The sequence below is a fragment of the Stegostoma tigrinum genome, chromosome 6, assembly GCF_030684315.1.
Source record: "Stegostoma tigrinum isolate sSteTig4 chromosome 6, sSteTig4.hap1, whole genome shotgun sequence".
Taxonomy (NCBI): Eukaryota; Metazoa; Chordata; class Chondrichthyes; order Orectolobiformes; family Stegostomatidae; genus Stegostoma; species Stegostoma tigrinum.
In genome coordinates, this window is record NC_081359.1 from 11,970,977 (window position 1) to 12,043,065 (window position 72,089).

General features: G+C 43.0%; 1 protein-coding gene across 1 annotated transcript; it reads left to right on the forward strand.

Moving 5' to 3' along the window:
• The first annotated feature begins 896 nt into the window (after window positions 1-896).
• LOC125453355 (uncharacterized protein C3orf85-like) lies at window positions 897-36,763 on the forward strand. Its single transcript, XM_048532810.1, has 5 exons — window positions 897-991; window positions 1,269-1,318; window positions 20,056-20,192; window positions 33,467-33,558; window positions 36,431-36,763. The coding sequence occupies exons 2-5, from the start codon at window positions 1,270-1,272 to the stop codon at window positions 36,504-36,506; spliced, it is 354 nt and encodes a 117-aa protein (XP_048388767.1). The 5' UTR covers window positions 897-991; window position 1,269; the 3' UTR covers window positions 36,507-36,763.
• Window positions 36,764-72,089: the final 35,326 nt, after the last annotated feature.

Here is a 72,089-nt window from a genome sequence, read left to right on the forward strand (position 1 = left end):
ATGATGAAGTCAGATTCAGATGTCTGGTAAGCGTACACAAGTTGGACCAAAGGGCCTGTTTCAATGCTGTATGACTCTTTAACATTTAAAAGACTTTTGGACTGGTACATGGATAGGAAGGGTTTAAACAGATATGGACAAAATGGAGGTAAATGCAACTAGTTGAGTTGGAATATCTATTAGATAGGCAGTTGGACTAAAGAGTCAATTTCCATACTATATGACTATATGTCTCTATGACTCCTCTCAATCTTCTCTGAGGAAAGATGCCCTAACTTACCTAATCTTAGTAACCAAAGTTCCTTATCTCTAGAGTCATTCTATAAATTGTTTGTACATCATACTCTTTTTGATGAAGTCCAGGGAAGCGTGTGGTTTATTAACCATGCTCTTAACCTATCCTGACGCCTTTAATGATTTACCGACCTTAGCTTTTCATTTTATTTATCAATAACATTGGTTTCTGAATACAAAGCTGTACGCCAAGTTTGTAGATGATGACGTCAATGTTTATCCTATATGCATCACCTATAAACAAGCTATGAGATTACTAACTGGTTGCAAATCAAACTGCAGTGTTTCCCAGCAACAGTGACTGTTTCAAAAATATCTCCTAGTTAGGGTAAGGTGCTATCTAAATTCAATTTTTCTCTCTCTCAGTTTAAAGCGCTGAAGGCTCCTTTTAGAAATGTCTTTGGGTTGGAACAGATTGCCTGCTGTGTTTTAAAGCTGCATGGACTGTCAGGAGTGTGACAACCGAAAAGAGTTTCCACTCTACCGTGTGCCAGAGTAACCTGGGACTCCTGGGGAACCTTTGAGCCACAGTCAGGAAACAGGAGTAGTATCAATGAAGGTTTGTTATGAATGAGTGGAGACGTGGTCAGTGCCAAGTCAACGTACTTCCATTCAGAAAAATAATCTGGTGCCTCTGGGCTGCAAGTCACTTCAGTTCAGAAGAAACTTGAGTTCGAGCATTCTGGAAAAAAACAATGTAAGTGAGTCGCTCGCTGCCTCATTTATGTAGGACTAATACAGTAGCTAAAGGCTTGATTTTTATTTAAAATACCAAAAAAAACTGCAGATGCTGGAGATTTACAACAAAAAAAAATGGAAACGTTAACCCTGCTTTCTCCCTACAGATGCTGTCAGACCTACTGGGTTTCTCCAACAGTTTCTGCTTTTGTTTAATTATACCTGTTCGGTTCAGTGTTTGTTTTGCAGCGGGTAGGAAGCTCACCTGATGGAATGGGTTTTGTGTTTTCTTCCAGAATGTCGTTTGTGAGCTTCCAACTGAGTCTCGTCCCTCTGCTCATTTATGGTAAGGTGAAAGATTTTTGTTCCTCTCAGCCGTACTACTAGCCCCAGCAAACCACCGCCGTTAAATATGCCTAAACCACTCAGCATTTGAAGTGCTAACAACAGGAGGTTTATGAAAAGTATCGTCCAACTCCTCTAATCCATGACAATGAATTTCTAAAGAGTCTATTTGGCACATTTTAGCAACAACGCTTTATTTTTATATTAAATGCCGTGTAAAGGCCACATTCCATTCTGCAAAACTGAATATCCATCTTCTGAGGAAAGTCCATTCGACCCGAAACATAGACTCTGATTTCTCTCCACAGATGCTGCTAGACCTGCTGAGCTTTTCCAGCAACTTTTGTTTTTGTTTGAGAACATTCAACTCCCCGGCTTGTGATACAAACTCATGATGCATAATCCATAACATGATAAACCATAGAAATGTTCAGTGTCTAAAGCAGAATGCATGCGTCACTGCAATATATTGGATACTTAAAATAGAACATAGAACATAGAACATTACAGCACAGTACAGGCCCTTCGGCCCTCGATTTTGTGCCGCCTGTCATACCGATCTGAAGGCCATCTAACCTACACTATTCCACGTATGTCCATATGTTTGTCCAAGGATGACTTAAATGTACTTAAAGTTGGCGAATCTACTAGCGTTGCAGGCAAAGCGTTCCATTCCCTTACTACTCTCTGAGTAAAGAAACTACCTCTGACATCTGTCCGATATCTTTCACCCCTCAATTTCAAGCTATACCCCCTCATGCTCGCCATCACCACCCCAGGAAAAAGGCTCCCCCCATCCACCCCATCCAACCCTCCGACCATCCCATATGTTTCAATTAAGTCACCTCTCAACCCTCCCCTCTCCAACGAAAACAGCCTCAAGTCCCCCAGCGCCCCCCCCCGCAAGACCCTCCCTCCACACCAGGCAACATCCCAGCAAATCTCCTCTGCACACTTTCCAAAGCTTCCACATCCTTCTTATAATGCGGTGACCAGAACTGTACACAATACTCCAAGTGCGGCCGCACCAGAGTTTTGTACAGCTGCAGCATAACCTCTTGGTTCCGGAACTCGATCCCTCTATTAATAAAAGCTAAAACACTGTATGCCTTCTTAACAACCCTGTCAACCTGGGTGGCAACTTTCAAGGATCTGTGTACATGGACACCGAGACATCTCTGCTCATCTACACTGCTAAGAATCTTACCATTAGCCAAGTTCTTTGCCTTCCGGTTTCTCCTACCAAAGTGCATCACCTCACACTTGTCCGCATTAAACTCCATTTGCCACCTCTCAGCCCAGCTCTGCAGCTTATCTATGTCTCTCTGCAACCTACAGCATCCTTTGTCACTATCCACAACTCCACCAACCTTAGTGTCGTCTGCAAATTTACTAACCCATCCTTCTACGCCCTCATCCAGGTCATTTATAAAAATGACAAACAGCAGTGGACCCAACACTGACCCTTGCGATACACCACTAGCAACTGGTCTCCAGGATGAACATTTCCCATCAACTACCACCATCTGTCTTCTTTCAGCAAGCCAATTTCCGATCCAAACTGCTATATCTCCCATAATCCCATTCCTCCACATTTTGTACAATAGCCTACTGTTGGGAACCTTATCGAACGCCTTGCTGAAATCTTGTGAGATACTGAAGCAGTCCATGTTCAAATGCAACAAGATCTGGACAATATCCAGGTTTAGGCTGACAATTGGCAAGTGACATTCATGCCACACAAATGCCAGGCTGTGACCATCGCCAATAAGAGACAATCTAACCACTGCTCCTTGACATTCAATGGTGTTACCATCACTGAACCACCCACTATCAACATCCTGGGAGTTATCTTTGACAGAAACTCAACTGGACTCACCACATAAATGCAATGGCCACCAGAGCAGGCCAGAAGCCGGGAATACTGTGGCAAGTAACTCACCTCCTGACTCCTCAAAGCCTGCCCACCATCTACTAGGCACAAGTCAGGAGTGTGATGGAATGCTCCCCTCTGGCCTGCATGAGTGCAGCCCCAAAAACACTGAAGAAGCTTGACACGATCCAGGAGAAGCATCACACTTGACTGGCATTACATCCAAAGCATCCACTTCCTCTACCACTGACACTCCGTTTCAGCAGTGTGTACTATCTACAAGATGCACTGCAGAAATTAAGTTTGACTGTGTCCTATTGCTGAATGGTGAATAGATCTTATATCTCCAATCTGCCATGTTTCATTTGTGAAGAGCTTGAAAGTAAATGTTGACTAAATTTTGATCAGTTTAACATAGGATTAATTGGTTTGTCATCTGTATAATGAACTGGCAAATTAGGTGAATTTTGGAAATCCTCTCATCAAATAAATAGGTCTGTTTGATCCTTAGGAGCCTGGTTTGCCATTTAAACACTGGGCCTGACGATGGCCAGCTATCAAGACATAGGTTATAATACTCTGGCTTTGAATGGTCAAATGTCTTTCAAGCTTGTTGCTATGGACTCCAGCTTGATGCAGGGTAGCCATGACCTGTTTATGGTTGTGAAACCGACGCGTGTCTGCACCGGAACACTGAAATGAGGTAAAAGTATAAATGTTTAAGGCAACAACTATCTTCACTGCCACAGGCAATGGTTGGCTCTCTTTTCCCACTGGTCATCCTTCAACATGGTGCACAGTTCAATGATCACAAGTTTGACATTTACAAGCTGTGATGACACTGCTACTGTGACAAGATAGTGCCTTCTGCTGAGTACAAACCTTCAGTCATTCCCTGTTCCACATCCCCTACGTTTGATGTTGCAGATGAAGAGCACTGTGGTTCCTCATCAGTTTGTACGTGGAACGCATGTCCCTGTTTATGAGTACTGTGTTCAAAGTTGATGCTTCTCTTTTATCTCTCTGGCTGGCTTCAGTGCTACAAACATTTATTGGCCACAGACTATAAGCAAATATCTTCTCACACAACAACCTCAACTTAAGCCAGTGCCTATCTCTCAGAGTGCAACTGAATCCCAGTCTATGCCCCATGTGCCTACAAATAAACATTCAGGTTAATGGTTTGGACAAGGGGAATGTTGTCGTACTGTGTTAGTGTCCTTTCCTCTGAGCTAGGAGACCTAGTCTCAAGTCTTACTTGGTCCGGTAGTGTGCAATAAAATCTCTCCAAACAGATTGATTAGAAAATATATTAACACCCCTCAAACAAGACAAACTGTCAATTGTTACATTTAGTTAATCAATCTTTTATAAATAATAGCAATTGTTGATGCAGTAAACAAGTTTCAGTTGTTAATCAGAAGTTTGTGCCTGAGACCATAATTCTCATTTCTATTTCTGTTCAAACATTCAGTTTACATTTTAAAATTACTCAAACTACAGCATTCTAAAATTATTTGTATTGTTGCATCTTTTAAATTTACTCAAGTTACTATATTATCAAAGCCCCTGACAATAGTGCATCAACAAATGAATCAATAAAACAGTTGTTAGTAAATTATTCAACATTAGACTTCTGCAATATTTTAAGGAAACATCACTCTTATACTACACATCATTCACTTCACTCTAATACCTTGTCAAAGTGTACAATTGAATCAAAGCAACTGACCTTTCAAATTATTGACCGAGTATTTATGTACAGCTCTTCATTTTGCAAATGCACACAGTTAAGCTTTTTCTTGCAGTTTGTGAAAGTTGACAAACTTTAATTTATTCTTACACACACAATGCCAATTATTTCTTTTTAAAATTTAAACAGAGTTACACTGTCCCCTATAGTGCTCATATTGAGGAAGAGAAAAATTTCACGTTGATATAATTTGCTTTAATGAAAGCAACAAATTCTAAATTACCTGCTGTTTGTATAAGTGTTTTATTATACATCACAAGTAACGTACTATGATTATTAGTACAGTCAATATAATTCCTCATATACGTCATAAGCATAAAAAAACCCAGTTCTGATGAAGAGTCACTGGACTCAAAATGTTAACTCTGCTTTCTTTCCACATATGCTGCCAGACCTGCTGAGTTTCACCAGAAATTTCTATTTATGTTTCAAATCTCTAGTTCCTTGTTTTACATTAATAATAAACCATATTTTCCTCCAATGTCGACTCAGATTGTACACTACTCTCCTGCAATTTATGATTTTCTAACACTGGTTTGCCTGTTTATTATCTTGTAATATCATTACTATTTGGCTTTCTGGGTCTTAGAATCATAGAATCCCTACAGCGTTGAAACTGACCGTTTGGCCATTGAGCCCACAATGACCATCTGAACAGCTGCCCACCCAGACCCACCCCCCTCACCTCTGCCCCAACCCGTCATTCCCCTCGGCCATTGGACTGTGGGAGGAAACAGGACCACCCAGAGGAACCCCATGCAAACACAAGGAAAATGAGCTCCACACAGATTGTTGTCCGAGGAATCAATCTGAGGTCCCAGGTGCTGTGAGACAGCAATGCTAAGCACTGAGCCACTATGCCACCCTACTGTGCCAGGTCTTCTTAAGTTAAACTTAAGACCAAGCACTAATCGTGCTATCAGATGGCCAAAATCCCCCATGTGATTTCAGGCCTTCATGTTGCGTCATGATAGTGACAAGTACCTGAGTGATAAGGGTTCAATGGGCATTTCCCACTCATGTTATTCAGTAGGTTTCAAACAAAATGTTGGATCTTCAATTTGACTAAACTTCAGGCCATGGGGACCTTGGTGGAAATGGTTGTGCTGCACCATACAATAATTTGCTCAAGACAGATAACTACTGTCAGTGTGGCTGGATGGCAGTTTTGTAACTCAGTGGTATTACATCATTCGTCTACAGTGAATCCACAAGCAATGCTTCATGGGCTATTACAATTGTAACTGGAAATGCAGTAATATTTAATTTGAATTCAAAAATCCAAGTCACCTGTTTTCCATGTCATGTTTTGTTATAAATCATTGCTGTTATTGATGTGAACTATGCCTTATACTAAATCTCACTTGCTTTGTGCACATATGTCACAGCCACGTCTTGGGCCTGAAACCCTGGAAGTACTATCCTTGTACTGTAGCATGGTAATTCACATGGTAAATATGACAGGCCCTTCTCCATAAAACTACAGCATTGCCAACACTTGTCAAACTAAATTTCAGGTAATCATCATTACAGAATTCGGTATCTGATTGTTTACAAAGTCTATTGATCCCATCTGTACCTCATCAAAGAGAAAGCTTTTATACCTGGGATACATGATTGCCAGATAGCTCCCATGAAATAGGTAGCCAGACCTATACAATCAATATTGTCTGAACTATAATCCATCTGTTGGCAAAATGTAGTGAAAAAGCATCATACCCAAAATGTTATCTCTGTTCTCTTTCCACAGAGGCTGCCACACATGCTGAGTTTCTCCAGCATTCTGTGTTTTTATATGTGTAGTATTCACACTTCTATAGCTTGTGCATGATTCATGTGAAACTAATTGGTATATTTTAAATATTTCCATCACTGGAACTTAGATTATGTATGTATGCATATCATAACACCCAGCCACTCCATTATCATATTTTACAAACGCAATAATTAAACACATTTGGAATTCCGGCCAAGAAGGTTTCGAGAGGGAGAAACTAGATTTACAGTAGGATGCGCTCTATCAATTATTGAATTAGTGTTTGCCAGTTTAATTCAAATACATCATCCTTGTTTAGCATATTTTAAGACAGTTACTGGTCTCAAACCTGATGCTCAAATGATTGAGCCTTCATGAAAAAATACTTATGAACCCAATATTTGGATTTTCAAAAATTCCAAGTTGCAGTTTGATTAATCCAAGCATTGAATTCATATCCGCACCCTCATTTGGTCCCACAATTCTTGCCTTAACTCAATTTAAACAGATTTGAACTCTTGGGACAATGCATAGTCTGATCCTTACATTAGGCAAATAAAATTTCAAGCTGCTTTAAGCATCTTTTATTATTAGAATATTTTTAACCCACACATAATCACCTTTTATATTCATATTGATTCTGATGAATGGTTTTGAACTGAAAGTGTCTTGTAGCAAAGGAGCAAAGGTATTGTTAGAGCTTAAAATTTTTTAACATTCCCAACATTAGTTAGGCCACTTTTGGAACATTGTTTTAATTTTGGTCTCCCTGCTATAGGACAGATGGTATGAAACTTGAAAGGGTTCAGAAAAGATTTACAAGGATGTTGCCAGGGTTGGAGGGTTTGAGCTACAGGGTGAGGCTGAATAGACTGGGGCTATTTTCCCTGGAGCATCAAAGGCTGAAGGGCGATCTCACAGAGGTTTATTAAATCATGAGGCTCATGGATAGGTGCACAGTCAAGGTCTTTTCCCTAGGTTAGATTAGATTCCCTACAGTGTTGAAACAGACCCTTCGGCCCGACAAGCCCACACTGCCCCTTTCCATATCCCACCCAGACCATCCCCCTATAACCCACACACCCCTGAACACTATGAGCAATTTAGCATGGTGGATCCACCTGGCTTGCACATCTTTGGACTGTGGGAGGAAACTGGACCACCCGGAGGAAACCCACACAGACACAGGGAGAATGTGAAAACTCCACACAGACAGTTGCCTGAGGCTGGAATCAAACCTGGGTCCCTGGCGCTGTGAGGCTGCAGTGCTAACCACTGAGCCACCATGCCCCGTTAGGGGAGTCCAAAGCTAGAGGGCATAGGTTTAAGGTAAGAGGGAAAAATTTAATAGGGACTTAAGGGGCAAATGGAATTAACCCTCAGCATGGATTTAGTAAGGGGAGGCCGTGCCTAAAAAACCTGTTATAATTATTTGAAGAGGTAACAAGAAGGTTAGACCAGTGAAACCCAGTGGATGTTATCTATCTAGACTTCCCAAAGGCCTTTGATAAGGTGCCTCACGAGAAGCTGCTGAGCAAGGTGAGGGCCCATGGTTTTCAAGGTGAGCTACTGGCTTGGATTGAGGATTGGCTGTCTGACAGAAGGCAGAGAGTTAAAAGGCTCTTTTTTGGAGTGGCAACCGGTGACGAGTGGTGTCCCACAGGGTTCAGTGTTGGGGCTGCAGCTGTTCACTTTATATATTAATGATCTGGATGAAGCGACTGGGGACATTCTGGTGAAGTTTGCCGATGATATGAAGATAGGTGGACAGGCAGGTAGTACTGAAGAGGTGGGGAAGCTGCAGAAATATTTAGACAGTTTAGGACAGTGGTCCAGGAAAGAGCTGATGAAACTCAATGTGAGCAAATACGAGGTTTTGCACTTTGGAAAAAAAGGATTCTAAACAGTGAGAAAATTCGTAAAGCAGAAGTACAAAGGGATCTGGGAGTGTTGGTCCAGGATTCTCTACAGGTTAACTTGCAGGTAGAGTCCCTAATTAAGAAAGCGAATGTAATGTTGTCGTTTATCTCAAGAAGGTTGGAATATAAAAGCAACGATGTGCTTTTGAGGCTTTATAAAGCTCTAGTTAGGCCCCATTTAGAATACTGTGTCCAATTTTGGGCCCCACACCTCAGGAAGGACGCACTGGCACTGGACTGTGTCCAGCGCAGATTCATACGGATGATCCCTGGAATGGTAGGTAAAACATACGATGAACGGCTGAGGATCCTGGGATTGTACTCATTAGAGTTTAGAAGGTTGAGGGGAGATCTAGTAGAAACTTACACAATAATGTATGGTTTCGAAGGGGTGGACGGGGGGAAGTTGTTTCCGTTAGGTGGGGAGACTAGGACCCATGGGCACAGCCTTAGAATTAGGGGGGATAAATTTAAAACGGAAATGAGATGACATTTCTTCAGCCGGAGAGTGGTGGGCTTGTGGAATTCATTGCCACGGAGTGTAGTGGAGGCCGGGGCGTTAAATGCCTTCAAGGCAGAGATCGATAAATTCTTGATCTCACAAGGAATCAAGGGCTACGGGGAGAGTGCAGGGAAGTGGTGTTGAAATGCCCATCAACCATGATTAAATGGCGGAGTGTACTCAATGGGCCGAATGGCCTTACTTCCACTCCGATGTCGTATGGTCTCATGGTCTTAAATTTTTCACTGAGAGCATGGTGCATGTCTAGAATGAGCTGCCAGAGGAAGTGGGGGAGGCTGGTACAGTCATAACATTTAAAAGGCATCTGGATGGGTACATGAATAGGAAAGGTTTAAAAGGATATGTTCCAAATGGTCGAAAATGGGACTAGATTAATTTAGAATATCTGGTCGGTATGAAACAAAGGATCGGATTCATTGCTGTGCCTCTCTATGATTCTATGACCAGATTTGCATAGAGTTAATTAAGACATAAAAACATCCAAACATGCCTTCATGCCAATTTTGATTTATATTCATATAGCTAAGAGACCGTCTGAGCTAGCTGAGTTGTCATTATTCCTGATCATTTCTGGAATACAGAATTCCATGTATATTTGTACAGTGATCTAACTTTAAAGCAAACACTTAAAATAGTTGCTCCTTTTTGTTGCTACATCCACATCGCTAATTTGGTAAAATAAATGTTTCCTTCATAAGGGGCCAAAATTGGATGAAGTTCGATGCAAGCATGAACAATATTATTATTTAATGCATTTTTAACAGCTGCAAGCTCAGTAGCTCATACATCCCATTGAGAAACCAATCTTCTGTAAATTGTTTAGATGATGCTAATTGCCTACAGCCAAATCGTGCCGCTTTGGATATTGCATTTAAATTACTCTTATCTATTATGTGTATTGTTCATAATAAGTGCTAGATAGCATAAATATTTTTGGTCAATAATTAGAAGGATTTTTTTTTCTAGATTGAATTGCTATTCAAATTCTCATAAGAGGGAGGACTAACATTGCAATTAAAAATTAAAGTGTCCTCATTAATGCTTTCTCGTTCATCCAGCAAAGCCCTTCCAAAACAAATGGAGCTTCACATCTTTCAAATTGAAAAGCCAAATCCTTCATCAGGGAAGCACATAGAATGGTGACTGGACAGCATTGTTTTCTCTTAGTCAATTAGATCTTACCAATACATACTTAATTCTAGCTTTTAAAATCCTAGCCTTACTATTCATGCACCTGATGTGCAATTAATGGGTACTTTTGTCAGATGCTGACCCTGTTGCAAGCCCCAATAACAAGGTATTTCCATAACTAATGTAAATAAAGATGCTTTTTGCAATGTTTCCTAATGTCAGAGGGAATGTTAGTGCAGTACATCAGAAATTCATCTGCTGAATTGGTAGACGTGGCTCATTTTGGTCCAGGATTTTATTCGGCTCTAAACTCCATGTCAGCTTTGTAAATATGACAAGGGGTGGGGTGACCCTCAGGTTAAACCATCACCAGTCATCTCTCTCTTTCATGAGAGAACATTTCTATGGCCTGGTAAGATTATGGCAATTTTATGGCAGCTGTATCCTAAAGCATACTTTCACTTATCTGTAGGTGAGAAAGATTTCTGATGGTGAGAATTATGCTGCCAATCTCAGTGAACATTGGGTAAATCATTGACCATCTTGTACATTAATTACAGAATGAAACAGGTGCAAAAAGGCTTTGAGGATTAATGTCCACGTATCAAAATTTGAGATTGGTGGAATTGATTTCCAGCATTTTGTGAGAATGTTAACCTTGGGGTACATTCACTTCTAAGAGTTGCTAAATAGCAGAAATCATTCTTGATCAGCAGTAGGTGCCAGGATTCCAGAGGAGTTCAAAACTTACATGCTGTGTTTGAGGATTTGATGAGGAGACAGAGAAGACTACAGGTCAGGGGTGGGTCAATGCCTTGTCCTACTGGGAAAGCGGCTAGATTAGATAGATTCCACGTAAGAGACTCACGAGGAGTCAAGAGCAGCCAGGTTGCTCTTTGCTAGGAGGACTTGTGGTGAAGTTCAAAGAAACAATAAGCAGCTAGATATTGGAATCAGAGCTCAGAGGAAGTCCTGGGAAGTTTAGTAAGAGGGATAGTCACTGGCTGTGTGTTTGGGAAGCTGTGATGGACTCACAAGAAATTGGAAAGCAACAATATGTCAGAGCAGCTGTTCAACACAAATAGCATTTGCTTGATGTAACTGAGTGAGATTCAAGCTTACGTGTCTCAGATCCTGTACACGAGAGAGAGAGATAGAGACTGACTCTGTGTGTGTGTGTGTGTGTGTGTGTGTGTGTGTGTCTGTGTGTATGTACGTAAGACAGAGAAGGTGTATGAGAGAGAGAGACAGTGTGTGAGAGAGAGACAGAGACAGAGACAGAGACAGAGAATGTGAGTGTGTGTGTGTGTGTGAGGGAGAGAGAGAGACAGAGTGTGTGAGAGAGAGACAGAGACAGAGAATGTGAGTGTGTGTGTGTGTGTGTGTGTGTGTGTGTGTGTGAGGGAGAGAGAGAGAGAGAGATGGGGTGTGTGTGTTTGTGTGTGTGTGTGTGTGTGTGTGTGTGTACGTAAGAGAGAGAAAGTGTATAAGAGAGAGAGAGAGACAGAGTGTGTGAGAGAGAGACAGAGACAGAGAATGTGAGTGTGTGTGTGTGTGTGAGAGAGTGCATGTGTGTGAGAGAGAGTTTGTGTTGTGAGAGAGAGTGTGTGTGTGTGTGTCTGTGCCAGAGAGAGAGTGTGTGCGTGAGAGAGAGAGTGTATATTTGTTGTGAGAGAAACAGCGTGTTTGTTTGTGTGTGTGTGTGTGTGTGTGTGTGTGTGTGTGAGAGAGAGAGAGAGAGGGAGATAGAGAGTGAAAGAGAGGGTCTGTGTGAGTGTGTGAGTAGTGTGATTGTGAGACAGCGTATTTGTGTATATGTGGGTGTGTATGTGAGAGGGAGAGTATATAGTATGGTGAGGTCACCGGTAGTGCAACATGAACCCAAGATCATGGTTGAAGCCATCCTCATGGATATGGAACTTGGCTATCTGCCTCTGCTCAGCGATTTTGTGTTATTGTTTATCTCAAAGTCTGCCTTGGAGGACACTTTCCTGAAGATCAAAGGCTGAATGTCCTTGACCGCTGAAGAGTCCCCCTCACTGGGAGGGAACATCACTGCCTGGCGATTGTTGCATGGTGTCCATTCATCCGTGGTTGTAGCAGCTGCATAGTTTCAATAACATACCATGCCTCAGGGTATCCTTGCCGACGGTGTATGAGATAGACAACTTTGGCCGAGTCACACGAGTATCTGCTGGGACTACGGTGAGTAGTGTTCCCACGTGTGATGGTAGTGTCAATGTCGATGATCTGACATGTCTTGCAGAAGTTACCATGACAGCGTTGGGTGGCGTTGTGGTCGATGTTGTCCTGAAAGCTGGGTAGTTTGCTGCGAACAATGGTCTGTTTAAGGTTTGGCGGTTGTTTGAAGGCAAGAAGTGGAGGCGTGAGGAAGATCGTCGTGAGGTGCTCATTGTCATCGACAATGTGCTGAAGGCTGTGAAGAACAAGGGTTTTTTATAGCATTCTGGGAAATAATGGACGACAAATCATACCGTTTTGGTTGTGGTCCTCTTCCTGTCTTCTGAGGAAGTCAATATGGTTTGTTGCCGTGGCATGGTGGAACTGGCAATCGATGATGAGTTGAGCATCATATCCTGTTCCTATGAGGGCATCCTTCAACACCTTCAGATGTCCATCGCGTTTCCCCTCATCTGCGCAGATCCTATGTATGTGTAAGGGCTTGTCTGCAGGTGATGGCTGTTTTAATATGTTTATGGTGGAAGCTAGAGAAGTGCAGCATCGTGAGGTTATCCGTGGGCTTGCGGTAGAGTGAAGTACAAAGGTGCCCGTCCTTCACGAAGATGCGTGTGTCCAAGAATGAAATGGATTCTGAAGAGTAATCCATGGTAAGTGCGATGGTGGGATGAAATGTGTTGGTATTGTTATGTAGTCATTTCAGTGGTTCCTCGCCAGGGGTCCAAAGGAAGAAAATGTTGTCAATGTATCTGGTGTTTAGCACTGGCTGGAGGTACCGCACAGTAAAAACGTCTTGTTTGAACTTGTGCTTGAAAATATTGGCATTTTGGGGAGCAAATTTGGTCCTGATGGATGTTCCGTGTGTCTGAATGAAGAACCGGTTGTTAAAGGTCAAGCTGTTGTGGTCGGGGATGAAGTGGATGAGTTGTAGGATGGCGTGTGGAAATTGGCATTTGTTGGCATTGAGTACTGAGGCCGTTGCAGTGATGCTGTTGTCATGGGGAATGCTGGTGTAGACTGCCGAAACACCCATTGTGACAAGGAATGTTCCTGGCTCAGTGTTCAATGGGTCCTGAGTTTCTGTAGGAAGCCCATAGTGCCTGACAGAAGCTGGGGCCTTTTTGTACAATGGGTTTCAAGTTGCCCTTGACATAGCCAGAGAGGTTCTCACAGAGGATCCCATTGCCTGCTACAATGTGATGTCCAGGTGTGTTGGCTGACCCCAGATTCTAAACAAAGCCCCACGTCTAAAATGCATTGTCTGGCCTGAGATGTCACCTCTCGTATACATCTTTAATCATATCAGGGAAACGACTTGAAAGAAATTTTGGTATGTTCAGCAATCAAAAAAAGATGACTGTTCTGACATTGCCGAGGCTAATTAGCTGCCTGCTACTCAGATTTTATCCAAGTCTTGAGGGCAGCACTTCCTGTGCATCTGCTGTTCCTACTATCTCTGACTATATCTATGGTTTATCTCCCTTCCTGTAACTACCATCCATCACATCCCGAAAATGTAATTTTCATTTTATTAAAGTTGCCCTTAGTTTATTCTCATTGCACTGCCATCCATTTCAAAGTTGGTGAGGTGTTGACTGACTTTTTAAACTGGGGGAATGGCTAGGAAAGTGGGGAATGTGGTGGACAAAGAATACTGAGACACAGGCTACTAGACAAGGTGGGATTGAAGTTCACAAGGAAGAGGTATTAGAAATCCTTCAGAGGGTGAAGGTAGATAAGTCCCCTGTGCCAGATGGGATTTATCCTTGGATCCTCTGGGAAGCCAGGGAGGAGAATGCTGAGCCTTTGGCATTGATCTTTAACTCGTCATTGTCTACAGGAATAATGCCAGACGACTGGAGGATAGCAAATGTGGTTTCCCTGTTCAAGAAGGGGAGTAGAGACAACCCTGGTAATTATAGACCAGTGAGCCTTACCTCAGTTGTTGGTAAAGTGTTGGAAAAGGTTATAAGAGATAGGATTTATAATCATCTAGAAAAGAATAAATTGATTAGGGATAGTCAGCACGGTTTTGTGAAGGGAAGGCCGTGCCTCACAAACCTTATTGAGTTCTTTGAGAAGGTGACCAAACAGGTAGATGAGAGTAAACCGGTTGATGTGGTGTATATGGATTTCAGCAAGGCGTGCAATAAGGTTCCCCACAGTTGGCTATTGTACAAAATGTGGAGGAATGGAATTGTGGGAGATATAGCAGTTTGGATCGGAAATTGGCTTGCTGAAAGAAGACAGAGGGTGGTAGTTGATGGGAAATGTTCATCCTGGAGAGCATTTACTAGTGGTGTACCGCAAGGGTCGGTGTTGGTCCACTGCTGTTTGTCATTTTTATAAATGACCTGGATGAGGGCATAGAGGATGGGTTAGTAAATTTGCAGATGACACTAAGGTCGGTGGAGTTGTGGAAAGTGACGAAGGATGCTGTAGGTTGCAGAGAGACATAGATAAGCTGCAGAGCTGGGCTGAGAGGTGGCAAATGGAGTTTAATGCGGACAAGTGTGAGGTGATGCACTTTGGTAGGAGTAACCGGAAGGCAAAATACAGGGCTAATGGTAAGATTCTTGGTAATGTAGATGAGCAGAGAGATCTCGGTGTCCATATACACAGATCCTTGAAAGTTGCCAGCCAGGTTGACAGGTCTGTTAGAAGGCATACAGTGTTTTAGCTTTTATTACTAGAGGGATCGTGTTCCGGAACCAAGAGGTTATGCTGCAGCTGTACAAAACTCTGGTGCGGCCGCACTTGGAGTATTGCGTCCAGTTCTGGTCACTGCATTATAAGAAGGATGTGGAAGCTTTGGAAAGTGTGCAGAGGAGATTTACTAGGATGTTAGAACATAGAACATAGAACATAGAACAGTACAGCACAGAACAGGCCCTTCAGCCCACAATGTTGTGCCGACCATTGATCCTCATGTATGCACCCTCAAATTTCTGTGACCATATACATGTCCAGCAGTCTCTTAAATGACCCCAATGACCTTGCTTCCACAACTGCTGCTGGCAACGCATTCCATGCTCCCACAACTCTCTGCGTAAAGAACCTGCCTCTGACATCCCCTCTATACTTTCCTCCAAACAGCTTAAAACTATGACCCCTCGTGCTAGCCATTTCTGCCCTGGGAACTATGACCCCTCGTGCTAGCCATTTCTGCCCTGGGAACTATGACCCCTCGTGCTAGCCATTTCTGCCCTGGGAACTATGACCCCTCGTGCTAGCCATTTCTGCCCTGGGAACTATGACCCCTCGTGCTAGCCATTTCTGCCCTGGGAACTATGACCCCTCGTGCTAGCCATTTCTGCCCTGGGATGGAGGGACAGTCTTACGAGGAAAGGCTGGGGGACTTGAGGCTGTTTTCATTAGAGAGAAGACAGTTGAGAGGTGACTTATTTGAGACATATAAAGTAATCAGAGGGTTAGATAGGGTGGATATGGAGAGCCTTTGTCCTAGGATAGTGATGACGAGCACGAGGGGGTGTAGCTTTAAATTGAGGGATGAAAGATATAGGACAGATGTCAGAGGTAGTTTCTTTACTCAGAGTAGTAAGGGAATGGAACTCTTTGCCTGCAACAGTAGTAGATTTGCCAACTTTAGGTACATTTAAGTCGTCATTGGATAAGCATATGGACATACATTGAATAGTGTAGGTTAGATGGGCTTGAAATCGGTATGACAGGTCGGCACAACATCGAGGGCCGAAGGGCCTGTACTGTGCTGTAATGTTCTATGTTCTATGTTCTATTCATAGAGGATCCCAGTTTATCCTCTGGGGAGTTGGAATCCTGCCAAGGAAGATGGTGGAATTTGAATTCATTAAAAGAAAATCTGGGTTAAGAGCCTAATGATGACCCTGATGAGGACAGTCAGGAATAAAAAGGGTCTAGGCCCGAAATGTCAGCCTTCCTGCTCCTCTGATGCTGCTGGGCCTGCTGTGTTCATCCAGCTCTACACGTTGTTATCTCTGATACCCACATGCACTTTTTGGAAAGAACTTACCTGGTCTGGCCTACGTGTGACTCCAGATCTACAGCAATGTGATTGACTCTGAACTTCTCTCTAACTAGTTAGGGACGGACAATAAGTGTTGGCCTAGCAGCAACAACCACATCCTGAGAATGATTAAAAAATATATATTTTCTGCCTGAAGCTGGCAGGATTGATGTAGAGTCAGCAGGAGTGAAGTGAACAGAAGTTGACCCTGCTCTAAGGTAGTTGGTGGAAGGACTGTATGTGGAAGGGGCTGCTTGCAGAGATGATGCAAATCTAGGAGAGAAGACAACTAACCATAGCAAGACGTGCACAAATGTCGTTAAAGGGGCTTAAAGATAGCTCGATTTTCCGGGTGCTCAATGTTCAAAAAAATTAATTTGTTTTTTGAAGATGCTCTGTTTCCCACTAGACTTCTGAAGAGTGATTTGCTATTCTGGGAATGTCCCCCTGATTTCCAGTAGACATAGTGTGTTAGTTGTGTCAGCACGTCATAGCATTTACGTTTAACATAAGCACTCTTCTTCATTTGGAGTCTCGATTGCCTTGAATGTTGACAAAGGCTGAGCAAGAATAGAGAGATTTCATGCCACTAAGCTACCTTCCCCAATTTATTGCTACCATTCGCCATTTCCCACCTGATTAAGTGCAGCAACCAGTGATTAAAATCACAGTTGTTTGTGGGAAAAATGTTGCAGTCAGACTCAACAAATAACAATCAAAGAAATTGCTAGTCAATCTGCTGTTGGTAGCATTGGTCAAGAAACGAACATTGGCCAGGACCATTCCCTGTTAAAGTGGAGCAGTGGTGGGAGTGGAAGTTGACATTAATTTCAGGTAGTCCACTCAATGCCTACTCCCCCACCAGAAGAGGAAGGTTGAATGGGGAATGGGCAAACACTAACAGCACTGCACCCTATTGAGTAGTTCTACCAGCTTGCTTTTCTACCTGTGAATGCCCCATTAAATTCAGATACTGATGCTGGAAAAACGTACTTGCACATGATAGCTGTCATGTGATTGGAAACAGCATGTTATGCCACCAATTACTTATATGGTAATTACCTATTCCTGATTTTTAAAAATCCATCTGAAGATAGCAATTAAGCATGAATCTTACATGAAAGACTGTGCCTGAAATTACAGCAATCCCTGTGTACTAAACTGAAGTATCAGTTTAGATTGTATGTTTGAGTAATGGATTAGGACTGATACACTCAAACATCTAATGCGCAGAAAACTGCTTTCAATGAAAACAATTTGATGGGTGTCAGTGAAACTAGTTAGGGAAAGAGCATTGGTAGCACTAAATTCAGATACAATTGTCATCGAAAGATAGGCTGTAATCCTGTGTGGTATATGGGATAAGACAGTGTTTTCAAGAAACAAGGTGTTGTTCAAACATGTGGCATTGAAATTCTAAAATTTCTTTAGCTGATGTGCATCACAACTTACAGTGCTAACTTTGTAAATTTAAATGAGTAAGTGCATAAAAATTTATTTTTGTAGTTAGTTGTTTGCTTTTTCGCAGAAATGGAACACATTTTGAAAATACTGCTGCCTCTGTTGGAGGTTTGCTTTTATGTTTTATGCCTTATTTATTTAAGTTGTTTCAAATATTCTGGAACAGCAGTCAAGCAAAAGTAGAACCAAGACAGCATTCATAGAATGGGTAAAACTTCGGCATTCCCTCAAATTGGGCACTGCTTCAATTCCTGAGGGGAAATGTTTTAGCCAGTCCTCCTGTTCCTGAACCTTATCTAAGAGATTCGTATCACAAAATGTGAGTGTGGATATTGGCCGGGTACAGCTTTGGACTTAAGTGTCATCTTCCATCTCATAGTTTGCTGGTTGCCCCAATGAAACTGACATATGGAGGATGACAAGTTAAGCCAAATACAGAGGAGCAGCCACTGCCTGTAGAATTTTAATCTGACTGTATGTTCAGGAAAGGCAGTGAGACATAACCGGTATTTAAGCTTTGAGAGGATCCGTCACTTGGAGGATCTTCTGCACACTGAAGATGACACCTCCTGCCTTTCACAGAAAGCCCAGTTGAGTACACATGGATGTTTGAAAAGCAACATCCCAGAACAGCAAGGAGGAGATTACAAGATGTGGGGCTGGATGAACACAGCAGGCCAGGCAACTGATGTTTCCCTGATGGACCCTTCTTCAGAAAAAGAGGAGATTAGTTTGATTACCATTAATGCAATGGGTGCATGGACTAGAAGGTCAATCTTCTGAGTCCAACAGCAGAATTATATTCAAGGTTAATGTATTGTCGTGCACCCTAGTGATTCCAACCTGCATGTGAGACAGTCTAATGGGCTCCGGGATACTGTGTCAGTGCTAGCTGTGCTATAAGATATGTTTTTGGGGCAATACCTGTTTGTGGTGCAAGGACATAGAGATGGGTAGAAGCTTTTCTGCCTTTGGCATTATAGTGTGCAATTTGATATCTGGATATCATATTTTAGTTTGAATGCTCACTTTGAAAATTGTTCAGTGAATATAACTATATTAGTTGCAAATCTGCTGTATGCTTTGGCAGCAATGCAAACCAGAAAATGAAGACAGAGGCCAGCAGACACAAATTGCACCATTCCATCTTCTTTTGTTATCTTTCTTGTTCCTAAGGTTATTGAAATCTTGTTGCTATACTTTTTCTAGCATTGAGTATTCTGCTACCTTATTTAAGGGTTTTCTTCTCTTGGAAAGTCAAGATAGGACATAACAACAAGCTATTTGCCGATAGAAGACAGTGCAGTTGTAAGTTCTCATCCAATGCCTGTTTCCACGCAAGTTTGGAAATCCTAACTTTTCATATATTTTTGTCCCAAACTAATGCAATCATTCATCATGCATCTAACCTTTGCTGAGACTAGTTACTGCAGCGCAAAGTGAGAATGAATGTCTATATCAAATCATTCTCAAAGCATTTTAAGTCTTTCAGAGATATTGTTTTATTTATCATGGGATGTGGACATTGCCAACTAGACCAGTATTTATCAACCATTCCTAATTTCCTTGAGTCAACCACATTGTTGTAAGTTTGGATCACATGCTGGCCAGACCAGGCAAGGTTGACAGATTTCCTCCCTGAAGAACATTGATTACTCAGACGGGTTTTATAACAATCAGCAATAGTTGCCTTGTTGCTATTAAGATAGCTTAATTTTTAATTTTTATTGTACTTGCATTGCACAATCTGGCATGTTGGGATTCAAACCCATGTCCCCAGAATATTAGAGGTAATGGGAACTGCAGATGTTGGAGAATCCAAGATAACAAAGTGTGGAGCTGGATGAACACAGCAGGCCAAGCAGCATCTCAGGAGCACAAAAGCTGACGTTTCAGGCCTAGACCCTTCATCAGAGGTCTAGGCCCGAAACATCAGTTTCCCTGTTCCTAAGATGCTGCTTGGCCTGCTGTGTTCATCCAGCTCCACACTTTGTTATCTTGGATTCCCCAGAATATTAGCCTGGAGGTCTGGTTTGTTATTCCAGTGATGTTACCACTACACTACCACCTCTCCTTTTGTCGTACAGCTAACATTAGCATTATTGTCTGGTCGGCAGGGATTGCAGCTGCACCGTTTTTGGCTGATGAGGAAGCCCATCGCTTCATCCGAAACAAAAGGCAAACTGATACAATGCAAGGATACTGGGACCCAAATAATGCGAATAATGTGTGGGGAGTCACTCAGGCAGAACATGTAAGTCTCACATGTGATGAACTCTGATCTGGTTGAGTGAAGTAATTCACCCTCATGTTCTCCAGAAATCGGGATAATTTTTATATGATTGTAAGAAACAAATAACTTAGGTTATTGAAAGAATCAACCCCACAATGCACTGGGCTCTCCTTTATAGATTGAGGGAGATTTGAGTGGGAAGATTGTATGCCCGGAGGAATTTATCTGTTGGATTGATCCCTGGAAACACCTTGAGCCAGCCACTGTACTTATGTGAAGTTTTGAATGACAGTATATATCAAAACCAATGCATGGCAGAAATGCCCATATGAATGATTGGAGACAAAACATACTGTTTCCAAACATGCAACAGTTATCCCAAGTAAGTGCATCTTTCCAGCATCACTGGCTGAATTTTGTGGGATAACCGCAGGTGGAAAAGTAGCCTGAGGGATCCACAAAATAAGGTGCAGTTCTCATTGTCCATTGTGCCCAATGTCCTCTCAACCTCCTTCCACTGACAGAGGGAGGTGGTAAACTGCCTGAGATTAAAACTGACTTCAGGTCCTATTGCCATTCCATATTAGCAGGAAGTAGGATAATCTGTGCTGGGCTCCCAGCCCGGCTGGATGGTTCTGCAAAGTGCTGCTCAGAGAAAGGGCAGATACTGCCTTCTTTTTGGGCCACTTTGGGCAGACCTCCTCTCATAGATTCTCCCCTGCCCCAATTGCCCACACCCTGTCCATCATACCTCTACACCCACCTGGATGAGGCCTTACAGTAGGCCGTGACAAGTTTCTAGATGAGGAGCATGAAAGGTTTCTCTTCCTTCCAGACTTCTGGCAACACTGGCATTGGTCACTACCCCTGGTGGCGATGCCAGCACTTGCAAACCGACTGACCTCCAATCAATTGGCAGCTCTGTGAGGCTCAACCTCTCACTGGAGAGACATAGCAGTCTAGCCTCGTAACAATTAAATAAGGGTCTTCAGCGAAATGGAGGCAGGCTTGAACCTGACATTTGCGCTGAAGCATGAGAAGCCTGCCCTGAGTGTATAATGCAGCCTCCATGTCTGACAGATTTACTGCTGTAGTTCGTTAGCGTTATCATATAGCTACAGCATGAAGTATCTGCACTGGGTGGTTATTTTATTATTTTTAGCAATAGCCATGTTTCAATGCATGCAACCTATTTAGGATTCATTTCGAAATGGAAAGCTATTGATCAAACTGTTTGCAGTCAGTTTCGACAACATTGTTGTGTTTCATGTGAAGGTGCAGGTCAAATAAAACTTGTTAATTTGTCGGCAGAGGACCAAAAGAATTATTTACCGTTGACACACTTTAAGGAGAGGTGCAAGTTAATGAATCAATCTTGCAGTGTGGTGGCCTCCAACCGGTGTTGCTGAATTTTATTTCAGCTTCCACTAGGCAGTGACATAGTCCATCGCACTCTACTTAACACATGCCAAAATGGTTTAGGCACATCGGGAAGAGCAGATTTGTTAAATGACTATGATGTACTTAATGACTTACTTTTTAATGAAAATATAGTTAAGCGGCATTAAGTCTTGATAATGTTGCTGATTTAAATATGTAATTCCCAACATTCAGACAGCCCTTAGTAAGAGAAAGCAGGTGGACAGGTTCACTGATTTAACATTCCCTACGGAGAATCGTCCTTAAACGTGGCCTGAAATGGAGATGCGAACCTCAGTTTTCCGAATTCTGCCATTGTCAGGTTAAACTCTCAGTTTAGAGTGCGGAGTCACATTTCTTTTATTGTATCTGTTCCAAAGAATGCACTTGAAAGAGAAAAGAACGGAAGTGAATTATTTTGAGTAGCTAATTCTTAAAACCTTTCTGTTAATATCTTATCGCAGCTTTGCAAACATTTACTAAATACTGAAGAAATGTGAAAATCAATTTAGACAGCTATCAAGTTTGGAAGCTTTGAAATATCTGTTACAGCGTCAATGCACCCATACAAATAAAAAACAGTTTCAAACTCAGGGCCAAACTGTACTACTTGCAAATGCACATTCACTTTCCCAATGAATGCAGTTCCTCCAATTTGATTATAGAATCAGAATACACTTTACAATAAGCTATGAGCATAGAGCCCAATTGTTTAATCCTGTGCAGGTGACATGTAGCACTTGCATTTAAATTTAAGTGACATTATTTCCCTCGTGAGAGTTTTGACTGTTGCATGAAGCCTTTCTAACCCCATTGCTCTTACTTGGATTTTGTTTTGCTATTTGTGGTTGACCTCCTGCAATTTTAAGGAAATGTGAATGACTCTGATGTACAAACATCAGGCAGCCTTACTAAAGGAAGCTTGTTCTTAAGCATACAGAATAAATAACTGAGGGCAAGGATAGGATGGGTAGGGTAATGTTAGTATAGTAATTGTTCATTTATATCCCTGCTTCCAACTGAGGGAATATCCAAAAGACACTCAAAGTTGACATCATGCACAGAGTGAAAATGTAATTTATAAAATTTTGCAGAACACATTAAAAGTTGTGACTTTCGCTATTTCAGGTTGACATATTTTTCATGTTAGGCATGTTCTACTAACTTACTCTGTGTTTTTAATTGCTGTCTTCCTCATTTTCCTAGTGGTATGAAAAGCTATGGGCAATTTTGGAGTGACTATTTGAGTTTGCACTCCTGGCAAGGATGAAGTCGAGACTAAACAAACAGAAGTTGCAAATGCAGCTCAGGAAGCAGTAGATATCACTGTCGCTGTTCATTTAAACTGTTTTGATATGAACTCAGTTTTAAACATTCTGCTGAGCAGCTGGACATCCTAATAGCTGATGTCGTGAGTGATCACTCATATAAACATGTCAACTAAGTGATATTCCATGTAAGTGAGCTCTCACTACACACTAGAAAGAATTCTCATCTTGCAGTTCACCACTTGGTTGGAAAATGGGGCATTTTGCTCTTGATATCAAGAAGTTTCTCACTGGACATCTCACGTCATTTTCCAAACCTTCATAACCATGGCTGCCATCACTCAGAGGCTTCTGCCCAAAGTTTCAGTTTGATGACCTTTTTGTCAGAATTAAATGAGAAGGTTTAAACTCGGTAATGGGTTAAAACTAGACTGCACTACTCAAATCTTGCCCGGACCATTTAAGCAGAGGGGTGTTGTGAATGGAGCAGGTGCTGGGAAAGGCAGTAAGATGGCACAGTATGGTATGTGGCCTCCAAGATTTTCCCATGTGGTACTAGAGGCCTTGATACAGAAGATGGAGAGGAGGTGACCAATTGTTTATTCAGACAAGGTTCTTCAGGCAAACTTTGCAAAGTCCATGGGACTCCAGACAGCTGTGGTGGTCAATGCTAAGTGTCTAAGCTCTGGATACAGAACTGATAGAACTTCAACGGCCTTGCATGAGTAGTCAAGATCAGTGAATATATCTTCAAATGGCAAAGTCTATTAACCTGTGCGGTATTTGAATTATTGATCTGTCAACCACAATTCACATCTAATATTCATAGCATCACTTCACTCACACTCATATCTCATAACTTGCAAACACTAATAAAGCTGCTAACAGCTGTATCAACCAATCAGTTTGTACTAAATTCGATGAAAAACCTCCTTAGCTCTTGCAAAATAAAGTGGTCCATTGTAGTAGTTAGTAGGTAGCAGACATTGTTGTGGTCCTTTCCCAATGATGTAGAGAGTGTTTGCCATTGACCAGCCTTGACTGTGGTTGTGGTCAGCAGTGGGACTGGAACCAGCAAATGTATTGGATCCTTATATCTGAACCTCCTTCTCACATTGCTTCTGCCCACTTTCCAACAATTTGATCTGATCTCAAAGCCGCTAACTTTGTGAGGATACACTTCTTGTTTTACTCTACTTACCTCACCATAACTGAGCGCTAACATCCTTCTCATTTCCTGCATATACTAGAGTGACTACTTAACCAGAAGATGGCGATGAGGACAACATTCTGTTTCTTGCTCTTACATTCACGGAAATCAACTCAGATGCTGACATTTTGAGTGTAGCTTAAATTTAAGATTTGTACATTGTGAGACATTGAGAGTAAGTGACCCGTACGGAACAAAGAGACAATAGTTCCTTGAAGGTTGAGGTTGTGCACAAGTCTGTTGTGGAAGACTCACCTGCGGATGTTGCTTTGATGGTCTTCAAAAGAAAAATGCTCCAAAGATTGATCACAGGCTTTTTGGCATGCTAGTAATGTCAAGATTCATTGAAAACATTGGCATCAAGTTAGCACAGAGCTTTGCACATGGATTGAAACCTATTTGCCACGAGTCTGCTCATGGGTTTGACCCTGATGCATTGTCAATGACTGATGTTGTTTCCAAGCAACAAAAACGGAGATCACCCAACACCTTGTTGCTATGGTGATAGCTCAGGCAGAAGCCAAGACATTCAGCTTGCTGCCTAGCAAATTCTGTTCACTGCTGTCAAAGTTGTGCGCGAAAGTGATTGGGAATTGCAGAGTACCACAGTATTTCAGCAAACAATCCTCCAACAGATTACAGGGATTGCTGACCTTTGCCCTGAGGCAGTGGCAGGGTTTGTTTGCCACACAGGAATGACAATATTTAGCTCCCATTATTGCTACTCTGCCTGTGTTTCTGTCTGTCAACCATGCAGCCCAGGTTGTTGCTGTCCTTGCTGAAGGGCTGCACTTTGAAGCTGGGCTGCGTAGGACTAGAGTTGCTCAACACTTTTGCAAAACCATCTGTTATCTCTTCTGCTGCAATGTAACAGCCACTGAGGCAGCACGGTTCGGGAGCACTTGGGCAGATAAAGGCACTTGGAATGCAGATATCAAGGGTATAACCAAAGCAATGGCCTGATGCATGCATGGTTTGGGTGATCAGCCCAATTTGGAATGCTTCTTTTGAAATGCTTTAGTTTTTGGCATTGTAGCTACTGTGGGCACTGTACAGGTGCTGCATATGGGTCCTCAGATGGGTGGCTACTTTGAATGGAACATCATGTGCGCCTGTGATCTCCGACAGTCGGGAACATTCCTGTCTCTGCTATAACAATAAAATGTGAGGCTGGATGAACACAGCAGGCCAAGCAGCATCTCAGGAGCACAAAAGCTGACGTGTCCGGCCTAGACCCTTCATCAGAGAGGGGGATGGGGAGAGGGAACTGGAATAAATAGGGAGAGAGGGGGAGGCGGACCGAAGATGGAGAGTAGAGAAGATAGGTGGAGAGAGTGTAGGTGGGGAGGTAGGGATCCCCTCCCTCCACCTATCTTCTTTACTCTCCATCTTCGGTCCGCCTCCCCCTCTCTCCCTATTTATTCCAGTTCCCTCTCCCCATCTCCTTCTCTGATGAAGGGTCTAGGCCTGAAACATCAGCTTTTGTGCTCCTGAGATGCTGCTTGGCCTGCTGTGTTCATCCAGCCTCACATTTTATTATCTTGGAATTCTCCAGCATCTGCAGTTCCCATTATTCCTGTCTCTGCTGTTCAGGCCTGTGGTACCCGAGGCTCACCAGCTTCACCCAGCAGTGTAGACCTACTCTGAGTTTGTCATCCACCCTCTGGGTGGAACTGCCCACACCTCTTTGCTTCACTGTGCCCTTCAATCTGCCTGCTAGTGACATGCTACTTATCCAGTGCTCTTCATTCTAACCAAGATTATGGGCTCACGCAGTGAATATGTTTGCATGAGTGAATGGTAAGGTGGCATGATGTGATTTTGCTAGCTCTGTTGAGTCTTCCTCCCCCACACCTCAAGGAGTTCAGGCATGATAAAGGCAGCTCTTTTTGTGTAGCCCCTGTAAGAAAGACAAGAAGAAAAGGCTGAAAAATCAAACAATGTGACACTCTTGCTCCAGTCTCCTGTGCTTTAAGTTGATACAGACAGCTTACATGGAAGGCTGAAGAGGCTCAGAGGTTTTATTACATCAAAAATAGAGCTCTGATGAAGAAATCGAGACTTCCTCCAAACCCTTCAAATGAGGAACAGATAATTGTTGATCAGATAAGGAGATATTGTGAAGTGGGCAGCAAGTTTGGAGGTGTGCAGAACACCCAAAGCAATGATAGACAGGTATCTTACCTGGTCAAGATTTCATAAGGATGTTGGGCAGTTCTCTAAAACATGCCAGAGGCATAAGGTTATGAGAAAAGCTAACATTAAAAAAAACTCAGTTTTTTTGCGTTAAGTTTTCCCCTTATATGACACCTCTGGCATGTTTTACAGAACTGCCCACTATCCTTACGACAGTATGAACTACAGGCAGACCAAGGTTCTAACTTTTTCTCGAAAATTTTTCTGCACATCACAAGTAATTTGGGTATAAAATATTTGAAGTCTAAGGCATATCATTTGTGACAGAGAGCTTTTGGAAAGATACCACCAGCCTGTCTGGGTTATGACTGAAATAAAAATTTGGCATAGTCTTTGTGAATAATAGGGTTGCTCTCTCATTAGAGGGAGATGACCTGAGGCTCACCACATTTCAAGTGAAGGGGTGAGGTTGAGAAAGAAAGTCCTTCATGGTAACCTCAGTCAGTGTGAGAATTGAACCCACGCTGTTTGCATTACCAAGTGACCAACTGAGTTAGCCAATACCCTGGCTTATAGTAAAGGCTCTGCTAGAAGTTTTTTTTTGAATTGATTTAAATTAGTACTTTTTTCTCAAAATAAGTTTTCACCTGCACACAGCAAGAAGCCCTTGGGATGAAGTTGGCCCAGACGGACAGCACACTATAATTGATCGATGATCAGCCATTCTATGTCAACAATAACTCAACAGATACATAATCTGGCATGGCTTAAAAGGGGCTGCTGAATCTCTGTCAACCTTTTGTCCTACTACGCAGCACTTTTTTTATTCCACAACATCTTTCAGAATGAAAAGCTTTCCCTGGCTGGAGAACTCAGCGGTCATTTTCTCAGTTCCTCCAGGAGCACAGCCCCACATGAAACAGGCAACTGCCATTAACCAAACTTATCAACATATTTAGCTGTATGAATAGCTGATATGAATCAACCGGGGGATGATAGTTAAAACTGAAAATTGTGCAAAAACCTCTTCATAATTCATTAATAGATGTGGATGACAAGTACATCAATTAAAGAACTATGCAGAAACAGTGAGCATCAGTTTGCAAAGCTGTTTTGGAATAACAGAAAGCAGGAATCATACCTTCATAAGTAGGTGGTAGGTCATGGACATCCTAAGTATGAGATGGCAATCAATGTGTGGCTTTTCCTTGCCAAGATATTCTGCCACATGCTATGGTTGAGTCGTTGAATGACGCACATCACAAATTAGACCACGTGGGCCCAAAGCCATGAACTGCAGGAAGCCTCATTTCACATCTATGGTCTTCATATCAAGAGTGTGTGTTTGTCTGATTCAGACTTACCTGTTTTAACTTGAATTGTTACTTTAAGACATTACTCCCAGCAACGTGGTGTTGCACTTTTGAAAAGTGCAAAAAAGCAAGTGTACCCTCTTCATATCTTTTTTAACTATGGGAATTAAAATAAAAAATATTAGACAATTTCTGATTTGTGCTGGTGACAGTCAGAAAATAATCACAATACAAGTGTAACATGTACAATTAAACCCTGGATGGATTGATTGTTTTAAATTCAAATCTGTCCACTTAGGTACTGAGCATAATACCTACCATTAATAGTAAATGATGGGACAATCAGGAATTTTGGCACGTAAGTCATTGCATGATACATCTCAAACTTTTCCTGGAGCCCCTCTCAATACAAAGGCCAACCTTTAGGCAATTCAGTTCACTCATAGAAGCATTGCATTATAGAGATATACAGCATTGAAACAGACCCATCGGTCCACCTCATCCATGCTGACCAGATATCCTAAATTAATCCAGTCCCACTTGCCAGCTTTTGGCCCATATCCCTCTAAGCCCCTCCTATTCATATACCCAACCCGATGCCTTTTAAATGTAATTGTTCCAGCCCCCATCACTTTCTTTGGCAGATGATTCCATACATGCACCACACTCTGTGTGAAAAGGTACACCATAGATCCCTTTTAAATCTTTCCCCTCTCACCTTAAAACTATTTCACTGGTTTTGCACTATCTTACCCTCGGGGAAAGACCTTGGCTATTCACCTCATTGATGACCCTCATGATTTTATAAACCTCTATAAAGTCTCCCTTCAGCCTCCAATGCTCCAGGGAAAATAGCCCCACACGATTCAGGCCCTGCCTATAGCTCAAACCCTCAACCCTGGCTAAATCCTCGGAAGTCTTTTCTGAACCTTTTCAATTTTCACAACATCCTGCCTATAGCAGGGAGAACAGAATTGCATACAGTGTTTCAAAAGTGACCTAACCAATGCCCTTAACAGCCATAACATGATCTCCCAACTCCTACACATGACGCACTGACCAATAAAGGCAAGCATATCAAACGCCTTCTTGACTACCCTGTCTGCCATTGATTCTACTTTTAAGGAACAATGAACCTGCACTCCAAGGTCTCTTTGTTCAGTAACATTCCCCAGATCCTTACTATTAACTGTGTAAGTTATGCTCTGATTTGCCCTCCCAAAATGCAGCAACTCACATTTATCTAACTTAAACTCTGTCTGCCATTCCTTGGCCCAATGGCCCATTGGCCCATTTAATCAAGATCCTGTTGTACTCTGAAAGGAACTTCTTCATTGTCCACTACATCTCTAATTTTGGTGTCATCTGCAAACTTTCTAACCTTACCTCCTATGTTCACATCCAAATCATTTATATAAATGACAAAAAACAGTGGACCTAGCACCGATTCTTGTGGCACCCACTGGTCACAGGCCTCCAGTCTGAAAAGCAACCCTCCACCACCACCTTCTGTCTTCTACCTTTGAGCCAATTCTGTATTCAAATGGCTAGTTCTCCCTGTGTTCCATGTGATCAAGCCTTGTCAAACACCTTACTGAAGTCCGTACAGATCATTTTCACCACTCTGCACTCATCAATGCCCTTCTTTATGTCTTCAAAAAGCTCAATCAAGTTATGATGTGGAGGTGCCAGTGTTGGACTGGGGTGGACAATGTCAAAAGTCACGTGACACCAGGTTATCTTCCAATAGGTTTATTTAAAATCAGAAGCTTTCAGAGCTTTCAGTCACTGTACTGATAAAGGGGCTATGCTCCGAAAGCTTGTGATTTCAAATAAACTTATTGGAACACAGCCTGGTGTCATGTGATTTTTGACTTCAATCAAGTCAGCGAGATATTGTTTCTTATGCACAAAGCCATGTTGACAATTCTTAATCAATTCTTGCTGTTCCAAATACATGTAAACCCTGTCCCTCATGGTTCCCTCCAAAAACTTACCCACCACCGATGTCAGGCTCACTGGTCTATAGCTCCCTGGCTTTTCCTTATCACCTTTCTGAAATAGTGGCACCACATTAGCCAACCTCCAGTCTTCCTGCACCTCACCTGTGGCTATTGATGATACAAATATCTCAGCAAGGGGCCAGCAATCACTTCCTTGGCTTTCCACAGAGCTCTAAGGTACATCTGATCAGGTCCTGGGAATTTGTCTACATTTATGCAATTTAAGACGTCCAGCACCTCCTCCTGTCTAATATGGGCATTTTTACAATGTCATTATTTATTTTTCCAAGTTCTATATCTTTCATATGCTTCTCCACAGTAAACACTGAAGCAAAATACTTGTTTTTGTACTTCTCCCACCTCCTGCAGTTCCACACTTAGGTAGCCTTGCTAATCTTTAAGGGAGCCTATTTTCTCCCTCGTTACCCTTTTGTCTATGTTATATCTATAAAAGCCCTTTGGATTCTCCTTAACCCTATTTACCAAAGCTATCCCATGTTCCTTTTGTGACTTCTTGATTTCCTTCTTAAGAATACTCCTACTGCCTGTATGATCTTCTAAGGATTCACTCGATCTCTCCTGTCCATACTTGACATATGTTTCCTTCCTTTTTTTGACCAAAACTTCAATTTCTCCAGTCATCCAGCATTCCCTACACCTACCACCCTTACCTTCCATCTTAACAGGAACATTCTGTCTCTGGACTTTCATCTCATATTCCAGCCATCCCTTTACCTGCGGACATCTGTCCCCAGTCAAATTTTGAAAGTTCTTGCCTAATACAGTCAAAATTGGCCTTCCCATGTGATATGAAGAAATTACTGAACACACTGGATGCAGGAAAGACTGTGCACCCTGAGAGCATTCCTGCTGTGAGCACGTTGGAGAGAGAGAAAAAAAATTGAGATTGTGAATTGTATCAGAGATAATGGGAACTGCAGATGCTGGAGAATCCAAGATAATAAAGTGTGGAGCTGGATGAACTCAGCAGGCCCAGCAGCATCGTGAATTGTTTCAGGATTAGACAGTAAACCTGAAGCTGAGCAGTGTTGATCTTATTTTGTTCCATTGGAAAGGTAGCAGAAAAAGTTATTGCAAGACAGGCCATTGGTGAGACCTCAGGTACACTTGAAGAAGTTGTAAACACCTTTAAATAACAACTTTAATCTGAGGAGCAATTGGATTCTGGAAAGGGAGAAGTCGAAAGAAAAATCCAGTGACCAGGTGAACCAGTAGATCATTTTATTAATGACATTTACAGGCTGGTTGAAGGATGTAAGTATGAAGACCAAAACACAGGATTGAGGAGAGGCCACGTTGCTGTTGGTGTTGCTAACAAATCCCTATCAGACTTAATACAAACCAAAGAAGGCAACTCCTTAGAAAAAGTAATATAACTGCTGAGGCAAACAGAATCCTTAATCAGATCAGCTAATGTGATTGCTGAAGAAAAATATTAGCTCAGGAAACTTGCAGCTTTAGGCCACGAATTCATAAGGCACAGGAATATAAAAGAAGTCCCACAAGCATGAACAGAATCCTGTAAACTGTACAGAGTACTTTTTTTTGGAGAAGAATTTACCATTTTGGGCAGCACGTTGGCTCAGTGGGTAGCACTACTACATCACTGCATCAGGGACTGGGTTCAATTCCACCCTCAAGCGACTGTCTGTTTGAAGTTTGGAAGTTCTCCCAGTGTCTGTGTGGGTTTCCTCTGGGTGCTCCAGTTTCCTCCCACGGTCCAAAGTTGTGCAGGTTAGATGGATTGGCCATGCTAAATTTCCCATAGTGTTCATAGATGTGTGGGTTGGGTGGATTAGCCATGGGGAATGCAGGGTTACAGGAGTACGGGAAGGGAGTGTGTCTGGGTGGGATGCTCTTCAGGGGGTCAGTGTGGACTCAAAGGGCCGAATGACCTGCTTCCACTATGATTTTGAGAATAAGTACTGGATTGAAGCTTCTACCTTCTCAGGTTTCAAAGACAATGCCATCAGTCATAGACCTATCAATGAAGTTGAATATTTTCCATCAGGAGAGGAACCTTTTTTTTCTGGTGCGTCCCTTGACCCCAATCATGTATTCTAGAACACAGGTACAGAAGTAGCAGTGGATATGCCATCAACATTAAACAAGGTACTGAAGGAAGTGTACCTGTTTGGACAAGGCAATACTGTTTACCAACACATCACTTGAGCCAATGGAAACCCAATTGTACAGTCCAATTGGGATCAAACTAAACATAAAGGGAAAGTCTCAGACATTATCCAGGACAAGGGAAAGTAAGTTGTTATACAGAATCAGGAATTCTTGCTTTTAAGTGCAAGAGCTTGTACAGAACTCAATCTTATCAGGAAAGTAGACAACATTCATCAACAAGAATCTGGGTGTACCTGAAAAGACTTGCTAAGCTGATTTAATGATCTGGGAAAGGTACATACAGCACTATTTTGTGATAAAATGCTAAACCTGTGTCTTTTCAGACCTCACAAGATACAAGATTCTCAAATAAAACAGGTCTAACTACAATGGAAGGAATGGTCAAAATGGGAGTCATTGTTCCTGTCACCAAGCCTACAGAGATGTGCATTCCAGATCCTCAAATTACCGAGATTCTTTGTTTATGTGTGGGTTTAAGGCAACATGAAAAGGGCATAGCAAGGGAACTGGTGAATGAAAGCTCCGCAAATTTCTCCCAAAGTAGTTGGTTGTCAGCATCAGCTTTTAGTAGGTGTCATTGAATGAGACGTCAGAATTATCAACGGCCTTCATTACGTGGTTTGGTAGACATTGTTTTAATTGTTTACCATTTGGAATAATTGTAAGCTTTGCAAGTGCAACCTTTGACATTTTCTACCCCAGAGGACTGTGGAAACTCTGTCTTTGAGTATGTTTAAGGTAGACATTTGATAGATTTTTGATTATCAATAGCATATAAGATTATGGGGATGGAGTGGGTAAAAGACATTGAAGTGGTTAATCAGCCTTGATCATTTTGAATGGCAGGGAAAGCTCAATAAACTGAGCAGCCTACTCCTGTTACTATGTTCTTAGTTCCTATGTTGGTTTATCAGCAATGGAAATTATGCAAAGAACAATAACTAATGCTCTACAGGACCTTGAAAGTATCACATGTCATATGGAGTACATTAGTATATAACAGTCGTTAGTATACAATAAACCACTTGTTGAGACTGTTGTGATGTTGTCCTTACCTCTAGGCAAGAAGGCTGGTGCTAAGTCCCAAAAGCTCCAGAGTTGTGTAATAATGTCTCTAAGCAGGTTGATTTGAAAAAAATCTATCCCACTTGACTAAGCGGCACACCAAAATTTCAATAATCATTCCAAAACTAGAGTAACCAGGTCTAGTAAAATCTTCATTGCAGATTCAGACTGGTTTACCCCGTGCCATTCCTGTCTCCCCTACAGGATCACATTCAGGCCCTGTTTATCATCAGCATACTTTCAATCCCCTTCAGATTCCCAATGAACTCTGGTTTTAAGATAATAAAATGTGAGGCTGGATGAACACAGCAGGCCAAGCAGCATCTCAGGAGCACAAAAGCTGACGTTTCGGGCCCAGACCCTTCATCAGAGAGGCTCTCTGATGAAGGGTCTGGGCCCGAAACGTCAGCTTTTGTGCTCCTGAGATGCTGCTTGGCCTGCTGTGTTCATCCAGCCTCACATTTTATTATCTTGGAATCTCCAGCATCTGCAGTTCCCATTATCTCTGAACTCTGGTTTTATCTGGGTTACGCCTGTCTCCCACATGCTTTGTTTTAGCCTGGGTCTCTCCTCTTGCTAATATACATAACTAAGATAAATGTAAATGTGAAAAAATATGCAAAGTAAGTGTGAAAAATTGTACGCTGTCCTTTAAATCTAGACTGAATTATTACAGTTCAGTTTGTTGTCCGTTTTTTGGCTGAATGTGTTTGATGCTATTTAGGCAAGTGAATACTGGACATCGTTGAGAGACACAGCACAGTACTACATAGGCTTGAGTTCGATCGGCTTTGCATCAGATCCATCTGTCGTACAGTAAGTACTGGATCAGTTGTTTTATGTAAATATTGTATTAAAAAGAAATAGCCTGTTGTGAATGATAAGCTGCGATCAATGGGAACAAAGGCTAAACACATAAAAATGCTTTGTATGGGTTATAATTTGCATCAGGCAAAGTAAATACCCTGGTGTTATGCTAGGAGAGCAGCTTTGTGCCGGTGTGTGCATACTATTTGTGGTGAGACCAGTTGGCCTGATCAAGCTTGACATTTTAATTTCTAGCTGCAAAAGAAAGCTATTTCAGGAGGCTGAACTACTCAACAGCACTGACCTCAAAACACCAAAGTTGATTATCCCACCAAGTTCTATAACGTGACTCACAGTGAATTTCATAAGCTCTTGTGAGACACTTTCCCTCAGTCACTGAATGTGAAGTTGGGAAATTACAATCTATTTTTTCCAAGCATTGGTTTCCCAGCTCCAAATGCAGTACAGCGGCATGGGTACATGAATTAATTAGCCAGAGCCTCCTGTGTCTGGTAGTGTATGACATTACCATCATTAAATAAGTGGAGCTGAAGGACAAAAGTCTTAAAATTCTGCCCAAAAATCAGAAAGGAAATTACGACTTCTAATTGCGAGAAAAAACCAGTTTCCTAACACAATCTGTATTAGCTGTCCAAGTTGGGAAGTTAAATCATTAAATCAAGTGAAATGTGACTGGTGACAATAAACATCTCAGATGTCATCAGCTTCAAGGTTAACACAGTGTGTGGAACTGGAGGAACACAACAGGTCAGGCATCTACAGCGGAGCAGGAAATTTGACATTTCAATCCTTGTTGAAGGGTCCTGATTCAACACATCAACTTTCCTGCTCCTCCGATGCTGCCTGAACTGCTGTGTTCCTCCAGTCCCACATTGCATCGACTTTGACTTCCAGCAGCTGCAGTTCTTTCTATCTCCTAGTCAGCTTCAGGATCAATGTTGTTTCTGAATTTTGTATCAGTGCTGAATTTTGAAGATCCGATAACTCATGTTAAATTGAAATATAGGGCAGATCAATTGTTTTGCATATTTATGCTCGTGCACTGACATATAAATTGCAGTAATATCAGGTCTGCACTCAGGACAGTGAGCATTAGGAGGTTTTATTGAAAGAGAGCACTTATTGCTGAGGCTCTAAATGGTCAGCTCCCGCTTCCAACTTGTTGCAACATCTTCATGACACAGCTATTTATGCATGTGCTCAGATGGTGAAGGTATAGTTAATCCTTCATTTCACAAAGATGGTATCTTGAACTGTACGAATTTTCAGGTTGAGATTGGAAATTAAGAGGGGCCGAAATAGAGTAGATAGCAGGAATTTACTTCTCTTAGAAGGGAGGTCAATTCTGGAAGGGTATAGATATAAAGTGGTTAATGGAGGAAATTGAGAAGCATTTTTTTTCACCTGGAGGGTGGTGGGCATCTGGAACTCTGACTTAAAGGGTGGTAAGAGGTAGAAAACTTCATCACATTTGGAAAGTACTTATCCACTTAAGCTACTATAGACTGCAAGGTAGGATTGGGAAAGATAACCCTACTGGCCAGCTGAGGCATGGTGGGCCATGCCTGTCTGCTGTGCTGTTACTTTCTGTTGTGAATTGAATCCAAATGGACCAACACCTTGCCTCTATCCAGTACATCATGGCTCTCCACAGTTGCAAACTTGTACAGACCATCTCTGGCATAAACATGAAAAGTGCCGAAAGAGATGAATATTTCAAGCTCCATCAATGGTGAGGAATTGTGTTAACTCATTAACCTTTTATGGAGAACTGAAGAAAAATGGAAATGCAAGAGTTTTTAATCCGGCCAAAGTCGGGTGGGAGCAGGTAGAACCAAGGAGAAGCATCAAACATCAACTCTGCTTCGCTCCACAAGTATCTGCTGAGATTTTCCAGCATTTTTCCTCTCATTTCAGATTTTCAGCATCTGCAGCATTTTGCTTTTGCATCTCATCACTGTGTTGTTAATTTTTATAACTAAGGATACCTTTATGTAGTAAACTTGGATTCACGCCCCTATTAGCAGAATCAGTGAACTTCTGCTGACTCCCACCTTTTCAAGCTGTTTTGGGTGGCCCCATTGGAAGTCATATTCATATGGCTGTGGGATCAGAAGGATATTCAAATCTACCTGCCATGTCACAGTGTAGTGTCTAGGAATGGGCATGGGATTAAGAGAAAGTAATACAGAGAATTATCTTTCAAAAGTCGTGTTCCTCTGTTAAAGGTTAGGTTGCTGCAATGTTCAGATTAAAATTTTCTCCACGTCTAACTCACTAAAATGTCCCTTGTGCATCATTTCTGCAGCTTGCATTACTTTAAGGTCCTCCTTCTTTGCACATTCTCTTAACAACTGTCATTAATAATATAAATGAATAACCTTTGTCCCCGTGTAATTTCTTGAGCACGGAGTCAGACTGACAGTTATGTTCCTCCTAAGGAATAAAATCATTCCTCAGGTCATATCAGGCAGATTTATGTACTGGAATATTTAGATGCACTCTACATGGTCAAGAAAACACTGCCTTTGAGCTTCTGAAGTGCAATCTAGTGGAGCAAAATCACAAAATTTACCCTGAAAAGCTTTAGAAAAATTAAAGACTGTTCTAGGAGATTTATTTTGCTGTAGTGGACTTTAGGATAGTGTAAGATGTAGTTGGAAACAAATACCAGAATATACCCAGAGATAATGTGCACTTGCACAATACATTGCAATGTTGATTTCTGTTTTATCTGGAGATTGTCATCGTAACGTTACAGCTTGTTTGGAAAACTCTTTTTTGCTTTTAGTGAGGTTTGTGCTAATATAACCATCTGATTGTTGTCTGCCTAAGCTTTCAATTTGACTGTCTTTTGTAGGGAACATATCAAGAGTTATATGGATTATCTGCGACAAACAAGCATTCACCTCCAACAGCAACCCACATACAAATAATTCCGAAGAATTGAAGGACATAAAAGATGTCAGATATTTCCAATTGCATGATTAATTCAGAGCAGACTGTGCAAGCTCAGAATGCATGTCATTGCCAATCAATCCACCCTGACAACATGGAATGCCTTCTGCTAGCTTCAAAGCACAATATAACCAAAGCTCAATGAGCTCTAACTGTGCTGAGATTTATCCAGAGCAGGGTCATGCATTAAGCATTTCTTGAAAAATGTTAATCAATAAATATTGATTGTAACAAATTTCACTCTGTGCTGTGATATTATTTATCTGCGTGTACTTGATTTTATTTCGAATGATTTATAATGTTTGCTAACATCTTAGATCTAAATCAACTGACTGACTTCCACAGCAAGGAAACATAGCAGTTCTCCCAATGCTGGCACATGAAATAATCGGATTAATTCCATAATTGTGTATTAATGAATTGGAAGCATCACCCAAAAAATCTGCATCTATGATTAGTCATATTCTGCAAAGTTACAGTAAAGACTAGAGGTTGATTCTTAACGTATTTTGGAGAAGTGTCATTTTCATCAAGTTTCATAGAGTTTCTCTCCATGAAGCCCAACAGATTTTCTCACATGATAATCCAAAACCTGCCTCATCAACTACCAACCCTGCCTCCTCAATACCCTCTAATCCAATGATAGCTCAATTCTCCCACTTACCACTTATCACAGCCAAGTTATTCCACGTATACCAGCATCCCTGGCTCTGCAGTCAATTTGGAACCTCAGATATACACTGGGGCTCATTTGGCTTTCAACTTCAACATAGCATCCTCAGCAGCTGCAAGCCAAAACTTCACTTTGCACATACCATGCCTCCTTATATCTACGGCTGTTTATGGTCAAAAGGCTACACAACTTGCTAGTCCTTAGCCACATGCCATCTTGCAAACCTCTCAAAGTTGCACTTAAATTCTCAAAAACAGAAGAGGCGTGTAGAGGAGTTATGAATGGCTGCTGTCTGAACGCAAGGTAAATGAAATAAGGGAAAAGAGTTTAAAATAAGAACAGCAAAAAAAAGAACAAATATGGAATTGGGGTACAACCTAAAATTATTGAACACACTGCTGAGGCTGGAAGTTTGTAAGATGCCCAATGAGAAAATATACTGGTGTTCTTCAATGTCCAACATCATTGGTACACTGCAGCAAGGCTAAAGCCAATATGTCAGAATGAGAGCAAAGTTGAGAGTTAGAGTGACTGGTGGTTGAAAGTATTGGGTGACACTTATAGAATGGATGGAGGTATTCCCCAAAGGAGTTATAAAATCTGCATTTTGTTGTAACCCACTGAAGTAGTGCACTGGAAATAAAAAGCTCAATTCCATCTATATGAAAAGATTTGACCAAACTATCCAAAGTCCCCAATTCGCCTGAATGATATTCAGATAAATGAAAATACTTGTTAAATTTCTGTACTTAATAAGAAAATAACAATATTATAAACAAATTGTTTTTATCCAATGACAATTTAGAAGTATGAATGGATAACTTATAACTTCGCAACTGAAATGCCACCCCTTTTAAGTTTCTCCCTCTCACATACTGACAGACACAAAAGCAGACAAGACATGGATAGTTCAAGATAATAAAATGTGAGGCTGGATGAACACAGCAGGCCATTAGCTTTTGTGCTCCTGAGATGCTGCTTGGCCTGCTGTGTTCATCCAGCCTCACATTTTATTATCTTGGAATCTCCAGCATCTGCAGTTCCCATTATCTCTAAGACATGGATAGTAATGGTTAGAAATAAAATCAGGAAGACACAGTTCAATAACACTAGTCTAGCCCACAATGAGTTGCTTTCTTCGTCTTCCTTTCAATTCCTTTTAAGCTCTTTGTCAATAGAAAAGATTGCTCGCTAATGTTCTCTTTCATTGGCTGATTGAGAATGTGTCACTTCACTGTCTTTGAAGGTGTTTATTCCCTCCTTCAAAAGGTATTCCCTGAAAGATGAGTGGAAGACAGCTAGCTGTCACTGGTGATTTTCTGATACCTCTATGCGAGAGAACGAGAGAGAGAAATTTTGTACTTTCTTTTTTTGCAGGACAACAGACTTCAAGACTGTTATTTCTCTTGAAACTCTGTGATATTAGTCAATACAAAGCTTTGCAAGGTATCAAGTCTCTCACAAGACTGTAGATAAGATGAAAAACTAAGTTGTTTGTTGATTCAGAAAGAACAGCAATCTGGATTTCTACATTTCGGCAGCATCACAGACTGAACCATATTTAGGGAGGCTGAATAGGGGAGGAATGGTTACCTATCTGCAATTGGTTTCTTAATTAATTTAGAAAGAAAATTAAGACTCTCTATAGGATGCTGATTGCATTGTACCAGACGGCCTGGCCATGTAAGTCCTCATAAGCAGGGGGAGTATCATTCCAGAAAACAAATTGTGATCTAGTGCTCCAGGATGCTGGTAAGGCCCCACCTCTTCCGCAGGCCCAATTTCTTGCCATCCCTGGCCACCAATATTTAACACGGACTTCTGGTTGACAATGCAAAACAAAATTTCCTCTGTGGTGATCCAATTCAACTTGTTTTTTTCTTTATTCATTCACGGGGTGAGGGCATCACTGGCTAGACAGTATTTATTCCCCATCCCTAATTGCCCAGAGGGCAGCTCAGAGCCAACTACATTGCAGTGGGTCTGGAGGCACATGTAGGCCAGACCAGGCAAGGATGGCAATTTCCTTCCCTAAAGGACATGAGTGAACTCTGTTTTTTTTTCAATCTGATCCAATCAGATTGAATGAAATCAGAAATTGCAGGAAAAACCCAACAAGTCTGGCAATGTGTGTTAACATTTCAGGTCCAGAGAACCTACTTCAGAATCAGGGGCAATACATACAATTCCCAACTTATCTACAACATAAATTTTCAGCAAAGGCATAAGCGAGCTGTGTTGGATCAGTCTTTCACCAGGAATTAGATACCTTCATGACAACATGACTTGGATTGATGGGGTCAGACAATTAAGTATATTTTGTCACAATGTAGATTCTTGTGCTTTGGCCTGCATTACAAGCCATTCCAAAGCATGGGCTATTTATCCTGTAATGCCCAAATCTTGCCAATTCCAAGGTAAATGATAACAAGTCCCAAGAATCACACTAGAGAACTCTCAACCTGTATATTAACTATCAGAATGTACTGTGTCAGACGCTGCATGCAATTCTCTCCCTTCAGTAGGGTGATTACATTTACAGACCAATATTCAGACTCAAAACCAACAATTTTATAACAACACATGACAATGAACACGATGCAGTATGTAGAATTGTGAGCTTCACTATTAGCTTTGCTATATTGGCAAGAACAGACAGCATAGTGTCTCAGTGGTTAGTGCTGTTGCCAACAATGCCAGGGACTCATGTTCAATTCCACCCGTGGGTAACTGCCTGTGTGGAGTTTTCACATTACCCCCTTGTTATGTGTATTTCCCCCAGGTGCTCTGGTTTGCTCCCAGTCCAAGATGTGCAGGTTAGGTGAATTGACTGTGCTAAGTTGCCGATAGTATCCACGAATATGTAGGTTAGATGGGTTAGCCATGGGACAGATAAGGTAGGAGGGGGTGGGGTGCTTGGAGGGTCAGTGTGGACCTGATGGGTTGAATGGCCTGCTTCCACACTGTGGGGATTCTATACTAACCAGCATGACATCAGTGGCTTTGTTTGATCTGACTAAAGAAGATTTTGACACAGCCTCAAAGCTCTGTGTTTGTCAATAGCAATTTAAACATAACTCTGACGCTGGTCAAAAAACTGAAAAGGAACTTTGTCCATATCTGTGCAGTATAAAAAATATATAACCAACGGCACTTATTGCACGCTATGCTGTACAAGATCTGGAGTCATTTGACTTGGTGAGCAATTCACATTTTATGACCAAGTAAAAACCAAAAGAACTGTGGATGTTGTAAATCAGGAACAAAAACAACGTTCTTGGGAAAGCTCTGTGGGTCTGGTAGCATCTGTGAAGGACAAAACAGAGTTAACGTTTCGGGTCCAGGGACCCTTCCTCAGAACTGTTCTGAGGAAAGGTCACCTGGCCCGAAACGTTAACTCTGTTTTGTCCTTCACAGATGCTGAACTTCTCCAGCAACTTTATTTTTTTTTCACATTTTATGAAGCTTGCTATAAATTTTGAGCTCATGACCTTTCCTTTTAGAAATGTGCTGTTTGAACTTGGGTTTTAACTGCTACTCCCAGAAATGAAAAACAAATTAAAGATTGGATTCAAATAATCCTTTTTGTTACTTTCCATGAAGAAAATGGGAAGTTTGCTTCCCAAATGTCAGCGAAATATTGCATTAGAATCTGTTCTATTTACTTTTATTATATTTCGGATTACTTAAGTTTAAGAATAATCACACATATGTCTAAAACTGGGACCTTTCTCCCATAGAATTGAACAAAATATTCAATAAAGATTCTATTCCATGAGTGCTCTGTCTGAAGGCAGGTTCTTGGCTCACTTTCTGTTGAAGCCTCACCCTGAGATACTTTTCTTGATAGATTTGGTTATTGGGGACTTGATCTTGCTTTTCACCCTCAAGGCTGGATGCAAAGGTAGGATCTACATCATCCTCAGCCAGAATGGGAATCAAATCAAGTTAACAGTGTCATTCTGAATACTGAGGCTTTTGTTAGCCATCTGCCAGCTCAACTAACAAGGCCCATTCAGAAAAGATACAGGAGGACAAACAAGAGCAGAAGTGCTGATAACCGAAGACATTGTAGTTTTGGAAAGAGATGAATGTTCTTAGCTACAAGGGCAGAAAATCCATTTGGTTAGAATTGAGAAGCAGTGCTCCTGGGGGTACTCTATGAGCTTCCAAACAGTGAGAAATAGAGGAACGAATCCGCAGAAAAATCATAGATGTGCACAAGAATTATAAAGAGGTGATATTGGAAGACTTTAATTGCCCAAGTGTTAATTGAGATAATATTAGAATGAAAAGAAAGTAGGTACCATGGTGGAGATGTGTTGGAAATTTTTTGAGTGTGATCAAAATGTTCTTGACCAGTATGAAACTTCTTTCACCAGTATACAGAGTCATAAATCATACAGCATGGAAACAGGTCCTTTGGTCCAACTAATTCACACTGATCATGGTCCCAAACTAAACTATTCCCACCTGCCTGCTTTTGGCCCATAGCCCTCCAAACCTTTCCTATTCATGTACTTATCCAAATGTATTTTAAACATTATAACTGTACCTTTACCGTAACCAGGAAAGAGGCATTCCTGGATCTGTCACTTGGGAATAAAGTGGGCCAAGCAGAGAAGGTGTCTTCTGGAGAGTACATGGGTAGAATGATCGTGATAGATAGCTCATCATCTTCTCCAGTGCAAATAGGGACAAGCAATAAATGTTGGTCTAGCCAGCTATGACCATATCCAATAGGTGAATATAGTTTTTTTAAAAAATAAGGTTTAGATTAGCGAGGAGAAGAGCAAAAGTAGACTTGAACATTTCAGATATGTCTAAGAAAATGAGACGAGAGTCGGGCTAGCCATAGTAAAATGGAATTGGAAAGTGATGGGGAAAATTGCAATGAGATAATAGTTTATCTTGAGCAGAGATTATTCCAATAGAGGCTAGATACATTCCAACATGAGGGAAGGGCAGGGGAACCAAAGGAAGGGCTCAATGAATGACAAGGGAAGGATATAATGAAAAAAAAAGCATGTTGCCTCTCAAGTGAATTCTTAAAGTGAGAGCCAGGCCAAATTCAATGAGTTGAAAGCAGAAGTTAAGGGAAAGGTAAGATTGGTGAAGAAAGGCTATGAATGTAGAATGCCAGTTAAGACCAAAGATAAACTAAAATCCTTGTACAGTCTGTAAGTAATAAACAGCTGACATGAGGTGGATTGAGTTATTTAGGGACAATGAGGGTGATATGTGTTTAAATGCACAAAGGAAGTATGGAATACTACATTTCTTTTGTTCATTCGCAGGATGAAGGCATCACTGGCTAGGCCAACATTTATTACCCATCCCTAGTTGCTCAGAGGGCAGTTAACTGTAAACTGTGTTGCTGTGGGTCTGGAGTCACATGTAGGCCAGACCAGATAAGGATGACAATTTCCTTCCCTAAAGGACATTTGTGAAGTAGATGGGTTTTCTCCCCCAACAACTGACAATGGATTCACTATCATCATTAGACTCTTAACTCCATATATTTATTGACTTCAGCCATGATAGGATTTGAATCCAGGTCCCCAGAATGTTACCTGGGTCTCTGGATTAACAATCTATTGGTAATACCACTAGGCCATTGCCTCCCCTCATTGCCTATATCTTCTGCATATGCCAGTTAAGGGCATGTTGCAACTGCCCATGAAATGTTGTCTGGCCCAACAATACTACCCATTCCTGAAGCAAAGATGCAGGTGTAGCAGAGTTAAGGGAAGTTGCTGAGGGTGGAGGGGGGAGATGACACTCATTTTTACGGAAGCGGCTACCTTTTTCATGTTGGTTTTTAATAAGGTTTCAAGTGAGAATGATTGTAGGTTGCTGAATGGATAGCTGGGTAATGTAAATATGTGGTACGTAGTTGGTTCGAGGTATAGTCGCATGGTTGGGAATAATATATCGATTGGAGAGGGCGTTGTCGAGTGGTCAGAGGGTTCGGTGTAAGTGATTGATCAGTGGCAAAGGCAGGAACAGTAATCATAAAAACATAGAAACATAGAAGACAGGAGCAGGAGGAGGCTATTTGACCCTTTGAGCCTGGTCCAGTATTCATCACAATCATGGCTGAATGTCCAACTCCAAAACCTAATCCTGTTTTCTCCCTATAACCTTTGATCCCATTCACCTTAAGTGCTATGTCGAGCCAACTTTTGAATACATTCAATGCTTTGGCATCAACTGCTTCCTGTGGCAATGAATTCCATAGGCTCACCACTCTTTGGGTGTAAAAATGCCTTCCCTTCTCTGTCCTAAATGGTCTACCCCGAATCCTCATACTGTGACCTTCGATTCTGGACACACCCACCATCGGGAACATCCTCCCTGCACATTCCTGCACATTCCTGCTCCTGTACTCAAAACTTCTCACAATGAAGGCTGACGTACCATTTGCCTTCTTTATCACCTGCTGTACCTGCATGCTTACCTTCATTGAGTGGTGCAGAAGGACACCCAGGTCCTGCTGCACACTGCCCACTCCAAATTTACAGCCATTCAGATAATAATCTGCCTTGTCGATTTTGCTTCCAAAGTGAATAACCTCACATTTATCCAAATTATACTGCATCTACCATTGATTTACCCATTCACCCAACCTGTCCAGATCACGCTGAAGGATCTTTGCATGCTCATCACAGTTCACCCTCCTGCCCAACTTGGTATCATCTGCAAACTTTAAGATGTTACATATTACTCCAACATCCAAATCATTAATATATATGTGAATAGCTGGTTTCCCACACCGATCCCTATGGCACCCCATTAGCTACAGCCTACCAATTTGAAAAGGACCCATTAATTCATAGTCTTTGTTTCCTCCATGCTAACCAGTTTTCTATCCATCTCAATACACTTCCCCCAGACCCATGCACTTTATTTTTGCACAATAATCTCTTATGCAGGATTTTGTCAAATGTTTTCTGCGTCTAAATATGCTACATCGACTGGCTCCCCCTTGTCAACTCTATCAGTTACATTTTCGTAGAATTCCAACAGACTTGTCAAGCATGACTTCTGCTTCATAAATCCACGCTGATTCTGTCTGATCCTGCATTGCTTTGTAAATGATCTGCTATAAAGTCCTTGATAATGAATTCGAGAATACTCTCCACCACTGATGTTAGGCTCACTGGTCTATAATTCCCCATTTTCCCTCCACCTCTTTTTTGAATATTGGAGTGACATTTGCTACCCTCCAAATTGCAGACTCAATAGAATCCTGGAAGATGGCCACCAATTTCCAGAACCATTTCCTTAAATACCCTGGGATGTAGATTATCAGGCCCTGGACATTTATCCACCTTCAATCCAATCAATTTTCCCAGCTCCACTTCACAGCTAATACTGATCTCCCTCAATTCTTTCATCTCACTAAATCTTGCATTCTCCTACATTTCTGGTATCTGATTTGTGTCCTCTTCTGCGAAGACAGAACCAAAGTATGTATTCAGTCGCTCATCCATTTCTTTGTCCCCTATTATATATCCCACCCCGCTTCTGTCTGTTGGGAACCTAAATTTCTCTTCACCAATCTCTTCCACTTCATGTACCTGTAGAAACTCCTACTGTTAGACTTTATATTCCCTGCATGCTTAAATTCGTACTGTATTTTCTCCTTCTTAATCAATCCCTTGGTCCTTCTTTGCTGAATCCTAAACTGCTTCCAATCCTCAGACATATTATTTTTCTTGGTCAATCTGTATACTTCTTCTTAGGATCAGATGCTATCTCTGATTTCCTTTGTAAGCCATTGATTGGCCCTCTTACCCATTTTTCTTTAGTGCCAGACAAGAATAAACAGTTAAAAACCAAAAGAACTGCGGTGGCTGTGAATCAGGAACAAAAATAAAGTTGCTGGAAAAGGCTTAGCAGGTCTGGCAGCATCTGTGGAGGAGAAAACAGAGTTAATGTTTCAGATCCAGTGATCCTCCCTCAGAACTGATGGTGGCTGGGAAAACCTCAGTTGAGATGTAGAAAATAGGGAGGTGGGTGGGGTAGGGAGTAAATGATAAGATAGAGCCCAAAGAGAGAGAAAGACAGTTGGATAGTCAAAGGAGTTGCTAACGATTAGGCTGGGCGTGTGAATAGTTGTTAATGGGAACTGTTAGCGATTAACAACAGGGTGTATGTAATGGCAGGCTGTGTGGTAACATGACCTGGTATGTGGTGTGGGGTGGGGGCGCTGGGACATGGGAGAGTTTAGGCCCTAAAATTACTGAACTCAATATTGAGTCTGCAGGGCTGTAGGGTCCCCAAGTGGAAAATGAGGTGTTGTTCCTCCAGCTTGTGTTGGGCTTCACTGGAACACCATAGCAAGCAGGAGATAGAGATGTTGGCCAGAGAACAAGGTGGTGCATTGAAGTGGCAGGCAACAGGTAGTTCAGGGTCTTTTTTGTGAGCCGAACGTAGATGTTCTGTGAAGTGGCCGCCAAGTCTACGCTTCATTTCCTTAATGTCGAGGAGACCACATTGTGAGCAGTGAATGCAGTAGACTAGATTCTTGGAAGTGCAGTTGATGTGTTGCTCACCTGGAAGGTATTTTTGGGCCTTTGGATAGTGAGGAGGGAGGAGGTAAATGGGCAGGTGTAGCACTTTCGGCAGTTATAGGGGAAGGCGCTGTAGGGCTGTGGGGAGGCGTTGGGGGTGAAGGAAGTATAGACCAGGGTGTCCCTGAGGAAGGAAGACAAGGGAGGGGAGGGGAATATATGTCTGGTGGTGACAGGAAATGGCGTCTGATAATCGTCTGGATGTGGATGCTGGTGGGATGGTAGGTGAGGATAAAAGGAACCCTATCGCTGTTGTGGGAGGGAAGAGAGGGGTGAGGGCAGAAGTGTGGGAGGTGGGTCAGACCCCGCTTGAGCTCCCTGTCGACATTGGAGCTGAGGAATCCTCGGTTCAGGAAGAATGTGGACATTTCAGAGGCTCCCTTGTTGATGTTAGCCTCATCTGAATAAATAGTTGTTGTAGTTCTCCCATGCACTCCTTGAATATTTGCCATTGCCTATCCACTGTCATCTCTTTAAGGAACTCTCCCCAATCTATCAAGGCCAACTCATACCTCATATCTTCACAGTTTCCTTTATAAAGATTCAGCACCCGAGTCTCTGAATCAACAACCTCACTCTCTATCTTGATAAAAAGTTCTATCATGTTATGGTCACTCTTCCCCAAGGGGTCTCGCACAGCTAGATTGGTAATGATACCTTCTCATTATACAGTACCCCATCTAAGATGGCTTGCTCTCTAGTTGGTTCCTTCACATATTGGTCAAGAAAACTATCCCGTATGCACTCCAAGAATTCCTTTTCCAATGGCATTGTGGCTAATTTGATTTGCCCAATCCATGTGCAGATTAAAATCAACCATATCACATACACCTCTAATTTCCTGTTTAATGCCATTCCCACTGTCACCACTGCACTTTTGGGTCTATATCTGACACCCGCTAATGTATTTTGCTCCGTGGTTTTTCTCAACGCAACTAATACAAAGTCCACATTGTCAGGGCTAATTTCCTTTCTCACCATTGAGTTAAGACTCTTTAACCAGCAGTGCCACTCCACCACCTTTTCCTTTTTGCTTGACCTTCCTCCATAATGAATACCCTGGGACATTCAATTCCTATTCGTGTCACCTTGCAGCCATGTCTCCATGATTCAATTATATTGTACTTGTTTACATCTATCCGTACAATTAGCTTGTCCACTTTATTGCGAATGGTCTGCGCATTAAAACACAGAGCCTTTAAGCTTGTACTTTTAACCTTTGTTTGTCTCACTCTTATTTTACGCAATAGCCCTGTTTGAATCTTGTCCTTGGTTTCTCTGCCGAGGACTTTTCTTATTGCCTTCTCTACCTTTTGTTTTTGTTCTTGCTCCCTCCTTCTCTGACTTCTTACACAGGCTCCCATTACACCCGGCATGTTAATTTCAACCCTCCCTGATCACACTAACAAGCCTCCCCGATGCCCCAGGAATCTGAAACCTTCCCCCCAACATCATCTTTTCAGCCAGATATTCATCTAATATATCCTGTCATTTCTCCTCTGACTAGCCCGTGGCACCCGTTGTAATCCTAAGATCGTTACCTTTCAGGTCCAGTTTCTTAACTTTCTTCCTAACTCCCTGTATTCTGCCTTTAGGACCTCATCCCTTTTTATTTAACCTATGCTATTTGTACCGATGCATACCATGACCATTGGCTGTTCACCCTCTCCCTCCAGAATGTCCTGGACTCTCTCTGAGACATCCTTGACCCTAGGACCAAGGAGGCAACATACCATCCTGGAGTCTTGTTTGTGACCACCTATTTCCCATGAGATTGAGTTCCCCATAACTAATGCCCTGGTACACTTTTTACCCCATCATAGCAGAACTAACTGGCGCAATAAGATTGGCTGCTGTTGCTTTTTCCTGAGAGGTCATTCCCCGCAACAGTATCCAAAACAGTATATCTGGATCTCAGTGATGCTCCTGACCTGGGACACTTGCCCTATTCCTGGTGCCCAAGCAGAACATGGTGTGCTCCACACTGGGCACAAACACAGTGGGTCTCCTAGAATCTCGAGCACCATAATGTAACCAGCTGTCCTGAGCCCTGGCCATGGATGTCGTCAGGACAAGCTTATTTCTAGTAATTACGGTCTGGGCAGCTTATTATCAGTGGTGGATAAAGTTTGAGAAACGATGACAAGAGAAAATTCAACAGGCATTTCTAAAGGTTTGTGGTAATTAAAGAAATTCAGCACAAATTTGCAAAAGATGGTATTCATCTAACCTAATTGAATATTTTGATGAAAGGAATGTTGCTTGTGGAGACAGTTTTTGACAAAGTACCAGAGAAAAAGCTACTCAATAAAATTGTGGACCAGAAGAGTTCATGTCAACTTGGATTAAAAGTCAACTTGAGAACAGAAAAATAAAGTCATGGTAAATGATTCTTTATTTGAATGGAGAATGGTAGACATGTTGGAATCACTTTTCTTTGCTTATGCACGATGGGGAAGTTTTGAAATACAGAGCCATATTGTAAAAAATTATCTTTGTTATCAAATTTGAGATTTGGCAAACAACAACAATGATCCTACTTGAAAAACAAGATATAGACAACAAGTGGCAGGCTGAGTTAAGACAGAATTGTGAGGTGATGGTTTTGACAGATGGTTATAAGTGGAGACAATATAGGCTGACTTGCATAGCCTAAACAGTACGCATGGACAGAGGGATGTGTGGTTTATGAATGGTGTAAATAAAGTTGCCACAGTGTCAGAGCACCTTAGGGCTGTGCTGACATTAGAGACACACAGGTGGTGGTGAGTTTAACCTGACGGCCACCGTGCCTCAGGTAACGGGCAAAGTTGAGAAGACAGAGCCTTCATAGTAACTTCAAATGTTATGGGAATTGTACTAGTGCTATAGGTATTAGCATTGCAAACCAGCCATCCAGCCAACCGATCTAACCATCCCCTGAGCTTTGAAGTTGGCATGACAAAGAACAGTGAGAAAAAGAGTTCAACTTTAAACACAAAGGCCCAGATCTTATCACAAGATAGTCATTGCAGAAAATACCCCGAAAGGTGCACTATGGATCTACTCAGAAATCCTGAAATACTGACTACTCAGCAATTGCCCAGGAAGTTTAACCTTCCAATGGGCAAAGCGACTACACCTGCAAACCACTGAAAAAATCCACACACCACCAACGCAACATCAAAAGATTCTGACTCACTTAGTGGGAAATGTCAGAATAAAATCTGCTTTCAACCCTTGGTAACTATAACATTGACACTACCCAACCTCTGACTCAACTCTGACCGCGCTGTCTCTTCTTTGAAAAGCCGCTGATTCATCCCTTCCCATGATCTGAAAGCTTCCCTGGCCTCCCTGATATGAGTACTGCTCCTTCCCACACACTCCTTATCCCTATTAACCAACTAATCTGCCACCCTATTCCCCCACGTATCCACTGCCACTGTACCCACTCCCCCACCCACATCTCAACACATGTGATAGATAAAGAAAAAGTTATTCGTATTATCTGTTCTTGCGAGAGCCTGGGGTTACAGATTTAATACAACCAAAAAAGCTGGAGACACTCAACAGGCCTGGCAGCATCTGTGGAGAGAGAAAAACAGTTAATGTTTCAAGCCATGTGACCTGTCTTTAGAAATAAGTAGATATTGATGAAGGTATGATTTCCCCTCAGAAGATTTCTCAGGCTCAGGAAGGGAACAATTGCAACTGTGATAACTTATTCTAACAGATAGTAGATTGTCGAAGCAGATGATAAAGAAGCTTATCAAGTACATTCAGAAGAAGAAGAATACTCAAGTACAGATATTAGACTCATGGAAATGGCAGCCTTAGCATGACAGCAACAGGTGAAATTGAGGGTGCAAACTGATGAAGGAGAAGCAAACTCAGATGGGTGGAAAACATTGAAACATTAACAGAGGAAGACTTGAAACAAACAGGAGAAGCGAAACGATGCCTGCAGCCCTACTAAGGGCTATGATGAAAGTGAATGTATGAATAAATAAATTGTTTTTTGAGAAGTTTTTCTTTAAGTGTTTCCAAATGCTTTATGTGCTTAACCATTCTCTTCTCTTTCTTCGTTTGAATTTTCTTAATCCAGACTTTTCATTGATTTGGTTCTATTTCCTTTCCTTATCAACCAGTTCCTTTCTCAATCCTTAAAGTCACGCTATTTAAGGAGAAGATGTTTGGTTTTATTGGTGTCTGTGAGGTCTAGATGTCCCAGTCACTTTCAGCAAAGAGTTCACCTTGCAATTCCTGCTACTATGGATCATAAAGACACTGAGCTTATGGGTAAAAGTAGATTTTGTTGAACAGCATCACAAAATAGCCTGCGAACAAAGTCTGCTCCAATATCTTTCCAGTGGCCTTAAAATCAGCCAAAATTCAGCTGCACTTTGTAATCTCTGAAATTAAACAAGCTATGGGGAATGCATTCAGGAGGCATGAAATTATCACTTATATTTGTGAAATTATTCACCTATGGCATTTGAAGGTGTATTCACAGATCTCGACAAATTCATTGGGCCATTGAAATTTTTGCACTGGTCTAGATCCCAGGATCTGTTGCCTAGCATTGGCCTCCAAGGTTATCCCTCGGCAATACCATTTAACCATGTGTCTGAGTGAGCATCCTTTCTCCTTGCAAATGTTTTTGCATTTCCTTCACTAGAGTGTCCAGTGCAGCTTCCAAAGATCCCATTCTCTCTTGTTCTCCTAGTCTCTCTCTACCAGATCAAGGTAATGTTTTACCACAATTCCTAGTTTCCACTCAAACTACAAAGAATACACCTTTGAAAGGCAGGCTAGTTTTAAACAGTACACATTACCTTTAATTAGTGCTGGATTCTTTTACTGGGGGCTGCTTATACAGACAGCAAATGAATAGTGTGGTCACACACAGGGATATAAATGAGCAAACAATTTGCATACTGTCTGCATTACAATCAGTGGCATGGCTTAATCACATATCAAGATTCCTGTGCCCATTTTTATGGATATTTAATTTAGCCCAATGTAGTGTTCAAGCAGGAACAATATCACTTGCACAACATGAACATATCAAACTGACCGATTAAAGTTCTTGAATCACAGGGAACCTACATTTCATTATTCACATTTACAGATGGACAAAAATGGTTACAGTCGACTGAATGCAGCTGATATACTACGGAGGACTTAAAAAGATAGTTTGAGTGCGTGGGACAAAAATGCCACATAGAATATAATGTGTGATAATGTGAGGTTGTTAATTTTGGTAGAAAGAATAGAAAACCAGCAGAGTATTCCTTGAGAGATAGTGGGAACTGCAGATGCTGGAGAATTCCAAGATGATAAAATGTGAGGCTGGATGAACACAGCAGGCCAAGCAGCATCTCAGGAGCACAAAAGCTGACGTTTCGGGCCTAGACCCTTCATCAGAGAGGGGGATGGGGAGAGGGAACTGGAATAAATAGGGAGAGATGGGGAGGCGGACCGGAGATGGAGAGAAAAGAAGATAGGTGGAGAGAGTATAGGTGGGGAGGTAGGGAGGGGATAGGTCAGTCCAGGAAAGACGGACAGGTCAAGGAGGTGGGATGAGGTTAGTAGGTAGATGGGGGTGCGGCTTGGGGTGGGAGGAAGGGATGGGTGAGAGGAAGAACCGGTTAGGGAGGCAGAGACAGGTTGGACTGGTTTTGGGATGCAGTGGGTGGGGGGGAAGAGCTGGGCTGGTTGTGTGGTGCAGTGGGGGGAGGGGACGAACTGGGCTGGTTTAGGGATGCTGTAGGGGAAGGGGAGATTTTGAAACTGGTGAAGTCCACATTGATATCATTAGGCTGCAGGGTTCCCAGGCGGAATATGAGTTGCTGTTCCTGCAACCTTCGGGCGGCATCATTGTGGCACTGCAGGAGGCCCATGATGGACATGTCATCTAGAGAATGGGAGGGGGAGTGGAAATGGTTTGCGACTGGGAGGTGCAGTTGTTTGTTGCGAACTGAGCGGAGGTGTTCTGCAAAGCGGTCCCCAAGCCTCCGCTTGGTTTCCCCAATGTAGAGGAAGCCACACCGGGTACAGTGGATGCAGTATACCACATTGGCAGATGTGCAGGTGAACCTCTGCTTAATGTGGAATGTCACTTTGGGGCCTGGGATAGGGGCGTGGGAGGAGGTGTGGGGGCAAGTGTAGCATTTCCTGTGGTTGCAGGGGAAGGTGCCGGGTGTGGTGGGGTTGGAGGGCAGTGTGGAGCGAACAAGGGAGTCACGGAGAGAGTGGTCTCTCCGGAAAGCAGACAGGGGTGGGGATGGAAAAATGTCTTGGGTGGTGGGGTCAGATTGTAGATGGCGGAAGTGTTGGAGGATGATGCGTTGTATCCAGAGGTTGGTGGGGTGGTGTGTGAGAACGAGGGGGATCCTCTTTGGGCGGTTGTGGCGGGGGCGGGGTGTGAGGGATGTGTTGCGGGAAATGCGGGAGACGCGGTCAAGGGCGTTCTCGATCACTGTTGGGGGAAAGTTGCGGTCCTTGAAGAACTTGGACATCTGGGATGTGCGGGAGTGGAATGTCTTATCGTGGGAGCAGATGCGGCGGAGGCGGAGGAATTGGGAATAGGGGATGGAATTTTTGCAGGAGGGTGGGTAGAGGAGGTGTATTCTAGGTAGCTGTGGGAGTTGGTGGGCTTGAAGTGGACATCAGTTACAAACTGGTTGCCTGAGATGGAGACTGAGAGGTCCAGGAAGGTGAGGGATGTGCTGGAGATGGCCCAGGTGAACTGAAGGTTGGGGTGGAAGGTGTTGGTGAAGTGGATGAACTGTTCGAGCTCCTCTGGGGAGCAAGAGGCGGCACCGATACAGTCATCAATGTATTCCTTGAGTTACTGGAATTCCAAGATGCAGAAGGACCTGGGTGTTCACAGAATGCTCGATCTATCCCTGTCTGCAAACTTCTCTGTCCTCTTCTCAATATATTTCCCCACCTGTCTTTGCGTCATCTGTAAATTAATAATTTTCAATCAATTGTTCATGACTCACAAGACATTAAAAGTATATATAGCTTGCTAATGAATGTTATCCTTAAATATGAGAGTGTTTGAACATACAAGTAAAGATAGAAAAGGACAGCACAGTACAGGCCCTTCGGCCCATGATGTTGTGCCATGGAATAATCCTAATCCAAAAATAAAATAACCTAACCTACAATCCCCTCAATTCACTGCTGCCCATGTGCATGTCCAGCAGTCGCTTAAATGTCACTAATGACTCTGCTTCCACGACTACCACTGGTAAACTATTCCATGCGCTCACAACTGTCTGGGTGAAGAACCTCCCTCTGACGTCTCCTCTATACCGTCCTCCTAACACCTTAAAACTATGACCCCTCGTGGCAGTCAATCCTGCCCTGGGGAAAAGTCTCTGGCAATCGACTCTATCCATGCCTCTCATTACCTCATACACCTCGATCAGGCCACCTCTCTTCCTCCTTCTCTCCAGAGAGAAAAATCCGAGCTCAGTCAACCTTTCCTCATAAGACAAGCCCTCCGGCCCAGGTAGCATCCTGGTAAACCTCCGTTGCACCCTCTCCAAAGCCTCCACATCTTTCCTATAATAGGGCAACCAGAACTGGACACAATATTCCAAGTGTGGTCTCACCAGGGTTTTGTAGAGCTGCAGCATAACCTCGCGGCTCTTAAACTCGATCCCCCTGTTAATGAAAGCCAAAACACCATATGCTTTCTTAACAACCTTATCCACTTGGGTGGCAACTTTGACGGAGCTATGCACTTGAACACCAAGATCCCGCTGTTCCTCCACACTGCCGAGAATCCTGCCTTTAATCCTATATTCAGCATTTAAGTTCGACCTTCCAAAATGCATCACTTCGCATTTATCCAGGTTGAACTCCATCTGCCATTTCTCAGCCCAGCTCTGCATTCTGTCAATGCCTCGCTGACGCCTGCAATAGCCCTTGATACTATCAACGGCACCTCCAACCTTTGTGTCATCAGCAAACATACTAACCCACCCCTCAACCTCCTCATCCAAGTCATTTATAAAAACTACAAAGAGCAGAGGCCCAAGAACAGAGCCCTGTGGGACACCACTCAGCACTGACCTCCAGGCAGAATACTTACCATCTACAACCACTCTCTGCCTCCTGTCAGCCAACCAATTCTGAATCCAGACAGCCAACTCACCCTGTATCCCATACCTCCTGACTTTATGAATTAGCCTGCCATTAAATTGATGTTAAATAGGATGCAGAGATGCCAATGTTAGGCAAAGTCAGAAATCATGTGACACCAGGTTATAGTCCGACAGGTTTATTTAAGATCGCAAATGCTCGGAGTGCTGTTCCTCCATTAGGTGGAATCCCTTCACCTGAAAGAGCAGTGTTCTGAAGGCTTGTGATTTTAAATAAACTTGTTGGACTATAACCTGGTTAATAAAATGTGAGGCTGGATGAACACAGCAGGCCAAGCAGCATCTCAGGAGTACAAAAGCTGACGTTTCGGGCCTAGACCCTTCATCAGAGAGGGGGATGGGGGGAGGGAACTGGAATAAATAGGGAGAGAGGGGGAGGCGGACCGAAGATGGAGAGTAAAGAAGATAGGTGGAGAGGGTGTAGGTGGGGAGGTAGGGAGGGGATAGGTCAGTCCAGGGAAGACGGACAGGTCAAGGAGGTGGGATGAGGTTAGTAGGTAGCTGGGGGTGCGGCTTGGGGTGGGAGGAAGGGATGGGTGAGAAGAAGAACCGGTTAGGGAGGCAGAGACAGGTTGGACTGGTTTTGGGATGCAGTGGGTGGGGGGGAAGAGCTGGGCTGGTTGTGTGGTGCAGTGGGGGGAGGGGATGAAATGGGCTGGTTTAGGGATGCGGTGGGGGAAGGGGAGATTTTGAAACTGGTGAAGTCCACATTGATACCATATGGCTGCAGGGTTCCCAGGCGGAATATGAGTTGCTGTTCCTGCAACCTTCGGGTGGCATCATTGTGGCAGTGCAGGAGGCCCATGATGGACATGTCATCAAGAGAATGGGAGGGGGAGTGGAAATGGTTTGCGACTGGGAGGTGCAGTTGTTTGTTGCGAACTGAGCGGAGGTGTTCTGCAAAGCGGTCCCCAAGTCTCAGCTTGGTTTCCCCAATGTAGAGGAAGCCGCACCGGGTACAGTGGATGCAGTATACCACATTGGCAGATGTGCAGGTGAACCTCTGCTTAATGTGGAATGTCACTTTGGGGCCTGGGATGGGGGTGAGGGAGGAGGTGTGGGGACAAGTGTAGCATTTCCTGCGGTTGCAGGGGAAGGTGCCGGGTGTGGTGGGGTTGGAGGGCAGTGTGGAGCGAACAAGGGAGTCACGGAGAGAGTGGTCTCTCCGGAAAGCAGACAGGGGAGGGGATGGAAAAATGTCTTGGGTGGTGGGGTCGGATTGTAAATGGCGGAAGTGACGGAGGATAATGCGTTGTATCCGGAGGTTGGTAGGGTGGTGTGTGAGAACGAGGGGGATCCTCTTGGGGCGGTTGTGGCGGGGGCGGGGTGTGAGGGATGTGTTGCGGGAAATGCGGGAGACGCGGTCAAGGGCGTTCTCAATCACCGTGGGGGGAAAGTTGCGGTCCTTAAAGAACTTGGACATCTGGGATGTGCGGGAGTGGAATGTCTTATCGTGGGACAGTCCCCAACGGACTATAACCTGGTGTCGTGTGACTTTTGATGTTATGCAGGGCATTGGAGGAACCACATCTTTAATACTGATGCAGTGTTGAAGACAGTTTAAAGGATATTTATTAGACTTATACATGGAGTACGTGAGTTGTCTGATGAGGTAAGAATTTATTTCTACAGGAGACTAGATGAGTGAGGAGATATTGGATGCAAGCACATGAAATCTTGAGCAATCCTGACAAGGTAGAAATGGAAAGGGTTTCTCCTGAGTGGGCTCAGAGCTAAAGTATACTATATAAGCATAGTGGTTGCTCATTTCAGACAGAGAGAGGGTGATTCTTTTTTTCTCTGGATTGTGAGATTTTGGAATTTTCTGCTTCAGATGGGGTAGAAGCAGGGTCTTTGAATATTTTTAAGGCCAAAGTGGGCAGATTCTTGTTCAGCAAGAACACCAAATATTATCATGGTAGATGTGAATGTGGCATTTGGAACACTCGATGGTCTAGTGGTATTATCAGTGGACTGTTAATCTAGAGACCCACGTAATCTTCAGGGGGCCTGGGTTCAAATCCTGCCATGGCACATGGTGGCATTTGAATTCAATAAACGTCTAGAATTAAGGGTCTAATGATGATTATAAATAGGTTGTTAGGAAAAACCCATCTGGTTCACAAATGTCCTTTAGGGAAGGAAACTGCCATCCTTATCTGGTCGGGCCTACATGTGACTCCAGACCCCCAGCAATGTGGTTGATTCTTAACTGCCCTCTAGGCAATTTGGGATGGGCATGAATACTGCCTGGTCAGCAGCACCCTTATCCTATGAATGAATGAAGGAAAAAAAAACAGACACAGAATTGAGGGCCTGGGTGATTTGCTTCTTTTAATGGGTACAGGAGGCTTGATATGCTCTGCAATTATTGTTATTATTAATATGAGTAATGATTAATATGCCTAGAAAAACACATGCTTTGATGTTTAATAAGAAAGAAGAGAGAGACTGCAAAAGCAGGGGCTATTTTCCCTGCAGCATCGGAGTCTGAGGGGTGACCCCAGCGGGATTTATAAAATCATGAGGGGCATGGATAGGGTGAACAGCCCAGGTCTTTTTCCCCAGGGTGGGGGGGGTTCAAAGCTAGAGGCAAAGGTTTAAGGTGAGACGGGGAAGATTTAAAAGGAACCTAAGCGACAACGTTTTCACGCAGATGGTGGCGCTTGTTTGGAATGAGCTGCCAGAGGAAGTGGTGGAGGCTGGTACAGTTACAGCATTTAAAAGGCATCTGGATGGTGCATAGATAGGAAGGGTTTAAATACTGGCAAACAGGACTAGTTCAATTTAGGATATCTGGTCAGCATGGGCGAATTGGACTGAAGGGTCTGCTTGTGTGCTGTACACTTCTCTGATTCTAAGCTGGGGGGGGTCTACTTTGATCTATTAACCAACAGGGCTCCATCTGCATTCACTAAACCACTAGGTGGCGCATTCAACCATCGTGTTCTAAAATGTAACAAAATAACATGAACTCTACGTGCTACATTCCTCCAAAGTGTGGACAGTCCCTCACTCAGTCCAGAAGTGTATCCCGAGTCCACATGAGAAGGTGTGCGTGACGGTCAGAAAGGAGTAATCAATTTTCCCCTCACATTCTCTAATAATGACCAGATCATACAATAATTGTTAATAATGAATAAATTAAAACAAAAATAAGAAATAAGCGTGCAGTGAGACAAAAAAGATGTGATGGAAAGGATGAAAGAGTATAAAATAGAAAAATTCAAACGCTGAATGTTTGTGTCCAAAAGGAAACATCACACTTCTACAAAATCTATCAAAGCTTTACTGTTTAAAAATATATTTCCCTTTTAAATTTGTTGACGACATATTATGTCTGCAGGCTGCAAACAGGTAGATATCAAAGATTTTAAAATGAGCATGTATCTTAATTGTGGGTATCTCTCTCCCAGTCTATAGCAGCAGGCTCCTGTTTCAGTGGAGACTAGCATTAGGGCGCACTGATATGTGTGATGAGCATCTCAGCTCTCAACCTTTTAGTGTTGAGCTGACAACCTTGGCCATGCAGTCTGAAGGACAGACAGCCCTTTCAAACCTACCATGCAAATTATCAACGGTGCAGACAGGGAACTATGAGGCAAATCTAGCACCTAATCTTGTCGTCATATCTTGATGGAGTGTGACAATCGCAGAGACATACAGACCTAAATAATTTTTGATACTAAGGTTGAATGAGTATCGCTCTCTAAAGGCTGGATTATATTCCTTTCTGTATATACCTACTCACAATCACCTTCATCCAACAAAGTGACACATTTTCTTAATTTGTTCAGGAAAACACAGATTCATCAAATAGCAAACAAAAATTTAATTGGACTGTTAGGTATAATAAAATAGTCATGAAGCAATATTATTTCCATCATTTAAATTGACATTTCTTGTTCTGAAACTGTTGTGATCTGATATCAATATACCTGCATGCATCTTTTAAAATTTGTATTATTTATTCATTTGTGGATGTGGGCCTCACTGCCTGGGCCAGCATTTATTGCTTGTCTCTAGTTGCCTTTGAGAAGGTGGTGATGAGCTGCCTTCTTGAACCGCTGCAGTCCACCTGCTGTGGGTTAGCCTACAATGTCACTAGGGAGAGAATAAACTGTCAGCTTAATGTTTATTTTTCTTTCCATGCTCCTAATTATGTCGTCCAATTTCTTACCTTTGTGATTAGGTGCGGTTTTGATTTTGGTTTTCATTTGCTCTTGGTCAAAAGCATTCCCTTCAATGATTCTTCCTATTAGCATTCAACATCCCTCATCCTCCACATAAGTTCTCTTAGCATGATTGCTTAAATATACTCAAAGTTCAGACAATAGTCATCAAAGTAGGTCCTTGCCTTTCACAGGTTAACATTGAGATGACCGCCAGGAGTTTAGATTAAGATGACCATTAGTACCTTTCCAGCCTTGCCAAACTAGCATCTGACTGAGGACCACAGAAACTAACTAGCAGCCTGGGGAAACCATGTTTAAGATTATCATTTGATCAACATTAAAATGTTGGTCTCAGCTGATAAATACCCTTGGAAAAATCAGGCACTATTCTTTTTCAGTTTAAATGAGCAGGTAGAGAGTTGGGAGTAGCGTGTGGTTGGTTGAGTGATAAGTCTGAAGAAGGTTTGTCAGCATGTCAGAGAGACTGAAGGAGGACATCAACATCTTTGTATTTGTATAATATATGAGATTATACAAATGCTGGCCTCTAAGCATGAGGTTTTCTGGTTTAAAATAAACTAAACATTCGATAGGATAACAATAGCATCTAGAAATTAACACTATAAATATTATCCTACACATTGAATGCGATCCTTACATTGCAGTGTATCAAATGGCAAATGCTACCAACCTATCCAATTTGATTTTTTTTTCATGTAGTGAATGTGCTCATTAACTTGGGGCCAATATTCTATTGTAGACTGTATCCACTGAGAGTTGACAGCAGCTGTTTAGCCACCTGCAGTCATGTCATCTATTTCCTTTCATCTGTGGAAAGGCTGTCCACCACTCAACTGTTTGCTGTTGACAATTAAAATGACCATATGTGCACGAGGGTTACCAATGAAACGAATGCAAACATCTTTTTAATGTATAGGCTTTCGATTTGATAAATCCCTTAAATATTAGCTTCAACCTGAAATGTCTATGCAATATTGTTGATCAGCATGATGGTTGTTTCGTAACCGTGAGAGAAATTAGATTCAACAAGATCTAGAGCCTATGTTAGTTAGCAGAGCATTTGTCAACACAAGAGTTGCTATCCTGAAGATGAACATTTAACGTATTAGAAAAATGAGACAAAGGATAAAATTCATGCAGAATAAAAGTATGCATTTAAACTGGTGATTTATTTTGTAATTTGCATCGAGCAGTTTATCGTAAAGCCACAGTAATGTGTCACAAAACCAGGAGCTTTGGGGTGGCATGGTGGCTCAGTGGTTAGCACTATTGCCCTGTAACACCAGGGACCCAAGTTAAAGCCTACTGTTGGGCAACTGTCTGAGTGGAGTTTGCACATTTTCCCTGTGTCTGTGTGGGCTTCCTCCAGGTGGCCTGTTTTCTTCCCAAAGCTCAAAGATATGCAGGTTAGATGGATTGGCCATGGAAAATGTAGTGTTACAGGGATTGGGTGAGGTGCTGTTCAGTATGGACTTGATGGGCTGATTCATCTGCTTCCACACTGTAAGGATTCTATGAATTGATGTTAATTGTAACGTTCAATTCTCAGGTAATACATTGTCGCTTTGCATGCAATTTTTATAACACCCTAAACTATCATAGAATGTCATAGCATGTAAAGCACAGGTCATTTCTCCCCACAAATCCAAATGTTTATGATTCCTTACATTTTTTCCCAGCCTTTCTCATCTAACTGTCCACTGGACCCTTTACTCATTTCTCTCACTTTTATCTATTTAGCATCCTATTACATGCATGCATAAAATCTGCCTCAACTATTCCCTAAATTCTAGGTCCTCACACTTCTTTGGATAAAGATTTTTCTTCCAAATTCACTCTTAGACGTGTTGGTATGTATTGAGGTCCCCTAGTTTTACTCTACCATATAAATAATAAAACATTCTTGATGCAGACTAACAGCAGTTTTCCCTCTGACTCCTCGATTAATTTTTCTGTTTAAATTTAAATTTTAATAGCCTCTAATAGTTCACATGTTATCTTTCCCTTTCAGAGAGAAACAAGAGACAATCAATCATCCTTACCTAATGTGTCTGACCTTCCACAGTACCACCTTGTAAACCCTTCGGGAAACCCCTCATGCCTCTAATTCATGGTAAACAAGACTGTGCGCAGTTCTCCAAATCTGGCCTAATGTCATACTGTCCCTTCCACCCATTATTCTTAATGTATGCCTCTTTCCTTCCTCACAGTTTTTCCCTTACAACTTTATTCACTCACATCGTCTCTCAAAACTTTGGATTGTTCTTGCGTATTTATGGAAGATATTTTTCCTGGATTCTATTGAACATCTTTTGAAATGTTCAGCACTATTGTCCTATACCTTTGTTTGCTAAAGTTCTTGTTCATTCAATTTTTGCACATTTTATTTTCAGCCCCTCAGAACTGGCTTTCCTCCAACCTATTTCTCTTTGTTGCTTCTCAATAATCATTTTAAAGCCTGTCATATTATGGTCATTTTTGCCTAGTTAATACCCCATGCTCGTGGGGAGGTGATGACCTTGTGGTATTATTGCTGGCCTGTTTATCCAGAGACCCAAATAAAGCCCTGATGACATGGACTTGAATCCTGCACCAGATGGTGGAATTTAAATTCAATACTTATCTGGAATTAAGAATCTAATGATGACTGTGAACCAATAGTCAATTGTCAGAAAACCCCATCTGGTTCACTAATACCCTTTAGGAAAGAGAGCTGCCATCCTTATCTGGTTGGTCTATGTGCGACTCCAGACCCACAGAAATGTGATTGATTCTTAACTGCCCTCTGGGCAACTAGGGATGGGCAATAAATGCTGCCATTGATGAATAAAAGAAAATAATTAAATATTTTATCAACTTTAAACCAGATCCACCATGAATGTTCCCTTATAATAAAATGTGAGGCTGGATGAACACAGCAGGCCAAGCAGCATCTCAGGAGCACAAAAGCTGACGTTTCGGGCCTAGACCCTTCATCAGAGAGGGGGATGGGGGGAGGGAACTGGAATAAATAGGGAGAGAGGGGGAGGCGGACCGAAGATGGAGAGTAAAGAAGATAGGTGGAGAGGGTGTAGGTGGGGAGGTAGGGAGGGGATAGGTCAGTCCAGGGAAGACGGACAGGTCAAGGAGGTGGGATGAGGTTAGTAGGTAGCTGGGGGTGCGGCTTGGGGTGGGAGGAAGGGATGGGTGAGAGGAAGAACCGGTTAGGGAGGCAGAGACAGGTTGGACTGGTTTTGGGATGCAGTGGGTGGGGGGGAAGAGCTGGGCTGGTTGTGTGGTGCAGTGGGGGGAGGGGATGCACTGGGCTGGTTGAGGGATGCAGTAGGGGAAGGGGAGATTTTGAAACTGGTGAAGTCCACATTGATACCATATGGCTGCAGGGTTCCCAGGCGGAATATGAGTTGCTGTTCCTGCAACCTTCGGGTGGCATCATTGTGGCAGTGCAGGAGGCCCATGATGGACATGTCATCAAGAGAATGGGAGGGGGAGTGGAAATGGTTTGCGACTGGGAGGTGCAGTTGTTTGTTGCGAACTGAGCGGAGGTGTTCTGCAAAGCGGTTCCCAAGCCTCCGCTTGGTTTCCCCAATGTAGAGGAAGCCGCACCGGGTACAGTGGATGCAGTATACCACATTGGCAGATGTGCAGGTGAACCTCTGCTTAATGTGGAATGTCATCTTGGGGCCTGGGATGGGGGTGAGGGAGGAGGTGTGGGGACAAGTGTAGCATTTCCTGCGGTTGCAGGGGAAGGTGCCGGGTGTGGTGGGGTTGGAGGGCAGTGTGGAGCGAACAAGGGAGTCACGGAGAGAGTGGTCTCTCCGGAAAGCAGACAGGGGAGGGGATGGAAAAATGTCTTGGGTGGTGGGGTCGGATTGTAAATGGCGGAAGTGTCGGAGGATAATGCGTTGTATCCGGAGGTTGGTAGGGTGGTGTGTGAGAACGAGGGGGATCCTCTTGGGGCGGTTGTGGCGGGGGCGGGGTGTGAGGGATGTGTCGCGGGAAATGCGGGAGACGCGGTCAAGGGCGTTCTCAATCACCGTGGGGGGAAAGTTGCGGTCCTTAAAGAACTTGGACATCTGGGATGTGCGGGAGTGGAATGTCTTATCGTGGGAGCAGATGCGGCGGAGGCGGAGGAATTGGGAATAGGGGATGGAATTTTTGCAGGAGGGTGGGTGGGAGGAGGTGTATTCTAGGTAGCTGTGGGAGTCGGTGGGCTTGAAATGGACATCAGTTACAAGCTGGTTGCCTGAGATGGAGACTGAGAGGTCCAGGAAGGTGAGGGATGTGCTGGAGATGGCCCAGGTGAACTGAAGGTTGGGGTGGAAGGTGTTGGTGAAGTGGATGAACTGTTCGAGCTCCTCTGGGGAGCAAGAGGCAGCGCCGATACAGTCATCAATGTACCGGAGGAAGAGGTGGGGTTTGGGGCCTGTGTAGGTGCGGAAGAGGGACTGTTCCACGTAACCTACAAAGAGGCAGGCATAGCTGGGGCCCATGCGGGTGCCCATGGCCACCCCCTTAGTCTGTAGGAAGTGGGAGGAGTCAAAAGAAAACCTCCGGATACAACGCATTATCCTCCGACACTTCCGCCATTTACAATCCGACCCCACCACCCAACACATTTTTCCATCCCCTCCCCTGTCTGCTTTCCGGAGAGACCACTCTCTCCGTGACTCCCTTGTTCGCTCCACACTGCCCTCCAACCCCACCACACCCGGCACCTTCCCCTGCAACCGCAGGAAATGCTACACTTGCCCCCACACCTCCTCCCTCACCCCCATCCCAGGCCCCAAGATGACATTCCACATTAAGCAGAGGTTCACCTGCACATCTGCCAATGTGGTATACTGCATCCACTGTACCCGGTGCGGCTTCCTCTACATTGGGGAAACCAAGCGGAGGCTTGGGGACCGCTTTGCAGAACGCCTCCGCTCAGTTCGCAACAAACAACTGCACCTCCCAGTCGCCAACCATTTCCACTCCCCCTCCCATTCTCTTGATGACATGTCCATCATGGGCCTCCTGCACTGCCACAATGATGCCACCCGAAGGTTGCAGGAACAGCAACTCATATTCCGCCTGGGAACCCTGCAGCCATATGGTATCAATGTGGACTTCACCAGTTTCAAAATCTCCCCTTCCCCTACTGCATCCCTCAACCAGCCCAGTGCATCCCCTCCCCCCACTGCACCACACAACCAGCCCAGCTCTTCCCCCCCACCCACTGCATCCCAAAACCAGTCCAACCTGTCTCTGCCTCCCTAACCGGTTCTTCCTCTCACCCATCCCTTCCTCCCACCCCAAGCCGCACCCCCATCTACCTACTAACCTCATCCCACCTCCTTGACCTGTCCGTCTTCCCTGGACTGACCTCTCCCCTCCCTACCTCCCCACCTACACCCTCTCCACCTATCTTCTTTACTCTCCATCTTCGGTCCGCCTCCCCCTCTCTCCCTATTTATTCCAGTTCCCTCCCCCCATCCCCCTCTCTGATGAAGGGTCTAGGCCCGAAACGTCAGCTTTTGTGCTCCTGAGATGCTGCTTGGCCTGCTGTGTTCATCCAGCCTCACATTTTATTATCTTGGAATCTCCAGCATCTGCAGTTCCCATTATCTATGAATGTTCCCTTGTTGAGTTTCTTAAAAACTGAGTTAGGAAGGAAGCCCGTGGACACCGGAGCAGCCCCATTCCATTTTCTCCTTTGGCTGCCATGTCAGGTCACTTACATTAGGCATAGCTAAAATCCTCCATCATTACTTTACGTCATTAACTCATATCCCTTATTTTTTAGACTTGACAAGGTACCCGAACCAGGAGGTATTGTTTTAGAATTAGGGTTATCATTTTAGGATGGAGATGGAGAGACTTTTTTTCTTTGAGGATGACCTTGGAATTCTGTGTCTCAGAAATCAGTGGAGGCAAGGTCATTAGAAACACTCAAGGCAAAAGTAGATAGATTCTTGTAGGGCAAGGGAATCACTTCTAGGTTATTGGGAGTAGAAAAGAATGTGGCATTTGAAGGACAAAAACATTTCAGTGATGTTTGCATTGATAAATGGAATGGTTTGATAGGCAGAACGGCTTACTTCTGTTTTTATTTTGTATATCTGCTTCTTTCTCCTAAACTCTCCTCCTTTATTAGCTGGCCAGTTGACTACCCCCTCTAACTACTTGACAAGCTTATAGATCCTCCCACTTATTTGCTACTTACCATGTAAGATCATAGAATCCCTACAGTGTAGAAAGAGACCATTTGGCCCATCAAGTCTGCACTGACCCTCTGAAGAGCATCCCAACCATTCCCCTTACTCCCATAACCCTGTGCTTCCTCATAGCTAACCCACCACCCTAAAAATCCCTAGACGTTATGGGCAATTAGTGTGACCAATCCACCTAACTTTCACATATTTGTGGGAGGAAACCGGACCTCCCAGAGAAAGCGGACTCAGGGAGAACGTGCAAATTCCACACAGCCTGTGGCTGGAACTGAGCTTGGGTCTTTGGGACCATTGAGCCACTGTGCCGCCCCAATGTATATAGATCCTGAACATTCATATTACAGCTATAATCTGCCTCCTGAATAAACTTTTACCTGAATCTTAGAAAAATAAATCACAGAAAGATTCATCTTGTACCAGATCTTTGATATAGCTTTCCAAACAGCCTCACACTTTTACCCTGCAAATAGTTCCCTTTCAAATGTGTGCATGATTCTTTTCTGAAAGTGATGAATTGAATTCAATTTATTTTGAAATTTCTTGAATATTTGTGTGTGGTTGTAAACACAAGCTATGCTCTGCACAGCATCTAGTATGAACTAAACTAATATCATTGTCCTATATAAATTTCACTGGCTGTGCAGGCCATCGTAAATGACACTAGCTGTCTTGACCATCATAAATTGCATTGAGAAAACAAGGATGCAGACGAACAATCTCTTCAAGTCTGGTAATAATGGACAGACCTAATTTGTCAATGATTCCAATGATCCAGTTCTTCATTCACCACAGTTCCTCACCTTTCCGCCCCTTGTCAACAGCACAGCATCCACTTACAGGCAATGCTGAAACAGAAACCGCTACAAACTAAACATTGCAAGTCACATTTGTAAATAAAATTATGCCGTATTGGATCAAAAATAAAAGAATTACGATTGTGTATGAGCTAAATTGTATCTTCACTGAGTGCCATTGTTTGCCCAGGTGCTGCTGTGCAGTTCTACTTTGATAGCTGCGTTGTGGCTGGTTGAAGTCTACTGCCCTTCAGTGAGTGGGCAGCAGATGGCTTTGCATGATGACATCTACCAACCCTGGGCCGAAGAGGCCTGCATGGCATTTCTGCCAGAGCAGCTTCATAATCCCAGTAATCTATTGCTGGACTGCTGTCACAACCTACAAATCTCTTTGCATCAGGTATAGCTAGCATGGGAATGCAACACTTGGGTGCTGGATGGCACCTGCTACAATGGAAGCAATACTGCATCATGTTTGGGTCCACAAGAGTGTGGTTGAAGTCAGCCATTATTTTCAAACTGGCAAGATTGGAATCTACGTTCCATCAGATCCTTGGGTCAACTTCAGGTGAAGATCACCCATGCTATTTCCAATGGATCACAGGCTTCCTATCAAACTTCTCAATACAGCAAGCATCTTTGTGTGCATGCCCTTCAGCATTCTTCTGTTGACTGTACAATCAAAGTTCTTTACAGAACATTTCTTCTCTTTTAGCGCCTCCTCCACATGGCCTTCGTTGCAGCATGGTGCCCACTCTCCTACATGTTAAGCAACAGTGAAAAAGTTGCCTGGTCATTCACTTTCTGCAAGATTGCCAGTATCGGCTATAGTCATAAAACACCCTTACTTTAAGATTATGTTAAATAGAAAATGTTAAAATATACAAACCAGGCAGAAACTGTAGAGAAAAAAAACCAGATCTAATGGATTGACATCTCCCAGTCTCGGTGATGTGGCTTTGGAGATGCTTGTCACAGGTAAAGAAAAAAATGCATGAGGCATTTCCACACTCTCAGTTCACAGCAGCTGCAAAAAGCAGTTCACAGTGCTCTGGTCTCCCCATGCATAAGTACTATAATCACTTCATAAAGACTGATGTCTGGCTAATACGGTTGTGTTGAATGTTGGTAGCTACTACATACACTGTGTGTAATAGCTAACTCTCTTGATGCTGGTTCCTCAGCAGTACTCCTACTGCAAAGGCTACAGGAGGTCCTATCATATGACCACATTGAGCTAGGACCTCCCAATGTTAGGCAATGGGACACCCAGCAGCAGGTAGCAAACATGAGGGAGGCCACTGAGCAAGGGAACTGGATAGTACCAGTAGAGCCTCTCTGAGGGAAGAGGTATATTTGACAGTAAGAGGCCTCATGGTAATGGAGCGGAGTGGAAGGAAGTGCAGGGGAATGTGGTGGTGGGGAAGAGAGAGACAGACAGAAAAAAAGGTGTGAACTACAATTTTAATTCAGTCTAAATACTCTTATGTTTGCAAAGAGCTCATGCTAGTGAAATAAAGAATCAGTACTTGAGGATCACTGTCTCCGTGCGCATGTCATCCTGTACATTTTTGTTATCTTCAGTAGGACTTAATCCAGGCAGCACTCATTGTGGATGAGGATGAAAGGTGCCTGCATTGAGACTGAGCAGATAGCGGAGGGCCTGAAATTGTCAAGTGAACTAATGGGGATAAAGCTGTCAAGTGTTTTTGGAGACAGGCATAGCAGATGAAATTGAGCCAAGTCAGACAGAGGCTCCCATATACATCCTTTGACATTTGGAGGAAGGAAGTGGTACTTCTGGTTAGATATTGCACTTAGTCAATGAATGGAAAACTGGATAAATTCAGGGCAAGGCTAAGAAGATTGCAGATTGCAGAGGAGATTGAAGATGCAAAGCTGGTTATGACTTCCTCTTATTATGCGGGAACAGGCAGTCTTCATGACTGAATGGTAAAACTTCTTGGGAAATCTTGGAAAATACTTGAGGATGGGAATATCTGAAAGGAGTTAGAGGCTTAAAAGTGACAAACATCAATGGTCCTTTTTTGAAGCATGGGACCCTATCATCCAGATTATTGAAAGATATTAGACTCCTAAGTCCAGGAAAAGGCTATCATCAGAGAGGTAATTGTTAATATAACAAAGTGTGTAGCTGGATGAACACAGCAGGCCAAGCAGCATCTCAGGAGCACAAAAGCTGACATTTCAGGCCTAGACCATTCATCATCTCTCTGAGGAAGGGTCTAGGCCCGAAACATCAGCTTTTGTGCTCCTGAGATGATGCTTTGCCTGCTGTGTTCATTCAGCTCCACAATTTGTTATCTTGGATTCTCCAGCATCTGCAGTTCCCATTATCACTAATTGTTAATATAGACGGGTGTATGTCTCTGACCTAAGAATTGGATTCTGCATTGCAGGCTAAAAACCAAAAGAGCTGGAGAAACTCAGCAAATCTTATAGCATCTGTGGAGAGAGAAAGAGGGTTAACGCTTCCAGTCCGAAGATTTCGTTAGGCAGTCCTGTCTCCATGATAAACCTTGAGTCACTTACTTGCCATTCAGACATTAGAATTACGACAGTGCTGAGCAGTTCAAACAAGACTGCCCTCAATAACCACAGCCACAACTGTAACCAAGACAAATCCAGTGCACCAGTCTTCCCACTTCACCTGACAATGAACTGGTCGGGACTCTCACTTACCGGAGTAATGAAGTTGGGGTGGTTTAGGTAAAGGCTTTGTGTGATGTGGAGCAACAGGGACATTCCTGACTGTGAGTGTGAGATTTGATGTGGTGAAAACAAACGCCTAAGGTGTGGAAGTGTCAATGGTTAATTGTTACTTTTGCAAGAGCATATTGCTAAGGTGGGCAAATTAATTAACATCTCTTCCTTCATGCAGATTTTCACTTCAACATTGAATGTCTGTTATTAGGGCTACCTCAAAGTCTCGCTTTCTATCCTTAGTCACACTTCCCGTAGCCTGTGGTTTCTGAAGGTATACTCAAGGAACACCAGCCTGTACCTTACCTCAGAACTGTTTGAGTAGCAGGGAATCAGGCTGTTCTTTCAGCTGCCTTCACTATCAGTGTTCTTTGGCAACATCAGGGCCTTGTTAAAGGATCACATGTAATAACATGGAATCTGGGCAAATATGCAAACTGACGGGGTGCTGGAAGAGAATCAGGGTGAAGGATGGAGTCCTCTATTGTCTGGTTCATGACAACGAGAGAGAAGTGAAGCAACTTACCCTGAGATCCCAGATGTCCGTGTTCTTCAAGGACTGCAACCTCCCCCGCGCAGTGGTCGAGAACGCCCTTGACCGTGTCCCTCGCATTTCCCGCAACACATCCCTCACACCCCACCCCTGCAAAAACCGCCCAAAGTGAATCCACCTCGTCCTCACATACCACCCCACCAACCTCCAGATACAACGCATCATCCTCTGACACCTCCGCCATCTACAATCCGACCCACCCACCCAAGACATTTTTCCATCCCCACCCTTGTCTGCATTCCAGAGAGACCACTCTCTCCGTGACTCCCTTGTCTGCTCCTCACTCCCCTCCAACCCCACCACACCCGGCACCTTCCCCTGCAACCGCAGGAAGTGCTACACTCGCCCCCACACCTCCTTCCTCACCCCCATCCCAGGCCCCAAGATGACTTCCCATATTAAGCAGATGTTCACCTGCACATCTGCCAATGTAGTATACTGTATCCACTGTACCCGGCGTGGCTTCCTCTACATTGAGGAAACCAAGTGGAGATTTGGGGACCGCTTTGCAGAACACCTCCGCTCGGTTCGCAATAAACAACTGCACCATCCAATCGCGAACCATTTTAACTCCCCCTCCCATTCCTCAGACAACATGTCCATCCTGGGCGTCCTGCAGTGCCACAATGATGCCACCCGTAGGTTGCAGGAACAGCAACTCATATTCCGCTTGGGAACCCTGCAGCCCAATGGTATCAATGTGGACTCCACAAGCTTCAAAATCTCCCCCACCCCCACTGCATCCCAAAACCAGCCCAGCTCGTCCCTGCCTCCCTAACCGGTTCTTCCTCCCACCGATCTCCTCCTCCCACCACAAGCCGCACCTCCATTTCCCACCCACCAACCTCATCCCGCCTCCTTGACCTGTCCGTCCTCCCTGGACTGACCTATCCCCTCCCTACCTCCCAACCTATACTCTCTCCACCTATCTTCTTTACTCTCCATCTTCGGTCCGCCTCCCCCTCTCTCCCTATTTATTCCAGTTCCCTCCCCCCATCCCCCTCTCTGATGAAGGGGCTAGGCCCGAAATGTCAGCTTTTGTGCTCCTGAGATGCTGCTTGGCCTGCTGTGTTCATCCAGCTTCACGCTTTGTTAACAACTTACCCTGAGCTTCAAGTATTCATATCTGATTATGTTTAAACAGGAGAACAATTGACAGAAAAGATGACTGTCCTGATTGGAGGTTGGTGTTACTGAGACAGGGTGCCTGCTAATATTGCTGATCATTGTTGAAAATGTGAGATTCGTTTGGCCAAAGCAGGGCAGGAACTTCACTACCCAATGTGTGATCGCTGGTTACCACCACTGAAAGGTCTTTACAAAGAATGTCACAGTCCTTCAAGGGATGTCGCAGTCCTCAGCTCTGGCAATAGCGATACTGGGCAGGTCAATTGCAAAGGAGCACAGACCAATTGATAACACCAGTACAGATAACAAGGTGAGGTGTTCCCTTAAGCAAATTCTAGATATCACCTACCCCTTAACACGTGCCTAGGTCAGTTATGGAAGAAGTGAATGCTGCCTTCGTGTGTACCTGAACATTCGAGTAATTATGGCATTGTAAAACCTGCTGATGACACAGCCGCCCAGTAAATGCTCACAGTGTGCTACGTGTAGTTGATGGGATAGCAAGGCCCAAGCACAAACTGTATGTTGGAGCTCCATCAGAAGGTGTAGATGGTGAGGAGAAACACTAAGTATAGGGGTCTTACAGAATAGCTGTGGATTCAACTGCAGGATTGGTTGTTTTTTATTAAGCATGAAGAGAGACAGACAGAGAGAGATAGACACCCGTAGACAGATACACACAATTACAGACAAATGATTCCCAAAAAAGATGTGAACTATAGTCTCAATTTAATGTAAATGCCCTGTTTTCTTCATTTAGCTTTAACTTTTTGTTAAGTTGTAAAGACCCGATGCCAGTGGAATAATGAATCTGTTTTATGATCTTTGGGTTGGCCATGAATATAAATCTTCTGTGGCAGTTGGAAACTCTCTATCATTCTAAAGGGGACAGGGCTTGTGGAGACAATTTCTCAACTAGAGCAGGATTTGAGGCTGACATTGGAATTGGGAAAACTTGGCCCAAAGTTTTTGGTTCGCAACATTTGATCAGAATGAATGTTGCCTGACCTATTGCCGATTTCAGCATTTTCTGTAACAGCAGAAATTCAGCATCCAAAGTGCTCTGACCTCGTTCCACTTTAAGCAATGCAGGCTTATTTTAAATTTGTCAGTCACAACATCCTTCTCAGGCTTACGGCCAATCAACATTGATCAGCGCTGGTTGGATGCTGAAATCGCTGTATCAAGCTGATAATGCCATGTTGGTATGCCGCCTGTGTTGCAATCAATGGACATGGGTTAATCAGGAGTACAAGCCAGACATCAATTTGAGTTCAGTTATCATTAATTGCAATACAGGTTGCCTGCCAAGTTTGAATAGCCACAGTTTCAGAGACTCAATTATTTTGCTGTGAAGAGCAATAATGATGTTGAGTATTTGAGTTTGAACATAAATTGCACATAGTCACCAACAAGCAAGATTCATGGTCACTTTTATTCCCCCGAAATTTGTTTTTCTTTTATGTCCATAGTTGATTCCAACCATACTTCTGCTATTTTGATACAGCTGAAACCCATTACAACATGACTGTATGTATTGTGAGTTTGCTTATTGTGCAGGGGTCTCATGGACCCTAAGAGAGACAAATTTTCACTTAAATCTTCACTTAGCTAATTAAAAATAGGAGAAAATGGACATCTTCTTATTGACACAGCCCAGCAGTTTTTATTCTTGTACTCTAACATCTGTGTTGCAAAAAAAAAGTCTGTTTATGGGCAATCCCATCAATGTCAGATTATTCCTCTTTATCTCTGAAGAGGTGTCACTTCTACTATTCTATAATACCACTCTACACCTCCATCAGTTTACTAGGGTAGCGCAGTGGCTCAGCGGTTAGCCTTTCTGTCTCTCAGCACCAGGAACCCGGGTTTGATTAGAATCTTGGGTGCCTGTGTGGAGTTTGCACATTCTCCCCATGTCTATGTGGGTTTGCTCTGGTTTTATCCCCCAGTCCAAAGATGTGCAAATTAGATAGAGTGGCAATGCTAAATTGCCCATAGTGTCCAGGGATGTGCAGATTAGGTGGGCTATTTATAGGAAATGTGAGGTTACACGGTCGTGGGCTGGGGTTGGATCTGGGTGGGATGCTCTTTGGGGGGGTTACTGCCGACATAATGGGATGTATGGTGTCTTTCTGCACTGCAACAATTCTACTAAAAGACAAGTAAGAAACTGGGGGAAAAGGGCATAACAGTTCAAGGATAATTGCAAAAAAAAAATTGCTGCTCTAACTTTCTAAACTGGAATAGATTGATTCTATTACTTCTGCAGGATAGAGGAGAGAGATTTATTATCCTGAAGTGCTATAATCATGAAGCACCTTCCAGTCTTTTTTCCCCTCACTTAGCTCCAAGATGCATGGCCAGACTGAACAATAGCATCAAGACATGACCCTTACCATAATAATACTAAAAGCATGGAATAGATAACAGTTGTAATGTCATTATGCATTTGATGACACTTAAAATGCACTTCGCATTTGTTTTCATCATTCATGATGTTATTTAACTCCTTAACTATGAATACGCCTTTGATCATA

Bases quoted from the DNA above. Each gene is read 5' to 3' on its own strand.
- LOC125453355 (XM_048532810.1), top strand. From the start codon at position 1,270: ATGTCGTTTGTGAGCTTCCAACTGAGTCTCGTCCCTCTGCTCATTTAT. The intron at 1,319-20,055 runs GTAAGGTGAAAG...TCTGGTCGGCAG, and splicing joins CGTCCCTCTGCTCATTTATG to GGATTGCAGCTGCACCGTTT. The intron at 33,559-36,430 runs GTAAGTACTGGA...TGTCTTTTGTAG, and splicing joins TCAGATCCATCTGTCGTACA to GGAACATATCAAGAGTTATA.